Raw genomic sequence first — 60948 nt, forward strand, 5'->3', positions numbered from 1 at the left:
ATGTTTGAAACTGTTGTATGGCCTTGTGTATGAGAATTGCTTGATATCTTATGCTGCTTGATTAGGGATCTAAGGTTTTCCATCATCTTTGAAGCAAGACAACTACAGTCCTGGCACCTTTTAGTTTGATAACACCGGTCTCCTGCTCACTGTAACCTACTTTGCTTGTCGCTGTTGATCTTTTGTATCAAGGTTTTTCTCCATTGTACCGGTAACATTTACTTCTATTTGCTCAAAATTGGTTTTGACATTAAAGCATTAGCAGCAGAATACTGAGTTTGTGGTGATTCAGTAGTAGTTGGTCGCTTCATCATAGAAGTTACTGCTGGAGCAAACTTTGTGCCACTATCATTTACAACATTTGACACTGTATAATCACTTCTTTCTCGTGCAAAGGAATTCTGCTTGTTTTGGTCTAGTGCTGCTGTTTGCCACCTCAAGGAGATAGGGATCTGCTATTTTAAGCAAATAGGCTTCGGATTGTGATGGACAAGTGTATTTTCCAATCATGTTTTCTTACTTCATAATATAGTATATCAGGGATGAAACTTTAGGGAGGCTAATGGTATAACCTAGGGTAAAAGGAGATAGAGAATGAGAAAAAATTCATGATATCTGGAAATTCTAATCTAAGTGGACTTTCCCATCTCAATAATTTCAGCTTCTTTTTTTAATAAAAAATTTCTCGAACTACGTAAAATTATTACATATTTGTAAAACATCATTTAAAATCGCAAATCACCATTATTTCTATGTAGGGTGGACACCATCTATCTTTGACATTCCCTGGCATTCATATTTAGAGGTGTTTATTTATTTATTTATTTTGCATGAAAACCATGGAGGTTTTTTGCAGGCTTGGATTATATCATCTTAAAGCTTTAGTGGCTAACTGCTTCGTGGGATGGCAAGATAATCACCATGGTACCAGTACCCTCTCATCGTAACCATAACCACCAAGCCTTATTTGAGTTAGATAATTTTAGCAGTTCATGGCTGAATGGTTTTTGCAGTAGTTTTCCAGAAAATGAAATGATCAAGAGCTGTTCAAATAATCAAGGGCTGTTTGTTCAGTTACCTCCTTATCTAGATATCCTTTATTCTCATCTGCTGTTAGGTTTCCTTCCATGGCGTTGTGGATGTGATGTCTGCCTTCTGGCTGGCCACGACTTTAACATCCAACTAGAGTAGGTAAAACTACTGCTAATCAGCAAGTTGCCTGAATAGATTCAATGTCCTTTTCATTCTCCAATTTAAGTACCTTGCAGATGGTAAAATTAGATCAATTGGGGGCCTTTTTAATTGGTAAGTAGGATGGGGAAAGTTTGCCTGCCTGGATTGAACTCTTGATTTATGTTTTTTTCTGTTATTAAATATTGATTTTCAAGATTCGTGAGCTTTGACTTTAAATGCAAGTATTTGATCATTAGAACATCCATCACCACAAATCTGTATTCCAGCAAATATTCATAACTAAGCCTTTTTTAAAAGGAAAAATTATCTGTTTCTTAGTTAAGAATGAGGACTAGCAAGGAAGGAGAAATAAATGTCAAACAAGCTCCAATATGAGCATAATATGGGTAAAAATTCTGCAATAGATAGTCCCATTCATATTCATACAGTGGTGCAGCAAACTATCTTAAAGGTCATAGATCTGAAGCTTGGCAGACATGTCACGTAAAATCTGGCACATGGTTTGTACATTTTATGTGGCTGCAGATGTGTTAAATTTATGCAGAATTCAAGTGTGAGATATGTAGGAGTCAGAGAAGTTCCAATTTATTTTGGTTGGCTTGAACATGAATTTATTTTGCTTCCTTTTGTGTTATTCTAGTAGTCTTGATCCTGGAGAACCTTGTCCGATCGATCTGAGGGCAATCCTTTAGTTGCCTGGATGGTCTTATTTCAGATGAAGGTGGTGAGAAGAAAAGGGGAAGGGTAATGCTTAGAAGAGTGGAGAAGACGAGGGAAGAGGAAGGGAAAGAGGTAATAGTTGAAGGATAGAAATAGAAACAGAGGAGGGGAGGCAGAGGTAATGCATGGAGAGCTAGGAAAGAGGAAGCTAGGAGGGTAGAGGAGATTATATTCATGGTTCGAGAGGTTAGAAGAATTACAGATTTTAGGTCTATGAAGGATTATGTTATAGGTCGGTTTGGAAAATCCAATACTTGCATTCAACCTATTTTATCTTTTGATCATATCTTCATGATGTTTGACAATTAACTTGACCCGAAATGTGCCCTCTCTGCGGCCTGAGGTTCTGAGTTCTATTCAGGATGGTGGCACTCTCACCGCATTTCTCACTGTAAAAGGATCCAAAATGTGAATAGGTTTCAATCTTTAAGACCTGGTCCGGACCCCTGTTGTGGATGCGGATTGGTCTGATCATTTTGCAGCCATAATCTCCGCATCTAATTATTTTCTTTTGATGATGCATTCCTTAACGAGTGCATGTGTCAAGTTTATTTTTTTCTTCTCGAAAAGAAGAAAAACAGATACATGGGTAAAGAAGTAAAGGATGTTTTGGTTTCAATGTGTTTGCATGGATTTTGTCACCATTTAGAGTGTAAGTTGCCAAGACAGAGAGGCTGTATCGTTTATTTTGTTTGGGGGAGGGGGAGCAAAACTAGGCAGGCTCCTCAACTGCAAAAATCCGAGATTACGTGAGCAAGAAACATCATGGATGACGTGGATTACCCATACCGTAAGGCAGTCTAGAATTTATATCAGTTTACTTCACATCAAAGCATTTTTCTTGACTTCAAAAAACAAATCTCAGAAATTGCACAAGAAAATTTACTTAGCTAACCATAAACGTGGAACATGGTACAGAGTTCAAAATTTTTGCTGTTATGTAATATTAACGTTCAAATTTCATGAATTGTGACTTTGAAATCTAGGTCTTTAAACGTCAGAAACTGTCTCCATAAATCTCAATTCTAGCAATTGTTCATAAGCTTTTTTTTTTCGTTTTTCTTTTTCTTTGGTGCAATAAAGTTGCTCTGTTGCTTAATTAAGAATAAGGGGCTTACAAGGAGGGAGGAATGAATGCCAAACATACTCAGTTACTCATAACATTGGCAATATGTGTGCAAAAATTTTACAGTTGATGCTTCCTTTCATATCGACAGAGTCATACAGCACAGGTCACTTAAATCCCAGCGGCATGTCGCATGTGGTTTACTCATTTCATGTGGCTGCAAATGTAGACATAATTTCAAGTGTAACATGTATGACAATTGGGGAAGTTCCAATTTAGTTTGATCCTTTTGATCTATCAGCTTATTCCAATTGTTAGGTCTCGGGTTCCCAGTCTCATTTCGGATGGTAAACATGAGAAAAATAGAAGGGAAAGGGAACCAACAAACGGGGATAGAGGAGACGGAGAGATCCATGAAATAGGGAGCTACAAGAGAGGAGGAGATTTTGTTCATGGTGTAATAGACTGAAATAGTTATGACCTTAAGGATTATATTGTTGGTTTGGTTTGCAAAACCTATTACCTCTATTCCATCTATGTTATCTTTCGTTTGTGGTCGGGTTCAGATCATATATTTATATTTTCGACTAATAACTTAGCCCCAAATGTGTCATGTCTCCTTATCTAATTCTTGCGAGGATGCATTTCTTATCTTCTTCTTTTTTGTTTGTAATTAAGATGCATTCCATATCTTAACAGATAGTGTGAGGATCCATGCATGTGTGTATTTAGTCTCACATCGGTTATTCGCTGGATAGATCTTAGATACCTATATAGGATTAAGGAACCCAAATAATATCTTCTGGCTAGCCATTTTGGGTGAGGTCCTGGGTTATAACAAATGATATTAGAGTGGACCCAGCCTGTAACCTATGTGGACTAGGAGACACTGCAGCATAGTTTTATTGGGGCTGACCACAGGCCGATCGTGGTGTTTGTGATTAGATTTGAATGGATTTGAATCCTTAGTCTGACGAAGACGTCAGGGCTTAAAATGGGGGGAGTATGTGAGGACCCATGCGGACGTGTGTTTAGTCCCACATCGGTTATTTGCTGGGTAGATCTTGGGTACTTATACAGGATAAAGAAACCCAAATAATACCTTCGGGCTAGCCATTTTAGGTAAGGTTCTGGGTTGTTACAGATGGATGAGTCAACACGCACGAACAATTTGATATCAATAGATTCTGTTGTCATCTTACGTTGAAGCTGCAAATATGTGGGCTACTTTTGTGTCTATTGTTTATTTTGGTGGGCGAAGGGGGAGGACAAAACTAGGCTCCTAAAGCCCACTGACATGAGATTACATTGGCTATAAGCAATGTATGACGTCGAATCGCGCACATCATCGCCCGCACCCTAAGATAGGATTGAAACACTTTGCTTGACATCAAAGCATCTTTCTTGATGACTTCAATTCTTTGTCAGAAATTGCAATGTGATTTAATCCATGTGCGCCTCCTAGAAATAATTAACTAATCTCAAATGTGGATTATGGTTGACTAGCAACGTCCTAGTGCTCGTTTATCGGTTTATGTCAGCTGGATATCCTACAAGTTTTAAGACGCTACTTTGTCATGGGAATCCGATACCAGCAACTGCCTGTTGTTACGTTGGTTTCAGTCACCCAGGGACTTACAAGGAAAGACTTCATTTAAAAAAAGAAGACCGAGTTCCATAAATATAAGGAAGACTGAGTTCCATAAAAATAAGGAAGACCCACAGTATACATTGTAAGTCAATTGTGGACTCGGTCAAAGTCTGAGCTTTTCCAACCTCTACCAGAGGTCACTGAACCCATATGTTAAAGACTTAAAACCTTTATTATGAGATCACCTTAAGCTGACTGGGTTGTCTTTTTTATTGCTCTTCGACAGCTTTTTCGGAGACAGCTGCATGACCACACCTCTTCTTCTAAACTATTTTTTTCTTTTTGCTTTAATTGGATGTATTTATACTAAAACTGTACGATCTATCCCGAAAAAAAAAAAAAAATGTTGGATGCCATGATCAAATGGAAGGCGGTGCATAGAACTGGGTATGGGCTCAGGTCCATTGGGCCATGTGAATAGTTGCTTTGGTCAAAGGTTGGTCGCTTTCCAGACCCGTTCACGGAAGTTGCAGGAATTATTACGTGGAAGAAAGGAATGGAACAATATAATTGCATGGAAGTAAATTGCAAAACGGATTTGCTCTTCCCACCACCTTCCATGCACTTGCCTGGAAGCTAGACTCCTTTACGGGCAGAAAAACCTTATAAATGGCCCTTCATACATGACAGAAGGATCAGGTCGTCATCGCTTAAATCTCATTCACACCAAGATAAGTCGCGATGGAAGGCTCCGTCTTCTTCAACTTAATCGCATACTTTACGTCCTTTAGAGTTTGCAACATAGCCATCTTCACCAGAGGAATCCTTTGCGGTTGTTTACTGATCATCCGCCTTCTTTTCACCCCCATCAAGTGTATCGTTCAAGATGAGCCCTTTGTTGAGGAGGAGGAGGAGGAAGGCGAAGACGAGGCCTTGCCGCCCAAGGAATGTGAGTCATGCAACAATAGAGGAGAACTAACCTATGATGATATTAAATTGGTCATGAGAAGTCTTGGAATGGTGGGTTGGAGGAGTGATGAAGTGGGGGAGAGTGGAGGTGATGGCAAGTGCAAGGAGTGTAGACTAGTGGAAGGAGTTCATGTGTTGTTGGAGGAGAAAGAAGCTAGTTTGGAGGAGTTGGAGGAAGCATTTTATGTGTTTGACAGGAACGAGGACGGATTCATTAGCCCCAGGGAACTATGGGCTGTGTTGAGGAGGTTGGGATGGGAGGGGATGAAGCTGGAGGATTGTGAGAGGATGATACGAGTATTTGATGAGGATGGTGATGGGAGGATTGATTTCAGAGAGTTCAAGAGCTTGATGGAGAACGCTAGCTAAGTAGCTTATTTTCTGCTCCTCTTTTCTTTTTCTTTTTTTGTCCACCCCTTTCAGTACTGCCTGCAAGGAGTTTGTGGTTAGATGCTCCGTTCTGCACTCAGTTTAATTTTATGTTAGTATGAATGATCAGAATGGTACTTAGCTTTTGATATGGCAAATGGCTTGCATATATGCCTATGAATGAGCTTGTCACTTGCTACAGTGCCTACCCAACACCTTAAATGGTTAATCATTTTAATGGTTGCGTATGAACTTGAACTATGAGAGCGTTGAGAGTAAATGTGAATCCTATATCCGGTAACATTGCCTTATCGATTATTTATTTATTAATTTTAGTGTGTCAGCTAGAGTCGAAGTTTGTTAGTATTGACTTAAGTGTCACTTCAACGAACCTGAGTCAAGGCTTGATCAAGGGTCAAGTTGTATAATCCTAGTCAGCTTAGGATTTAAATGCTAGCGGGAAACATAAGTACTTGATCTGCTCCTCTTTCAGAAAAGGTTTTGATACATCTCCGAATCTATATGTAAGTTGGATAAGTCTCACCCTTCCCCCTGTTGTGTTATTGGCCGCATCTAAACTGGTGATGGGGTCTGAGCAAGAGTGGGTAGAAATGGGCCCTGTCCATACAAGTTGCATTCACCTCCATTCTTTGACGGTAGAGCTCCCATGTTGCTCCAATTCCTTGGTATTTCAACACATAGAACTTGCTTACAAATTTAGGGCTGAAAATGCTTGTAATCGGCCTAAATATTGCTTGGTATGAGGGGTTATGCATTCCGGGTTAAATGTTCATTGATTAGATGCGTTTAGCTAATAACCATTCTCTAATTTTTGGGCTTTTGATGCTCTAATCTTTTTCCATTCATCAATCCTAGGTTCGATGCTTAGCAACTAGCCGGCTGTGAAGGGCTAGGGTTAGGTAACAATCACTGAACCATGTTTCAAGCCTTAGACCACCCGTTTTCTTCTATTACTTAATTTGTTTTATAAAGTTCAATGTTCTAGGGTCTGAGTTGTCTAACAATTATTTGTGAATTTTCTGTAATTTTGGGACTGTTACTTTTTTTCCTTAAATTGCTTTTTATCATCTAAATGGAAGACTAGCTAGAAGCCAGCTCTCCTTTTCACAAAGTCCAACGATGATACTAATTCCCCCGAGGCTCATCAGGCCGAGCCGTCTTCTAGTTGGGCTACAAGCTAGGTTCGAAAGAGATTGGGTTTGGACTTGAATATAGAATTCTTGTATTTTTCAAGCCAAGCTCGAGTATATCATTGGCTCCGTCTAAGCCCGAGCCTGAATAAAGCCTGAAATAGAGCCCAAACTTAAGCAGCCGAGTATATTTCAAAATTAGGCTCGAGTCATAAGTGGTTCAATCCAACCTTTTTATATTATATGGCCTGATCAATTTGCAGGCTCAATCCGTAGACTCGATTCACCGATCGCTAATCTCCCCACCCTCTCCCGCCTCCTCTTCTCCTTCCCTCTCTTCCCCAAAACCCTAGCCATTTTCTAGGGTTTATCCTCCCTCCACCTCTCTCTCCATCTAGGATTTCTACCTTAGAATGATGAATTACATGTTCCAGAGGTCAGCTTCGATTGCCTTCTTGATGTTGAGGTGATACCTAGCCACCCTAGTCTCAACGGAATCACTTTGGTTGTCGTCATTGATCTCTGCGAAGCCCTTGTCCTCTACCACTGCCAGTATATTCTAGCCATTCCATGGTATTGTAGTCATGGAAAAGCTTGGGTTCGGTGGTGTTTCACCGAGGGAGTTCCATTTCTCGGCGGAACCACTGGGGTTCAAGGCTACTGATGTGGCTTTCACGGAGTACACTATGGGGGACTTTAACGATGGGGAGAAAGGGAATGTAAAGAGAGGGGATGAGGGGCTGGAGATTGTCAAGCTGGGGATCTCATAGGAAATTATCGCTAATCTTGCAAGGAGGGGAATCATAAGGCCTTTTCCTATAAGGGTATTGGCGCTTCTATTATTGGGCGGAGAGGGGGGGGAATCAACCTTTCCTCCGATATCGAAAATAACTCTATCTATGTCTCACCCACCCTATCAACAGTTGTTTTTTCTCACCGGTTCACGTTGCATGGCTAGCCTCAAAATGGATCGGCATGCCTCGTGACTTCACGTTTACATTGGTAGTCTTTCTTTTCTAGCTCCAAAGCTTAAAACTAGCAAAATGGGCATTGGCTTCTCACTTGCTTTCTGGCTCTAGGGCATCGACTTCACATCTCACTTGGATTTTTTTATATTTATTTGGAGAGAATGATCGAAAAGTAAAGGAGAATAATGTATCATTTACTTATGTTATGGGAGAGAGCAAATTTTGGAAAATAGTCTATTATTTAGTGCTGATTGATAAGTTAGTAATTATACAGTGAGATACTTGTTTAGAAAATAACAAAACTATTTGCAATTCTATATTATTAATTTACTCTTCTGGTAAATATGTTTCTGATCATCCAATGATTGCTAATATAAAGCTACAATATGCAAGATTAAACTTCAACTGAGTTCAAGCTAGCCTAGTTTTTGGTCTAAATAGGTAATTTGGGCTTGCCCAATCGGGTATGGGTCAGGCTTGTGTTTGGGCTTAAGCTAGCATTTGCCCAAAAATTTCGGACTTAAGCCAAGCCCGAAGTCAAAAAAAATTCGGGCCATGCTCGGGTAGGAGCGTGGCCTAGCTTAGACCAGTCCATTCCCTGCCTACTTAGCTCACCTCCTAAACTCTGGTGGTTGCATTTCCAAGAATCCCAACTCTTGTGCCTTCGACCGTTGGGGGCAAACCTAGTTAGCATGGTTTGAAATTTATGGCCAAAACATCCAAAGATAGACCATGTCTAATCTCCACATGCCTAGCAACAGCCTCCTCCCACGAATTCCAAATTACAAGCAATAACATCCTGAGAATTATATCCTAATGTAGGAACATGATTAACAATCAAATCTTATTTTCCTCACATTATTAAAATAACCATGGATCCAACTTGAAATATCATTTATATAGTGCAATGTCTCATTAACACCAATCCACCTGTCAAAGTATATATGTTTGCGAATCTGATAACCAGTGACACCACATTCAGATGTTGTTCAATGGCTGCATCAGAAGCCATGGATGGTTCATTGGTTCTGGCATCTAAGAATAAAAGGCATTAACCTAACTCTGATTTGATTAATGGACTCTAGCTAGGAGAGGTCTCTCCTTGTCAAAGTAAATAAACTACTTGACGAGTCTTTCTAGATTGTCTCTGTCACAGATGGAATGCAACTGTGGAAAATTTCATAAGATATATTGTCATTTTGGGACGAAGGACGTTTCAATGGAAAACTGTGGTCATTTACGTGCATGCCAAGTCTAGTGATACATGCACTTGAACGTAGCTAACAAAAGGAAGTATCCTTATTTTCACCATGTTGAGTAGGTGAAACTTGACAGCCCAAAATTCCGTGAATAGGCCAGATTTAGGTGAAGACATGCAGCTTTTTCTCTGGTTGGGGCCTGAACCTGGCCTTGCTCGTACCGATCGGCTCACATTATGGTCTTGCACTATATTTGGGTCCAATATTTTAGGCTTTGTTACGGTACCCAAGCAAAGATGTTTAACGTTGGTTGCTGAAAAAGAACAAAAAAAAAAAAAAATCTATGACATGGAGATAGTGACAATTACACAAGGCTGGACAAGATATGAATGTATTTGAAATAGGATCATCCTTAAATAGTTTTCCCTCAAAATACTCTCCTCGCAAATCAAAATAGGTCTCAAGATCAAACTGTACTCGTCCAAATCATCTCAAACAATCTATGCTAATGCCTTACTAGCTTCACTCTTGATCTGCCTTGAGAATGTTTAATCATCTTTTAATTTGCCAATCCTACTTCAACTATCAGTTTACCTTGACATCGGCATCTTCTTTGTCTCAACCTCAAATTAGATTTTCTACTTATGTGGAGCCAAGAAACGGTGGTCCTATGCCATACTTTTATCCTTCCATAGAATTTTTGCTCCAACATTCAATGGTGATGGGTAGCGTAGCGCATTGATGAATTGACTCTTTTTTAGTTCATGAAAGCCAACTGTCCTAGTGGAGTGAGAGATTAATGTTGATAAAAAGATTGAATAAGTGGATTCTAAGTCCGGCTTTTTATTTTCCACGAGGAGACATAAAAGGGAGTAAATTGCAGGCCTCATTATGTTTGTGCATATGATTGTGCATGCGCGCCGGTGTGTGAGAGATTTTGATGATAAATATTGTGTAGATTTCAATCAATTCAACCAACTTTTTCGTTATGATTTACCAGCGCAATTAAAACCGAACAGTGTACATGTCAAGCAAACACCATTTAATTATAAAGCAAAAGCTAAAAGATATTTCATTTGATGAGAAAGGATAAAATGAATCATGATGGAATGATGAGTCCTCATCAGTAACTTGCTTCTCTTATCTTGGTGAAGTCCTTACATCACTTGATTGATAGCTACTGCTAAAGAACATGAACATTGCAATGAAAAGTCCCATGTCACGGATGACAAAATCAAACACACAACAAGCTTCCAAAGCTCCCATCCCCCCGTGATATACTGGAGAATCTCCAATGACTTCTTCCCTTGGGGCCTTCTAATCAATGACTTTTAAGTCAAAAAAGAGCCGGCATGATGGTGACAATGGCATCTTCCCCACATCATTAGAGGAAATATCGAGTTGGCAAGCATGTTTAATTGGAAAATCAAATAGAGGTTGAGAAATGGGACTATTAATTAAAATTGGATTTGGAGACAGATTTATAGCACAATTTTTTTTAACAACAACTTGATTCTTGCATAGGAGTTATTTGGGTGATGCTTTAGGCCTCTTCCTTCACCTCTTGATAGAAGTGTAGTTTTAAGTGATGTGGAAATTGGACCCAGTTTTTAATATGTTTACATATATATATATAGTAGTACTACATAGTTCAAAGTTTGCCTTTTGGCATTCTCAGTAATGGTGAAGGGTATGGAAGTTGGGATTCTTGGAATTGTAATTGTCGAGTTCATGAACAAATAGTTGTTAAATAACCATAACCCCGACACTAGCCCTAAGGAGGATACTTGCCTTCTAGAGTTGACAAACTAACAGTGTTGAGGGTAAAAAAATCATATAAAACAAAGGGAGTGACAAAGAGAGGAGAAATCAAGGAAGTTCCACTGAACCAAGAAAGGTGAATAGAAGCAATAGAGAAGAAAATGGGGTACCTCAAGACTGGCAAAATGAAGAAGTACTGATCCAATTTCTAAAATGTTAAATCAAAGAAGCAGAAATGGTGGAGAAAATGCACTTGTCGTTTGAAAATCAAAAGAAATGGACAAATAGCTGCTTGCTAACTCTGACCGTAAACTATTGAATCTAGTAAAGCGAAAATGAGTGATCGGTAGCAAAACTATTAATCTACAATGACAACAATATAGATGTCAAGACATTGACCGCCCAAGCAAAATAGAGATAGAGTAACGATGAGTTTAAAAAGGTTAGCTAATTGCCTAAAATTTTAAATGATAAATTCTTATTGGCTGAGTTCTAACAAAGAGAAGATAAAACAACGTGATGGAAAAAATATTAAACTTGTACCCCGAGAAGGAGTTATAGAGACAACAAACAAGCAATTGATACATGATTTTGGTGGAAAGTATTAGCATAATTTTATGGATCACATATCAGCTCATAATATTTTTTTTTGTTAGCGTGATTCTGTATCATTCAGTAATATTTTCCTTTGTTAGCATAACTATGTTAGAGTAATTTTAGGGGCTCTAGTATTTTTTTTTGTTAGTATGATCCTATAGCTTATGCTATTGTTTTTATATGGAATCTGTACATGAGTATATATAACTTCTGAGATATACTAAATGTAATGGAACAGAAAAGTATCGTTTTGGATTATAAATCTGCTTTATGCATGATGAAGAACAACACACCGATGCAAGATCTTTTTGCATATGGAAGCGTACAACCTTAACATTCTTGGCTGCTTACATACCTCATGAAGGGAATCAGGCTGCAGGGCAATGCAATTCATGGCGATGTCCTGCTTAAATACCGTGACAGTTTGGATCCTCGCTGTTGATATGTATGGAGTGGTTTTCTTTGAGGGTCTAATGTTTAGGTACGTTGTTTGTTATCCTTTCTTTTAGTTGAACCTGTTGGGGGGGGGGGGGGGGGGGGGGGAACGGATTACTCCAAAACGCATGAATGCATCACCGATGCCCGACTTGGAGGCGCTCGACCTGGAAGCGTCCGACTTCAAGACGTCCAACCGGACGCCCGACCTCCCTATCCACCTGCTGCAGTCACATCCTTCTGCAGCTCGACCGGAGACCATGCCCTGCAACAATTAAGGCGCATGACCTCCGCAGATCTCCGGCTCACTCAACGATCAATGCGCAGACCTCCGCAGATCTCCGGTTCATTCAACAATCAATGCGCACGCTATCTACGGATCTCAAGCCTTCCACGGCAAATAGTTGACCCACTCAGCTACGTCCGATCAGCCACGACGACTCACTGGCTACGGCCTGATCCCCCACGGCAGTGCATTAATTCACGCGATCGTGCATTAATTTATACGATCATGCTCAATCATGACAGTAACCCGTTCGCCCCGTCGCATCAAGGTACACCCGCACCCCTCTATAAAAGGAAAACCCTCCCTCTTAGAAGGGGCTGGACTCTGAAACTATGGGAGATAGATTTTCCTCTCCCTTTCCACATTTGCCACTTCTAACTTAAGCATCGGAGGGCCGACGCCGGAAACCCCGGCCACTGGCTTTTTTGCATGTCCCCCGGAGGACGCCGTCCGCCGATGGACCGCCACCCGCCATCTCATGCCGGAGCTCCTCCTTCTCGGCCGCTGGTCACCCATGGGTCCAAATTCCAGCAACAGTACCTATCACTCCACTTAAAAATAAAATTAAAAAAAAAATCAAAGCAAGCGATAGTCTTAGAGGGGAACTACTGGTGGTGACGAGGACCAGAAAGCCATTACGTTGCTTTCCAATGCCCAATTATTGGAAAAACTGGCATCGCGTGCAAACACAGTGCTCGCAGAAATCCGCGTCTAAATCCTGCGAGGAGTCAAAAGGAATGTCGGGGCTGTAGTCGTCGGCGGCTAGTCGTATGGTCCGAAACACGTGTAAGAATGACAGGCTTGATATGACCTTAGAGACGCGTGTGCAAGAATGACAGGCTTGATATGACGTTTAGAGCCTGTTAATTATTATTGCCTAACACTTAGCACCATATGCGTTACTACAAATACTTTGTATAACCTAACATTTCTCTACTCTTCCTTACAACATTTTATGCAAGTTCCTAGAATCCCTTTGGTTCGTAAAAAAAAAAAAAAAAAAAAACCTCACTAAAATATATATAATATTTAAAATAATAAATTTTATATATTTAGTTGATCATAAAAAATAGTAAATTTCAGAATGACTTATATCTAGCCGAGCATGTATTTTTTGAAAAAATGTTATGTAAAACATCTATTACATTTTTAATAAAAAAAACTTATCTCATTCTATTTAAAAATTTAAGAGTATTTAAAAAAAATATTTTAATTCCCATCAGATAAGAATTGGGGGTTTTCCTTAATTTTTATGAAAGAGCTATTTTTTTATATTTTTTCTTTGAAAACTCCGGCCAAGTATTTTTTTATTAATTCTATTTAATTTTTTCATGAACCAAACAAATTCTAAAGAAATTGTATGATATGCCGCATGGTCGACCTAGGATGGCTCATTAGCATCAAACAAACTATTTAAATGACAAAAATATCTCCTTCAATACCCTTATAGCTGGTAAAGAGAGAGTGACCTTTTTGGACCGCATCACATGTGACTCATGTATTGATCTAATATAGAACTGCATTACAAACACGTGAATGATTTTTTTTTTTGGTTAAAAACGGCATTTCATATAGCTCTAACGTGAGTACAGCCTGTCAGATCAAACGAAAGTGAAAGATACAGAGAAGGAGGTAAAATTGCCAAAGACGTCCAGATAAACTTTCCGGAGTGGCGAGCTACAAATGAGGTGATCTAGTCTGCTGCTTTGTTCGCCTCTCGAAACACATGAGCTGCCTGAAAAAGGTAAACTCTCGGGTCAGTCAACGTATCTCACCAATCAATGGAGGGTCATCATAAAGATAGACTGTCACGAGCATCATAAAGTTATTATGCGAAGTGGTCATCAGACATACTAGAGATCCAAGCCCAAGCTTTCATGTTTGCATTGGCATGGGGAACTGGCTCAACGACGTGATAGAAATAATGTTTGAATCAGCCAATACGAGGCTATTTGACCAATTTGATAATCCTAAATCAAGTTGATATCAACTTGAGATTAAATCAAGATTGATGGAATCTTAACTGAAAGCTTAGTTCTTGATTTCAAGTTTTGATTCAATTTTTTATTCAAGTCTAAATAAATATCTATTTGATCCAAAAATTAAAAGGATACAACAATTAAAATGTAATCCAATAATATATTTTATGCGAAATATATAATTTGTATAATTTAAATATATCCAAGTCTCATTGAATCAAGCTTGATGAAGCGGCATCAAGTTTTGCTACTTCAAGCTTGGTTTAGTTAGCTTCAAATTGAGCTTGATTCGGCCCTTTCTTGAGCAAAGCTAAGCTGAGCTTGAGCTACTCATATCGTTTAACACTCGAGGACTTTTTCTTCTTATTCGAGTAGACCTAATCATGGGTTAGGTTGGATCGAGCTCAAGCTAGGCTTTGCCCAAAGGTCTACATACTTGGGCACATCTTTGGCCTACTCTGTCCTTCAAACCCACCTTCCAATCTCGATCCCGACTCTTACTCAGCTTTCGGGCTTCAGGTCGTATCTAGGACTCCATAACCATTATATTATATTATATATATATATTTAAAAAAATTAAAACTATTAAATATAAATAGTTTAAAATTCGAGTCAAGTCAGGTTTGGGTCGGGCTTTGATCTTAATCTTGATCCTGATCTGCTTAATAAGTGGATATATTTTCCAAATTTAGTCCAACCTTACCGACCAAGGACCTACGATCTGAGCCTACCAACAATGCTTTGAGCCTGCATGTCCAGCCTGTCAACTGAATTGTATTTGAGGAGGAAAAAAATAGTATGGTCCTCTTTCCAGGTGCCTCTAAAAGCTTGGCCATATAAAGTTGAACTCTAGCCTGGTTTTTTCCTTTTGGATTAAGTGATGGCCTTATTGGAAAGGAAGAGGGGGAAGGAAGAGAGAGAGTCAGAGCTCTCCTTCATGTCAACAATGGCTGCTTCCTATGTTTTTCGGCACTAGGGGAGTTGAAAAAGAGACGAGCGCAGCTAAACCTATGGCAGATCTTTTTCTGGATGGCTTACTCCTTACCTGCCTCACAAAAACCACATTTTGTGACCGGGGTAGACGGTAGGAGATGTGCCGATGCCATTCCCACCTACGTCGGGGGGGGGGGGGGGGGGGGGGGGGGGGGGGGGGGCCATCGTTCTAACTTTAGTGCTTGTTTGTATGTTCTTATAGGATCGGGCTGAAAATTCTTTAGAAATTATAAATTGGGCCATTTATTTAAGCACGATGTTGTATCAACCAGATACCATGTGGTCTAAATCTTACGTGAAGGAAAAATCTTCCTATAGCCTAAAGGTTAGAATCTAAATCGGAACAGAAAATAGAAGATAGATGGGTCAACAGACTCGATTCCTGTAGGAATAACAAAACAGACTCTTAGTAGGGTTTAGCATGAGTCTGCATTTAGTCCACGAAAACAAACATTGTAGAGCAAGCAGGATTTTGATTAAGATACATGCTTCGATGCGCTGAGGCGGCTTTATTTATAAGATTGCAATTGGATTAAACTCAATGTGAACCCCTTCAATCCAGCTTCTTTTCTTTTTTTGTGGAGCAAGGTTTCACGAAGATTTTAAAATAATGAGTTGAATGATATTTAATGTTCTCAAGTTCACTGCAAGTAAGGTTGACCTAATAATAGCCAGCTTGTCCAATCCAATGACGGTGGTGCGAGTGACATGTAAGTTTTAAGGTGTTACTCGACACCATTACTCGAGGTGGCAAAAAAAAACTCTTGCCCAACTTGAACCAGTTCAAATCCTTCAGGAAGCTCATACAACTAAAATAGGTGGTCACTTTTTATTTGGCCTATAATATATGGCCAATCAAATTCAGTAGGAAAAAACATTTTAGTTAGATTCCTCTTGGTCCTTCCTTGTCCACCATATGCATGTTTGTAAGAAATTTCTAATACTATGAGATGGACAAACACACTCCGCTCTTGTATTTCGGTTTTATAGTAGACTCAATATTGTCAAACATATAAATTTTCTTTTTATTGTTCATTATATTTTTAATAATTTTTTATATAATATGTTTGTTATATCTAGGTAATCTAATAAAAGATCCAGACCAGCCAATTTTTTTCTTGGTTGGATTTGGTTCTATTTGGTTCCAATATCAATAGGTTCGGTTCCTGTTCGAAGGACTGCGATAAGATTGAAACTGGTACCCCTCCTCATCGATGGTACCCCTCCTCCTCATTCTGGTCGCCCATTTCCACATTCTAAATGCGGGTGAAAGTGGATCGGATAATATCCATCCGGATGCGTTTTCTATCCGAATCTATTCTGCTTTAAGTTAAAAGAGGAATTAGATAGAAAGCAAAGTAAAATTTTTTACTTTTTCTCAATATATGTGTACAAATATCTAGTACAATGCCTTTATTTATACCAGTAAAGCCGGTTCTTCATCAGATTTCTCTCTTAACTAGGAACCGATTTTTTCTAAAATAGAAAATACTATAAAGATTTTTAAATTTAGCTGGCAACTAAATCTCAACTCCTATATCAACTTTATCTTACATCATATTATCAAATTTCTCCTAAATTAAAAATTACAGCCTCTTGAAATTTTGGCTCACAATTAGTTCCTGGATATGGATATGGTAGATCTCGCTCTCAAAACTTGTCTAATCCTATCCAAAGTAGCTGAATTGATCCAAAACTAGCCTACTACTCTTGAATAAGGATTTTCCTTGTAGTGCCCTTTCACTTTTAGCAGGTACTTTCTTCTTTTTCTTTTTTTTTGCTCAAGTAATAGCTGAATAGATTGATATTTTTCTTTTGTCAGATAAAGAGATATACGAAGAAGACTCCCAGATGGATAGCAACTTCTTAGCACAGACAACAATTTGTTGAATAGAGGGGTATGTGTTGAGAGCTCTTCGACAGATGGCAGTATTGCAGTATGAACAATAGTCCATAACCACAAATGACAGCTCAGCAATTTACATTACAACAAAAAGATAACAACAAATTTTGTGTGAAGCCTTATAACCATGAGGCTCTAATTGTCCGTAGAGAAAAAGGTTATTTTAGAAACAAATTTTTAAAATTTAATTTAAATTTAAAAATTAATAAATATCTTAAAGATATAACTCTAAACTCTTTTCGGTGCATTCCACTTTGGCATTTTTTTTTGGCAGCTTTGTCCAATAAAAATGCCTACTTTTTATAAGACCGTAGTTTCATAATTAGTTTTAATAAAAAAATATCGAAAATTAAAATATTACAAAATAGAAGGATCTTGGCCGTCCATCAAATGATCTTCGATGAAGAATCAGCCACGCTTATCGCACGTGCCAAGCCCTAGTTTGCTTGGGAGGGCAAGGGGCAGGTGGCTGCGGCGTGCGTGGCGACAGGGGGAGTTGGTGGTTTTTTTGCTTGTCGAGGCCCCAGAGGGACAGCGGGCAGCGCGAGACTGCGAGAGGCAGCCGCAAGGGCAGGATATAATAATAAACCGAGTGGGGAGAGAGAGGAAGCGTGGAGAGAGGGTGAGAAAGAGAGAGATAGAAAGGTGTCTGCCCGCCCACACGAGCGGCTCCTTTGTTTCAGCTCTCGGGCATGCAATTCCGCGATGCCCACAGCAATCAGTCTCAAAGTGAGGGTGAGAGGCGTTGTTCTCTCTCATCCGTGGCTGTTTCTTTTGGTCCCCTGCTTGCCTTTCCGGTGAGCCGTTTTGTTTTGATCTACTGCCTTCTTCCTCTTCCGAATGGTCTGTTTTGTTTAAAGTTGTTCTCCGATTGCAAAACCCTCAAAGAAAAATCCTTGCTTTGATCGTCTGAACAGTCTGGTTTGAGGTTTCTCGGATCAAAGGTCCCTCCTTTGTGATCCAAATCTCATCTTTCTGCGTCATTGATGAGGCTTTGAGCCTCACCAAGTTTTCTTCTCTGAATCTTCGTCTCTTTTTGTGATTTAGAATCAAAAATCCTGTTTTTCTCGTTCATTTGTTCTATTTCGAGGAAAAATGGGCTTCCTGAAGCCGAAATCCACGGCGGAGGTGGGCTTTCTCCCTCCGCCGCCGCCATCTCCTCCATTTCTTGGCGCTTCGAGTTCCTATTCGGCTGAGAGGGAATGCCGGCCCGGTGATATTGGCTTTCCATTGGAAGAGAAGCAAGGTGAGGGCTTTCAGGGTTTTGAGGGGAGACAGGGGTCTCCTGGAGATGAGGAGAGTGATGGAGACGGAGGAGAAGAAGGTGAGAACTCCGGTGGAAGGAGAGGCAACGAGGGTGGGCATACAAAGATCTCTGTCAGATGCCATTGGAGGCCATCGGAGGATGCCCGGCTTAGGGAGCTCGTCGCCCGACATGGGCCCCATAACTGGAACCTCATCGCCGAGAAGCTCGAGGGAAGATCAGGTATTCTAACAAAAAGATTGCATTTTTTCTTTATCCTTCTTATCGGACTTTGCTGCCAATCCTATTCCATGATTTTTTACTGAAAAAAATTGTGTTTTTGGTGATGATTCATCGACTTCTGTCCTTTGTTTTCATGGACTGTGATGGTTTTGGTGTGCAATAGGGAAGAGTTGCAGGCTGAGATGGTTCAACCAACTGGATCCAAGGATCAACAAGACAGCCTTCAATGAGGAGGAAGAAGAGAGGCTTTGGGCTGCCTATAAGTTCTATGGGAGCAAATGGGCTCTCATTGCCAGGTTTTTCCCTGGGAGGACTGATAATGCTGTGAAGAACCATTGGCATGTGATGGTGGCAAGGAGACGCAGGGACATGTGCAATGGATACAGGAGGATGGAGCCCTCTGCCACCTTCCCCAACCCAAGTGTTCCAACTCTCCCCATGATGATGGAGATGGGCAGTGGCAACAACAATGCACACAGCGGGGAGTCCACCATCACCACCAACAGAGATCAGTCCCCCTCCAGTCCTCCTTGTTTGTCCCTGAACTCCTCCAACAACATGGTTATTCCTGGTTTTGTGAACAGATTTGGTGCATCAGAGCCACCGCAGCACTTTCGGTTCCTCTTGGGTATATTCCTCTTTCATCTTATACTATTCTCTTTTCTTTGTTTCTCTTTCTGTGGGAGTTAGTTAATACTATACTGTGCTCTTCTTGTTATTATTTTTGTTCTTGAATTTATTTTATAGCTTTTATTGTTACTTTTACCCTTGTTGCTTAGTTCTTCACCTAATGTTTTCTTTTTGATCTGGCTTGGCTGGTTTACATCCACACGCACACGCACACAAACACACAGACACACACACACACACACACACACACAGAGAGAGAGAGAGAGAGGGAGGGGGGGGGGGAGGGATGCGGTGTTTTGGGGTGGAAGACTAGACTCCATGAGAAACACTTAACAAAAAAAATAACAGATTACTTAATTGATCTCTTTCTTTTTCAGAATAATTATTCAATCGATTTCATATTGTGTTTCTTTTGCTTCCTTTCTCTGGCATCTAAATATTTTCCCTTTTCATAAGCCTGTGTTAAGAGAGAGAGAGAGAGAGAGGGAGGGGGGGGGGGGGGGGAGGGATGCGGTGTTTTGGGGTGGAAGACTAGACTCCATGAGAAACACTTAACAAAAAAAATAACAGATTACTTAATTGATCTCTTTCTTTTTCAGAATAATTATTCAATCGATTTCATATTGTGTTTCTTTTGCTTCCTTTCTCTGGCATCTAAATATTTTCCCTTTTCATAAGCCTGTGTTAAATCCTAGTTTGGTGGTTGAATGTTTGATTCTTGTATCTTCTGCTTGATTTTTATTCAGATTTCTTTTTCATGCTTCATGCTTTTTTTTTAAAAAAAAAAGTTGCAATATCACCAATCTCCTTGATCTTTGCTTTCTTGCTGTTGATTTCCCCCGGATAGGCTTTTTTCTAAAAAATTATGATTATTATTATTATTATTATTATTATTATTATTACCATACATTGCCTTTGCTTTTGCAGGCTCACATGAAAAGCTGGTGGCTGCAACAAGTATGTGTAATGAGAAGTTTAGTACTCCTGCTAGCTGCTTCTATAACAGTGCACCCATGTTGATGGCCATGGGTGTTCATCAGGCTGGCCATTCTGAAGCAAATTCTGGGGCTTCAACAACTGAATCAGTGGCTAACCCGAGGAACGATGCCATCATGCATGCAGAAAGAGATGATGATGGAGAGAAGATGACCCTGCCCTTCATTGATTTCCTGGGAGTAGGAGCAGCATAGAACCTTTTATCTGGGAAAGGAAAAGGGTTTAAAGTTCATCAACTGAAACTTCATGTAATGGGGTCGTAGGCCATGTATAGAAAATCCAAAAAATAAAGGTGAGGGAAAAAGAGAGAAAAAGAAGAAAGGGGGAGGAGGTAGAAAAGAAGAAAGTGCAAAGATAAGGTTTTTCTTTTTCTTTTGTTTTTACTTTTTTAAAATAGTAGCAGAGTTTTGGGACTAGAAAACATGAAGCCTCTGTTTGGCTATGCTATCTGGCTCTCTAGTATTTTGGCTTTTAGTACTTGGTACTGTAAACCTGTTTCAATTATAGTTCAGATCACGTCTGTGATCTATAGACTCAAACAATTGCATGGAGAACATTTTGTTTGACTTGAGTCAGAGATCGGAATGATGGTATCGATTGATCAGCACTTCATCTCCTCTGGAGCTACTTTTTTTAAGGTTGTTTTCCTTTGGAATTCTAGGTGTGCATTCTATATTTTTCTGCTCAGGATAAGTTCTTAACTGTATTTGCAGCTGATGGAGCAATTGCATTTTCGATTTTAAGTTCTCTTTGGTCTGAAATCAAAATGAACTTGATTTACTACTGAAATGCCAAAGGATATATTCAAAGATTTTGCAGTAGTTAGAGTTCCACTCACTTCTTTGTAGATAATATGCAGCTCTCTTTGTTAGAACAGACTTCCCAGGTTCTCCCTCTGTTTGACCTCTAGTTCAAGATAGATTATGCACTATTTTCTGAATGATGTTCCATTTGATCAGACTTCTTTTTGCACTCCAAAAAACTGGTGGGGTTGAAGATGGTTGTAGGGAAGATATTGTCAAGTGTTAGAATATTTAGGGTGTCGAGCATGGTCTTAGAGAATGCATGACTAGCTGACAAGGATGTTCAGTTAAAAAAGATTATTATAAGCACTGAATAATCTTAGCAGAGTTGATTGACTATTGATTGATTTCTTCAAGCTCATCACTCTGCATCTCATTTTTTTTCTTGTGTTAAACCAACCTGACTTAATGCTTTTGAATTGCTATATAAAGGAGACTATATTGATCAAGTGTTTTTTAAGGTGGATGTGCAGTAAAATTACGAGTGGAACTAGAAATAAGAATTTTAAAAGGCAGAAGGGGAGACCATTTGACATGGTTTATATCAATGTAATGTAGGTTTATATTGATCAAGTGTGTGTTTGTTTTGTGTCTAAAGGAAGAGCCAAAAAGAAAGGATCTTAGTGTCTTAAAATAATGGTGTCCTTGGCTCTAGCTTAGCTCACTGCACTCTAGGCAGGTCATGCTTAAAATAATAAGAGAGGCACTGGAACATTCCTTGAACAATTACATCACATGTATGATATAATATAAGTCAATATGCTTATCAGCAATTCGATCATCAAATTCTTTTGAACTAAATTTGTTGCATTCATACTTACAGATCTATGGCTCCTTGCGGCAACTTTCAAAGATTCTCAGCTACTCATATTTATCAAGAGGGTAATAAGGTTGTCCGTCCATTGGTTGGCTAATAGAGCCATCGATTACAGAGAATTTTTTTGTAAATTGGGATTGATCATTCTGTGTTGAAAGATGTAATGCATGCTGACTCTTTGGATGTTGCTTTCCTAAAGAAATATTTTTATATATATATAGGAAGAACTTGTTCCCTTCAATTGTAGTTATGGCATTAATATCTTTATCTCATGCAGAACCAGCTGCTAGAACAAGGCTTGCAAAATATCTCTTTTAAACATTATAAACAGTGTTCTGAGTCCTTGTATTTAGTGGAGGGTCCAAAGAAGAGCTAAAAACTATTCTAAAATGCTAAAGATAAAGAAGGGCTTGGCAAGTAAAGGGCCAATTCTGTTTGGTTCTGTTTCAGATGTTTTGGTGCTCGCAGGGGAGCGCCCACCTTCAATCATGGTGGTGAATAGTTACTGTCACTGGGTTAAAACCAGAAAAATAAGGTGAGGAAGACTGTTAGGCAAGGTGGTGAAATGGTGCCAAGACCAATCCCACAAGGAAACAGATCAAATTAAGCACTTCAGGTACGGGTGTCAAAACTTTATAGCTAGCAGAAGGTACATGGAAAACTAAAACTCATGAGGTTAAAAAAAAAAATCCATTCTGCACGCAGGGTGGTGAAGACAAATGGGTCATGATTTTCCTTTTGACCGGGATTTTGGTTTATACTCTGTCTCTCTGTCATGGTTGATGACACAAGAACTAATTTGTACAACCCAATATGTGAATATTTTGGCTACAATTTGTCTAACCAGTTGCTTATCTGATCAAGAGGTGATCAATTGATCGGTGAGAAAAACAATGGCGATGAAGGTTCAAATATTATAACGATTTTAAAATTTTCAACATCATTAAGTTAATTCTATGTTTCAATTCATCTTGGAATTGGCCATGCACCAAAAGGACTAGCTGATACTTGCAAAAATAAAAATCTTAAGAGATAGTTTGATGAAGGATTTCTTTTTTTTCAAAAAAAAAGCTAACAAGGTAACATTTATTACCTTTTTGGATATCTTTCCATGAGAGAATCCATATAAAATAAGACATGAAGCCAATATTCTGCAACTTTAATGGATCAGTCTTGCCACCTTGTTCTTGCAACACATCTGTTAATCTATTTTACCCTTCTACGCATCAATTGAATTAGGGTCCTCTTCAATTTATGCTTTTCTTGGTATTTTAGTTAATCATCTTCTTCCATCCATCCAAGTGTGTTTCACCGATCAATAGTAGGCAGAAAGATTTATAAAAATTGTTGTTATAATGTTATGTTTCAAGAAGATGCTGTTATAATATTGCAAAGGCCATTATAATAGTTTCGAGAAAAAGGTAACAATATAACAAGTTATTTAGTATTATAATGACTCAGAACATAATTAATGGTTATTTTCTATATTTTTATTTTAAATAAAGTAACATTTTTTTAAAAAAAATAAATCTTGCAAACATTCCTTTAAAAAGTTCGCACTACATTGAAAAAATAGTAATATCCATTAAATGAAGAGCGATTTAGAAACTAACAACATTATGCTCCTACAATTGTCCGTTGCTAACCCTTTAATGCAGTTATAACTTTTTTTTTAAGTTTTTCATACTAAGAAATTAGAAATTGCATGGCTATATTGTGATAATGGTGAATAATAAATCCATTATAAAGAGATAATACCCGTTGTCAAAACCTTCCTGCCACTGAAAAGCTAAAACAATTACTTTAACTTATGTTTTTTCCTGCTGGTAGGACCAGCATGAAGAAGAGAAAAAAAAAATCAAACAAATCCATATATTATTAGTAGCATGCAATTTTTACTATTTTTTTTTCTGATATTGGATTCAAGCATATGCCCACGGATTAGATTTCATCCAAAAAAAAATTTAACCCAAAAATATTATTTTAATTTTTTAGTTTTATATAAATACTTAAGACCTATCTAATATATAATCATGAATTATCGTATGGTTTCTCTGTATAGCTTTAGTATTTTGGTTAAACTAAATATTTCAATATATTTAAATTTAATCATAAATACTACAATCAGTTTGCAATTAACTTATGTCTCTTAGGCTATATAAATTATGAGCGGATCTGCTCCACTGTTCATGACAGTTCAAAATATGTTAAAAATTATTATTTAGATTTTTTTAGTTTTATATAATTATCTAAGTGGAAGCACGCTGCCGCGATTTCCGTTCCCTTTTAGGTGTTTCCGTGTGGGAAGGACGTCTCCACGCGCTTTCCACGCCCTGCAGCCTTGCCCTTCCGATCGCTTTGACCGGTGACCGAGACGAGCTCTTAACAATGACGAAGCCCTCGATGCCAAGACAAACCATGGGGGGGACTCCAATTTTTAAAATAAAATTTTTATCAAGATGGTAACTTAGTAACCTTTATGTGGAGCAATTTCATGACCACCTTGAAAAGAAAAAAAAAAAAAAAAAAAAAAGGTAGTGGAGATGGAACTTGTTAGATATATGGTACAAGAGCTTGCAACATGGACATGATAACATGTTTTTATTTTGGGCTTTTGGTATGAATATTCTATTAAAATTTATATTTATTTCTATGCCTTAATAAAATATTGTTTTTGCATAAATATTTCTCATTAATGTTTTTTCTAACACTGGTAATAAAAATCATATTTATTTTAATTAAAAATAAAATAAAATTTTGAAATTATTTTTTTGTTCTCCATCACGATTGTTTTAGAAATGTTTCTTTTTGCACATCTATCCATTGAGGATATTTGAGTTATTTTAATTTGAAACCGTTATTTTTTTAAAGACGTTAGATGACATAGGTACATATGCAAAAATGAGGAGAAAAAAAAAGAATAGAATAGCAAAACAAGTATATTATGAGGATATACATGCAAATACCAATTTTGTAATGATATTCATGCAAAATTCAATATTTATGAGAATATTCATGCAGAAAAAACCTTCTAATTTTTTTGGGAATAATATATATACATGGCTTTATATATGAAAGATGAATTTGTATCAACAGGAATTCGGGCTTCTCTAGAGAAGGCCTTTTATTTCTCTCATAACAATTTTCTGAAGAGAATTTTCTAGGAAAATGATAATAAAAATGAATATAATAATTTGGTGACTTCTTAAAACCTGCTTGTTTCAAGTTTTTGTAGTTATCAATCTTCAAAAATTTAATTACCAAACTACCCTACAAGGTTTTAGGCCTTGTGAGCTAAAGCATGGATGGTCGTCGGATCTTATAATCTCACAGCCATAATATGAGCCAATGCCATAATTTTTAATTGTGTCCATCCAAGTGTCAAAACAAAGTTTGTCTTGTACTCTCTCTCTCTCTCTCTCTCTCTCTCTCTCTCTCTCTCTCTCGATACACCGACTTCTCACACCAAACAAATATGAGTACAACTATCAAAATTAGAAAAAAAAACTATCTAAGTAGATCGAGAGTATCCGCCTGGTTCACCCAGAGAAAGCTAGCAGAGTGATGTGCCGCATAGGTGGCCACCCAGTCAGCGGCTGTGTTCGCCTTCCGGTGAGCATGTGCGGCCTTGAAAGTGCCACAGTCCTCGGTCATTCTCTGTATGTCCTGGACCAGTGCCAGCCCCTCCGCCATAGTGTGCCGCCCGCCGATCTTCTCAATCACAAATCGAGGTTGAGTCACCCTCCAGATAAATATACTCGGCACTCGGAGTGCGCCTAACATATACGGCACCCACTCATGCCGCCCGTAACTCCGCTCCAATGGCCGAGGTGTCGAAGATCTGGCACTCACCCACCGCCATAAATCTAGAGTGGTGGTCTCTAATTACAAATCCAACACCTCCCCTCGTGCCCTACTCTACAGCATTGCCATCAAAGTTCATCTTAAGAAAACTAGGGAGTGGGGGCTCCCAGAAAATAAAGATAAACCTGGTCGCTAACTCAGCTGGATGAGAGATCCAGATATCCCTAGTCGTCTCGGGGGAACAAGATGGTGCACTGATGATGAACTCTAAAGTATGAAGCAGAGCTCTAGTCGCTACCACCTTCAGATGCAGCCGCCTACTCTTAAAGATCCGGACGTTTCTATCTAGCAAAATATAGTAGGCTACTTCTTTTTGTTTATAATGGTTGGAACCTTTTCTAGCACCCACCAGATAGGCTAAAGGACATGCAGATTAAGCGTATGTCTCCATTAGTCATTTACAATAATAGGGCTGCCTTTGGTATCTCCTTCCATGTTATCTACATCAACTATTAGCAAAGCAAAGTTGATTGGTTTAGGGTATCCTTACACTGTGTTAGTCAATGATGATAAGTCCAAGTAGTGAATATGCTGGTACTCTGTGTGTGTGTGTTTTAAGGCACTTGAAGTTGCTGGAACATCATTCCATTGGGCAAATTGATCTCATTCTGCAAACTTTCATCTCTGAAAAAAAGTTGTTTATGCTCGACAAAAACTAGTTATAGTGGTCGGTGGTCACGAACCGCTTTTTGTCGGACAGACGTCACTATCATAACGGTTGTTAACTTGTTTAAAATGATGTCCCATTCTCAAGAAGATATTTCTAATGATAACGAAAAGGACAATGAGATGAGATATTCTTGTTAGCTCAAGAATAATTGATTTTCCATCATGGGTTTATGGAATCACGCTATAACTAACAGTTATGAGCATATGCATGTCACCATGATAACTATGGTCTTTTAATGGAGAAAGGTTGGCAATGGAAAAATGAAGATGATGATGACATGCAATATATGGTAGCCCCTACTCCTGAATTTCTGCAAGATCAACTTTGATGGTCAATCCTGGATGGTGGCACGAGGAGAAGTGCAGGTTTTATTATTCGGGACGCGTCTGCTAGGATTGTGGCGGTTGGGGGCAGTCAGTTATTTGACACTTCGATTCCGAGTGCGGAGCTGAGGGCTGCTTGGGCGGACCTTTGTCATGCCTGGTGCGTGTTACAAGCTAGGTTCATCATCCTGGAGAGTGACTTAGCCACCGTTACTCATTGGATCCGAGGGGTCCAAGGGGTAACGGCTGTGACCACCCATTACTCCGGAACATTTGGATATGATGAGGGATAGAGGGGTATTTCAGGCCAAACATGTATACCGCGAAGCCAATGGAGCTACGGATTGAGAGGCTGCTTATGTAGCCTGTTACTTTGGCAGTACCCTGTGGGCTGGAGATGGAGAGGTGCTTCTGGCACTCCGAGGTATTTTATTTTTTAACGGATGTATCATACTCGTTAGGTATGCCCCTTTCGTCTTAGGAGGGGGAAAAAAAACACAAACAAACAAGAAACATGTTGCATCCGTGCATGAATTAGTGCACATGCGCACGTATACCCTCACAAAAGGACATCCATCCTTATCACAGAATCTGAATTTTTAGAAAAATAGTATACATTCGATGTTCCCTTAAATAACCCAGAACTAGAGTACGCATCAAAGCGGGTTGACCGCGCTGGACCTGAATCAAAAGACCCATTTTCTACAATCGTATCCGTCGGACACTGGTCCTCTATTATCATCGACCGTTATGTGGACACTCCATCCAGAGGGGTCATTGATCGAACGGTCCTGATTCATTCGTGTCTCCCTCACGGTCGCCGTGGAGTAGCTTAAAAACCCTAAAAAAGGGCTGCCAGCGCTTCCGCCTTCCTCGCTCCGGTACTTCCCTCGGCCGTCTTTGTCCGCCGCTAGGGTTTCCTCACGGTGCGTCTCCAAGCCTCGTCAATTCATTCCGTTCGCTATTTCTGAACTCATCTTCGGTCTTCCTATCTAAATATCGAGTTGGTCCGATTTCCCGTTTTCTTGGAGAATAGTACGTTTGCTGAAGCTCCTTTGATCACGAAATGCTTTAAGATTCATGGGTTTCGGTAGATATATTTTATCCGATGACTTGTTAGGGTTTCATGGCATGTTGATTCCGAATGCTTGTCGGATTTGAATCCAGCCGCTCTCTCTGATCTTTTGATATTGTCGTTCATCTTGTTGGCTTAGATCGGTTCTTGATGAGACCCACTCGAGTTTAGATCCTGTTATGGTTAGGTGGATTGCTTATGGATGGCGGCTCCATTTTTATGTTACTTAAATATCTGTATAATAATATTATGGTCTTGTATTTTTTTTTTTTTTTTGATGAAGATTCAGCCCTACTTTTGGAGGTATTCCTTAAAGCTTGTGAAACTTTTGGTGATGCGTATGTTGTAAGTTATCAAGTGTTATGGAACTTGTTTCTGATGATATTTTTTTTTTCTTCTTTTAGATAGTCTCATTTAGCAAGATTTTGATGGATGCTAGGATGTTTTTTGTCTTTTTCTTTGATGGAACTCTCTTGCTCATGAACTTATATAAGTGAGACCAGAGTTCACGTCGACCTTTTATTGCCGGAGAAGTGTTTTCCATTTGGTCTTGGTTAATAGTCAAATATGAGGATGGGTGATATATGCTACGTTGAATGTTGGTGGGAGATCTCCATCTTTATTCAGTTCCTCGTTGTTTCATCAAACATGTGATTATATAATGCATCCATTTCATTCCAAATTTTGCAAATTATCGTGCTTAGACTGATATCTGACTGGTGTTATGTTACTAATCTTAAATATGTTATTATTTTCCAGACATATGGGTTTTTGCCTTACTATCTTCCTTCTAACTTGCACTTGTTGTATATTTGTGGGTTGTAGTTCTGCACATGTACTGAGGCTTCGTTTCATAATGATTGAACATTTGCCTAATCTTAATGTGCAAGAACAATATGGGGATCCGCTTTGCAGAATTAACAAGTCATGTTTTTGCTGCCTGTAAAGACCCAACATTATTCAATTTCAAAGAATATTTCTATGATGTAACTATTATACCATAATTCTGGCAGATGCTGCCCATGGTTTTTGATTCCCACCCATGGTTTCATGGAAACGTCGGGATGATGAACTTTGACCCGTGTTATCAGTTTTGTTTTTGAAAGTTCTCATTGCAAATTCGTTTTATTTTTGAAAATTCTCATTGCAAATTCGTTTTATTTTTGAATGTTCTCATTGCAATTTCTGTTGCTTGGTTCCTGCATTCTGATTGCTTGTTTTTATTGATTGTCTTTAGGAAAAAGTGGTGAAGTCACCTGAAGGCAAAAAAGAATGGTTCTGAAGTATGTGACATCATCCTGATGCATGGATTTTCCCACTTTTTTTCTTTTGTTATTTACATTATGACAAATGACTGGCCCTTTCCCATGAATATGTCCTGGGCCCTTTTCTTCCCCCTTTTGTGTTAATTTTGTCGTATTTTCATAGTTCTAGTAATTGTTCAATTTTAAAAACCTACATTTTTGTTTTGGAAGTCTCATGTTATGTCATTCTTTCTACATACCTCAAGTTATTAGGTTTTTCCCCCTAACATTGTTCAAGGGTGCTGGAATACTAACTTTCAAAGAATGTGCTTGAACTGCAGGACAGAACTTTGTCGTTTTAGTGGTGCTAAGATATACCCTGGAAAGGGCATTAGATTTGTTCGATCTGACTCCCAGGTAAGACTATTCAGATTTTGTAATATAAAAGAGCTATGATATCAAAACACAATTATTTATCATTTTGTGTTGACACCAATGGATATGTTTACTTTTAGGTCTTTCTTTTTGCCAACTCAAAATGCAAGCGCTACTTCCACAACCGTCTGAAGCCTGCGAAGCTTACCTGGACAGCTATGTATAGGAAGCAACACAAGAAGGTACTTTCATCACTTGATCTTTTTACATTTTGCCTAGCATAAATCCCCCTGAAAAAGTTGATCCTAGGCATGGGTTAGCCTGTCCATTTTACACGCTCAAAAATTTTCCAGCACCCATAGCGATCCTTCATGTTATATATATTGATTTGACACTTTTATTGACCACTTCAAGCTGAGTTCTGTAGAAGTAAATATGACTACTTAAGCAGATGATATAGAATTTCATAATTTAGGATAAACAACTCTGCTTGTGCATTAGTTAAAAGTTTTGGATAAATTGTTAGTTTAAATTAGGAAATGTTAACTTCTTGAGGAAAGAGTTGGTTTTTATTCGTCTGTTGCATTTTAAGCATCTGAGTCAAGAGTATGGGGAGCTACTTATACTCTTGCTGCCTTTTGTTGGCACATACATGTCACTTAAGAGGGGCATCCCAATGCACCAGGCTCCCACCATTCCAAAGTTTGGGGAGGGTCAAATTTGCACAGCCTTACCCCTGTGTACGAAGAGGTTGTTTTTATGTGTGACACCTAGTTCATAATGGAGCAGCTTTACTGTGGCATCAATGCCCGTCCTCTACATACATATTGCCTAAGTCTTATAAAATTCTACTATATGATTGATTATTTGCCCAAAATATGGTAGTGATAGTAGTTTGCATTAAAGTAATTAATTTTAAAGTTTCTGCTTGCCTGGTTTCTTGAATTAAGTAAATGTCAACCCACAACTTGTCAGATGCTGAAATTGTTTGCAGTCCTTTATGACATGTTGTGGTACTTTCTTTTTTTCCATGGTCATACTCAACATGCATGACAACAGATGCATCATGAAAGGACATATAAGACAGGAGTAGTGATATAAAAATGCTAAGTGGAATCAAACGTTAATCTTATTTTAGTCAAAAGAAAACTCTACTAGCAAAGGTTGTTTTTGGATTGGCAGAGATAGGGAAGGCGAGTTTGAAAACTGATTCTCTTCATGTCTACTGTAGTCTATGCTGAGATATAGTTAAAAGATACTGAGTCATAGTATATTGATTTTGCATTATTTTATGTTAAGAAGGATTTCCATGTTCCCCTAGGCGCGATTTAAAACTGACTAGAATAATGGATTTCACATTATCAAAGGGCTGAAATTGTTTTAGGATCTGACTAAATAATTATGGATAAAGCACATTTCTAATTTTCTATGTTAGCAGTCTAAGTCAAGTCCATGACCAATGGACCATGTTCCACATCTCAGCACCGAAGCAGTATTTTTTTCGTTTTAAAAAAGAAAAGAGAAGCCAGTAAAGTCTGAAATTATGTTCTGCGAGTAGTTCATTAAAACTGTAACCTTTTTCTTTATTTGAAAAAAATAACTAATGCCTTTCCTATTCTTTTGAAACATTGCACTCATACCTATTAATGGAAGCCTTCTCTGTTTTTCTCCAAAATAAAGAAAAGAGATAAAAAAAGACTTGTACTTGAGACAAACTCAATTAGGAGTGAGTCATATAGTCCAGGAAACTAAAATTTCTCTCTTTGGTCTTTCCCAAGAAATAGCCGTTCATCAACTAAAGATGGTCAGCCAAATAAAAGCTTCTACTAGTGTCTAGCCCCTTAATCCTTTCATAAGTGGGCCCCATAAATTTGTTTTCTCGTTTAACTTAAAAAACTGAGAGTAGCATAGAAAGGACCGTCGAATGATCTGATGACATTTCTTGATCAATTAACCTTTGAACATTGGCAATAGACCCCATAAAAATATATAATATTTTTTAAAAATCGAACCCTTTATTATACCGAAAATAAACCAATATATGAGTCAAAAGATAGTCTTCCTGCTGTGAGAACTTCTTTCCTCTTCTTGCCTATGTTATATGATTTCCTAACTTGGCTGCTGTAAGGTGATAACCCTGACAGCCTAAGAAGCCAGGTTGGTGCCTGGATTGTACCAGTCCCTCTCTGTCACTGTTGCTGTCGCTGGTGCTAAATTTAGACACTAAAGTATACAGCATTGAGAGCCAAATGAATAGAAAGGGTGTTCATTGCCAACTATGTCAAAATTTTCATATAATTTGTCTGCGACGTCATCTTTGGGCTGGCTAGAGTTACGTTTCATTTCAAAAGTTTCTCATCAGCTGCATTTTCAGTATAAGTTTTAAAAATTTTCTTGTTATTCAATGAAAAAAGTTGCTTGCATGCATGTTTGACCTAGAGTTGTATAAGCTGTTTCTTCAATAACTTTTAAAATAGCTATCAGTATTGTAGAAATAGGTTCATACCATATAATAGTGTAAGTACGTAGATACTAATAGGATCTTTTCGGGTGACGACATTAAATGCTAGGTGGTGTCTGAGTTGTTGTTGTCCAGGTGGCCATAGAGAATATCAGGTAGCTGCCTTTATTAACCTTGCCTGGGAGGGTGTCATGGTTCTCCCTAGCACTTGAGCAAATTGAGTAGGTGTGCTCCTCACCTGTCACAGAAACTGTATAGCATGCCTTCTGCAACTGAACCTAGAATGGACACCGTTGTTTGATAAATAATATTCCTTCCAGATAAAGGTGGGCCTGGAACACACAGTATGCATGGTTTTTTTCCTTATTTTGTTAAAACGTTACTCATGAGGATGGGAAACACTCTTTTTAACTTGAGTTCGCATCATGTATATCAACATACAATATTCAATATAGTATTGCTGCTGCTGCTGCTGCTGCTGTTTTGATAAGCCGCATGATTGACAAAATGTGTTTAGGTGTGCTAAAGACAAAAATTGTTCGCCTGGTTGTGGCTGCAGGACATTCATGCTGAAACTATCAAAAAGAAACGCCGTGCCACAAAGAAGCCATATTCAAGATCAATTGTTGGTGCTACCCTGGAAGTTATACAGAAGAGGAGAACTGAGAAATCCGAGGTTCGCGATGCTGCCAGAGAAGCAGCTCTTCGGTATAGTTCTACCCAACTGGTTGCTCTGTCCAACTGGTTGATTGTATTAGAGCACTTTTAATTGATCGAAGTTTGTTTAAGCATTGGGATCAGTATGTTGGCAATATTTCCTAGAAGATATAACTTGATGCATGTTGGCTATATATCTGTAGTTTAGCACTTGCACACGTTATTCTAGCATGAAAATGACACTAGGTTTGCCGTTTGCAGTGAGATCAAGGAGCGTATAAAGAAGACCAAGGATGAAAAGAAAGCTAAGAGGGCAGAGCTGATGACAAAAACCCAGAAGACCCAGACAAAGGGCAGTAGCGTGGCTAGAGCTCCTAAAGGCCCAAAGCTTGGTGGTGGTGGTGGTGGGAAGCGATGAACATCTTTGCTTGTTTCTCCAATTTTTGCTTTTTCAGTTGTATTTTGCAAAACCAAGTCTATTACTTGATTTTTCTTATCAATCACATGGTTGAGACACACTGCTTTGTTGTGATTTCGTTGCTTACTATTTTGGTTCCTACTGGTGATTTTTCTTCCTAGTAGCAGGAGCTAGCTGAGCTGTCAGGGTTTGATGAGGGCTTTTGGCTGTTTATATCGCTTTTATTTCTTTCAGAATTTACGGTGCTGAGTTGAGGAACATCTTGGGTGCAGTTTATGGATGACCACAGGCTGCTTATTTGGACAGGAGAGCTGATTCTAAATTGAACTCGAGTGCTGCCAAACAATGCATCAAACTTGGGCAAATCTGGGTTGGATATTTACGCTTCTGAGGGTTGCAGTTTATTACTCTTGTTCCATAAATCTGAAATCTTAATTGTTTGACAGAGGCAGAAGTTCCCTGTTCTATACATTCCAGAGTCTTGTTGATTTTACAGTCTAATATGATTTAAACGGCGCTAGCTGGTAACCTGCTTCATTTCAAGGCTAAACAAACTACAGATAGCTAAGATGGTGAATGTTACTACTTCCCGTGGGCGTCGGTAGTGGGTTAATATGATACTTGTACTTTTTCCTCAAGAATGTTCGAAGGATAAAAGCATGACTTTGACAGGATTCAAACAGTCCACGCATATTGATTTGAGAGATTTCGTAGTTGAGAAGTATGGTGCAGGATTTCCATTCAGGAAAGCGAGGACTGGATTGGTTTTGGGTTTGGTTCAGTTTTTGGGTACTTTGCAACCTAGATCCTCCATTTGTAGAATTCATCAGGTAATGGATTATAAATTTGTTATTAAGTGATTGAAGTGTATAAGCCTTTCTTGTTTAGACATTATAGCACTTGCGCTGGAGCAGAATCATAGGTGATTTTAATTAAATTAGGAAATGGCTATTGTTTTTGCTGGAATTGCCATCCAATAATTTATAAGACTTGCTCGTAACGAAAAATAGTTGATGAATAAGAGTAGAAAGTTGAGCATGAATATATAGTGGTACAATTATAGATTTTTATGTTTTATCAAATAGCTTCAACCTACGTAGAAATCTCATTTAAAATTGTAGAAACTCTAATATATACAGTAAATAAGATAACAAGAAAAAGTTTAAGAAAGCCATGGTGACAGTCTGATGAAACATCCATCAAATGATGGTAAGTGATCACCAAACAAGGCTTATCTATTGATAGAAAGTTTGTCCGGATGGATTAAGCCGAAAATTTTATGAAGGGATTCTGTTACATGGGCCCACATGCGAGATGAAAATCTTTTTGCTTTGTGTAATCGCACTTTTGTTTTGGTGGCTGTGGATGGATTACGCCATCTCAGTGCCAGCTGAACCAGATAGCGTTCCCATCGAGTGTGTCCAGACGGGAGGCATACGGTCCCCAACATTTAAATGAGTATAAGACTGGAAATGATTGGGGCCTTGACCTGTTTTTAAGTCTAGAAAATAAGATGGCGCTTTTTGATGGAAAAGAAATTAGATGGCGCTTGAGCCTTGACCTGTTAACTGGATGAACAAGCTTGTGCCTAATATTTAGCGGGGCTTCAGCTGTTCATGAATTATGGATACGTGGCTTTCATTTGCATCGCAGCCTTCTCTCCTTGGAAGCAGGCAAGGTGGAAGATACAGTGTCCGTGTGGATCTTCTCTTATGCTGTTCGAGAGCAGACTCCCTCATAGTTGTTGCCTGTAGATGACGAACCCCTGGCACGGATTTTGAAATGGCAACTAAAGAGAAGATAGGAGGGGACTCCTACACTATCTCAAGAAAAGAAAGAAAAAAGTGGGTATATCCAGCTAACTTGTATCTCTTTATTCTTCTTCTTTCTCCTTCTTCCATTGTTATATATTGATTTATCTAGATGTATGTATTGAATTGTTGGATGACTAATTTACCCTATCTTATAACTTCTATGCCTCTCTTCTTTCTCCTTCTTTTATTACTGGATATCGATTTATATGGATGTATATATTGGATCGCTAGATGACTAATTTTGTAAGTACGTATCAACCGGCCGTAGATCTTGTACTGATGAATATCATCCTTTGAAGACTGTATCGATACCACTAGATATGTGTATTGGATCAGTGAATGATAAATTTGTTAGATATATATCAACTATGCATAAAGTGTATACCGGTGAACATCATGTTCTGGAAATCATACATCGATATCACCTGAGCTTTAAGTGTTCAATGTTGTTAAGTTTGTATCAGCTGGCCGAGGACTGTATATCTATAAATATCATATTTTTTTTTTGAAATACAACAGAAGGATAAAAGAAAAGAATACTGAAGGAGGAGAACAAGAGGGATCGAGGGATGAACAGACTCGCAGTTTTTTTTTTTTTAATTGTCCAAAATAACAGAGACGGAACTCTGTTAGTAAGAGGAGCTTCCTTCTTGATTTCAATTTACCGTTCTAGAAGCAAGGTAGCAGGAAAAAGAACCACACCGGTAAACCTGTTCGTGGACGACCGCAGCGATAAGCCTCATCCCTCCAACCCGCGCTTCAGATCCAACCAGCTGTTCGAACGGTATGGGTCCATATATAACAAAAAATGCCTCCGAACTTCTTTTTAAGTACCGAAATACCATCGTTCCCTCTTTAACGGCACAGCGACGCCGTTTTCCTGCCGTCCTGGTTATCTGGGTCCTCGGTCCTCGCCGGTCCGATAATAATAGAAGGGCCTATCAGGCCGAAGAGAAACTTCGAACCCCAGGGCCCTGGAAACCCTAATTCTAGACAAAAGGATCGCCCCTTCTTCAGGTAAGATCTTGATATCATCTTCTCTCCAGTTGGCACAGAGATCCCTCGATCTTTCCTCTTTTCCTCGAGAACCCTAATTTCTGATAGAGACATACTTGATTCATTTGGGCGTGTAATTTTAGGTTTTTTCAGATTGTCTTTTCTTGCGATAATAACGCCTGCGAGCGGTTGATCAGGTTTCTTATAGATTTAGTTCCCTGTGGCGATCTTGTCACTGACATGATTTGGATCTGCACGTCCCCGGATTTTATTCGTTGCCAATAAAAATCAGCTTTTTTTCTGGAGTGGATTTGGGATTTTAGGATCTCTTTATTCCTGTAACAATTCCATTTTTTTTTGGAATTTATTCTGTTCTTGTTTTTCGATTCTGTGGGAATTATGGCTTGTCTTTGTCATCGTTTGGTTACTATTAATCTGAATGCTATGCAGGAAGAGATGGAGAGCGTGAAGGCAGTACTATCCGCAATTGTGTTTATAGCTGCTCAAATCCCTCATGTTTTGTCCTTTCCTACCACGACTCCTGCGTTTCTGTGGTCTCCACACCATTTGGGGTATTAATTTATTCTCTTTGTTGTTTGTAGATTTTGGTATTACTAGGAGAACGGTCTATGTTAAGATCTTTGTAACTTCAGTGTAATACTTACGATTCATTAGTAGATTGGCTTTGGCTTTTGTAGTAATATTATGACACGATCGAGATCTTGTCTCAAATAGTCCAATTGCTGCCTCCTTCCATGTATTATTTTCTCACTTCATGCATTATTTAATGAGGATACTAATCCATATGCCAACAATATCATTTCCAATTTTCCTATTCCAACCAAAGATGAATTAATTCTGAATTTTCATTTTTTCCCCATTCATTTGCTTTTCTTTCTTTCATTTTGTTGTGAACAAAAGGAAGCTTAGCAATTTTACCCAGTAAACGATAGTTGCCAAGTTATTTAGTGAAGAGAAGGTTCATGTGAGTACCCCAAGAGGCACTATTGAGCTAGTTAAGCAAAAAGTGGTCATAAATGGTCTCAAACAATTAACTTGTGTATGGCTTGACAATTTATATTTTTCATGGTGGAGTATAACTACAGCATGTGCTAGGAAAATTATGTAATTTTTGCAAATCTCTGAATTTTTTGTCTGTGCAGTCTATACTGGTGGTTCTTGGAAGTGACAGTGATTAGATTTTTGCTTTTTTTTCATCAGTTGAGACTGGACAATGGTGACTTGATAATGGATTATTTCTGCCTACACTAAAGGCTGATAACAAGCCATCCTGATGTCTGATTATATCTTTTGATTGCTGGGCCTATGGTCCAGGCCTTCTAGTCACTTTAGATTTTCTCATCACAGAATTGGCCTGATGATAGTTTTGCACATAGTTTTGAGGGCCTGAAGGTCGTTATTTGATATACTTTGAATATCCTCATTGTTTTGCACCATTCTTGCATTAACAGCCCTATTAAGGAAGAACCGCCATAAAAATCTTGCTCGTGTATCGTCTGTAGCAGAACTACACAGTCTTAAGTTAAAAAGGCTCATGTGCCCTTTATCTATCATACATGAAGAGAACTTTTAAGAGTTGAATTTTCGTATTGCAGGCTCATGAGAGATTTTCCTTTTTAGCTTCTCTCTGTCTCTCTCTCTATCTATCTATCTATCTATCTATCTACCTATCTTTGTTTGTAGGCTTCACTTTTTAGGAGTCCGACTTATGTCTATCACATGCATTGCATGTGACAAAATCTAGTTCTGATGTAATAATAACTGAGCACTTATTGTGGGAATCATTGCTACTCAACTTAGTGACTGGATGAACAATATTTGATACACGACTATATAGGCAGCACCGAACCATGTTACCTTCCTCCTTTCCTTTCTCATTTTTCCCTTCTCCCATTCTCATGTCTGTACCTTTCTTCTCCTTCACCACATCTTCTTTCTGTCTTTTTTTTGTTCCTTTATTTATTTTACCATTTACTTCTAAGGGCTGTCTTCAATTCGGTGATCTTCGTATCTACGTACAATAGCAGAAAACTTACCTCATTGCACATTTATTTTGTCTGCTATTGCTGATTTCTGTTCAAGATGTTGCTAGAACATATGAAATAATAACATGGACAACAGTGACCTGTGATGCCATATTTCTGAATTACTTGTTTGACATAATGAATTCGACCATTTTCCCTATAATATATGATATTTCATACTTCACCTTTTTATATGTTAATGAATGCAGGTTCTGGTATTTTAGAGTGCTAGGCTGTTTGAAGTTCATACTCTTCCATTTTGGCAGATTTAGTTCTTCCAAACATTGCTGCAATAGAAGATATTATAGAACTACACTGTATGCTTTTGCAGATCATCTCAATATGGTGTTAAAGAAGTTGTTGACTACCGCACAATTTCCCCAAAGAATTTAGCTAAATCAGTTCTGTCTGAAGGTGGTTGGTCAAACATGGTGGTGAGTTGTCCACTTGATAATTGGATACCTTACTTTTTCTTACAATTTGATGTATTATAATTATCTCTTGCTTGATCTGCTATGGGAGGTGATGCAGTGCTTGATACTAAAGTTTTTATTATCTGACTTTGGCCTTTTTTCTCAGTGCTCTGGGGAGGACCTTCATGAGAATGTGGATGTTGCATTTGTTTTTGTTGGGAGAAAGGTAAAGAATTCATTTCTTTTATATTTATCAGATATGGTATGTGAGGACATCTGTATTTGCTACAGTTTATTCTTGTAAGTGCTTCTTCAGATATCGCTTCGCCCTACATGTGGGTAGAAAGAATGGGTTTGTTGCCATAGAAACATGGACTGCCAGTTTTCTGTAGGAGCACTAGCTTTCTGGATCACTTGTATAGGTGCATGTTTTAATAATTAAGGATGAAAATGTCTCACGTATTTTGTACCTGTAAATTCCCACAGTGATGAATTGTCTGGTTTTCATCCACTGTTCATCTTGTGATTAGCAAATGTGAATGTATGGGATGAATTTATGGTTGGTGCAAATATCAAAGTAATTAGTTTTCCTGCTTTCACCGACTAACAAGACTTTATCTTCCTCTGTAGTTGCAATCATCAGATATCTCTAAAACTAAATACCTGGATCAAGTTTTGCTTGACATGTTAAAGGTAATCAGCATCGCTTTGTTTGCCTGTCTTTTGCCATATGTGTTTTTTTATCTTTTGCAAGATGTGATTTTTCAGTTATGTGGAAGGCTTACAAGTTCTAACATTTGGAGTTACTTTTTCTCCAGCTCTCATTCACAAGTTCAAATTTTTCTATGGCATTTCCATATGTGGCCGTATCAGAGGAAAATGACACACTGGAAAATTCTTTGATATCGGGATTTGCTGAAAATTGTGGGCATGGATTAAAAGTGAATCATATTGCTTACTTGGACTCTTGTTCTGTTAATGGCAAAGACCTTAAGAAGCTTCAAGGCCTGCATTCAGTACATGTAAATTGCTTCTATAAATCTGTAACTAATAACACTAAATATTTGATTTTATATTAGTAACTGATGTTGATTTTTGTAAAATAATCCAAGGACTTCGTGAGATCAAGGATGGAAACAAGAGTAAATGGGCAGACGGATCTGATTGTTTTCTGCAATGGGGGCTCTGAGGAATTGGATACCACCCAGTCAGAAGGTATGTTAGATCAAGTTTTCTTCTCAAAAGAACTTCTCGAAAAGGTATTTAGATTGAAATAAGATAACTACTGATGATCTTCTATGGTAAATGGAAGACTATGCTTAATTGTATGTGACGAAATGAAATTTGCAGGGGAGGTTTTATCTGAACTAATCAGTTCACTGGAGCAGTCTGGTGCCACATATGCAATTCTTTATGCTTCTGAGCCGTTTAGGTCACTTCAATACCCTACTCACCTGTCTTTGAGTAGGTTTCTTGCAGAAGACACCAGTGGCAATGGTTCAGCTAATTCTACCTTTTGTGATGGAGTTTGTCAAATTAAAACATCACTTCTGGAAGGGGTTTTTGTCGTAAGTTCTGATTTCTGTGGTTTATTTTGTTTCATTAAGTTAATAATTAAATATTTTGGACATTTGAATGCTGATGCTTCTATTAATGTTACCTTTCCTAATGTTTATATTGTATCCCCATGTGTACATCTAGTAGGTTAAACTATAGAGCACATAAGTTTACTTTCTAAAAGAAATTTGAAAGATAATGATATTACCGAGTGAATGACATTCTACCTCTAATCAATTTAGTTGATCATTTAATTTCATTGGTATTTTGTTGTCGGTCAATTACTCAGATCAAATACTTATCCCTTCTTGTGAGGGCTGTGCACTCAAAACCCAACACCTTCCCCATCTTCTCTTGCACATAGTTAGCCACCTCACGACTGCTGCACTGCTTCCCATCGACAGAACTAGTGGCCACCTTCTCCATGAACACCACATCATAGCCTGAGAACGGATTCATAAGAAAATAGAGCGGATCCAAGCCCTTGAATCCGCTCGCAGTGGTGCTGTAGAACATGCTGACATGCAACTTCACCGCTACCAGCATGACCTCGTGGCTCAGCTCGGTGAACAACGGGCTGAACCGGAGGAGGTACGGCTCGCAGCATGTCGCCGAGATCGTGTAATATCAAATCCCATTCTACTGCTGTGAAGTGAAAATTTTGTTGTTAATGAGTAAGATGACTTGTGAAAAAATAGTATAGCCACAGTGAACAGATGGTAGAGAGAGGTTGAATTCAGTATTTAATTCGTTCTAATGCCAGATAAACTTGGAACTCACAATTTCTACATGCTACTGAGTTTAAATTGTTTATGCTTTTGGTTTTCAGGGGATTGTTCTGCTCATAATATTAATATCAGGTCTGTGCTGTATGATGGGTATTGACACTCCTACAAGATTTGAGACTCCGCAAGAATCCTGATGTGTCTTTTGGAAAGAGTTCATTGTGCTAACCAGGTGGAATCCTTAGACATAAGACAGATACATGCGGAATGTGGTTCATATATCTGAATTGTTGTCTAGTGTTGTACCTTCTCATTTGTAAGGTGCCTTTTTTGGCCTTCTATTCAATAATCCACTGCCTGAGACAGCCAATGTTTACGACTTCAATATGAGCTCTCTTTTAAGATTTCAAGACCTGGAAATATTTTTGGATAAAGTTCAATGTACAGGGCTTCTGTTGTACTATGATTTTGTGCTGCTTTGTCTTTGATTACCAGAACCAGAAGTTTACACATTAAGCTTGATTTTTTGTTTGATTGCTCGACAGGAAGATGGTTCATAACATACATGAACCAATGAAATAGTATTAGTTATCCATTATTGGACGGTTGTGCCAATTCCATTGAATCTAGGACTATGGCATTATGTAATTTAAATCGAAACGATATAGTCTGAATATGAGAATTATAGCTAAGTTAATTTAATTCTCATTCTCGTGTTTCTGCCTTGCAAAATCTGAAGACCTTTGGAAAAGGAATTCCATGGTTCGGTGGTTGTTGGTTCTCATGGAACTTTTTCATGGATTGCAGTTTCCTTCTTATCATCTATCTCTCGTTTTTAATTCTATCTGGACAATATTCTTAAAAGCAAAAGTTAGTGCATATATGCGGGAGGATCGGGAATCGGTCGAGGGGCCACGTGTCTTTAATGAGGTGGCACCTGTCTTTTTTTAAAAGTCACGTTACTGGAATGTAAGCCAATGTGTATGGGGCGACGCTGAGGATGATGTATGGTCACCTTCATGGCCGCGTACAGCCCATGAATGTAGCAACCCATGGGAATCATGTGAATGAACGCATGCCGCCGCCAGTTGGGAAGCAGCAAGGGGGACTTTGTTGGGCCAGGTGGCCATATCCTAGGGGTGAAAATGGATCGGAATCCATTTAGGTATTCAAATTTATTCAGATATAAATAGAAATTTGAACACTCGTATATCCATATCTGTCAAAAAAAAAAAAAAAAAAAAGGAGAGATATGAATAGTTAACTATCTGATTTATATCTGAATATCTGATTTTATTTATAATTTTATGTTATTTTATATAGTACTCATCAATTTTTTAGAAAAATAAATAAGCATATTAACATGCTATTAATTTGATTTATTATCCATTTAGTAATATCTTTGATTCTATGGTTATAAAGTTTAATTATCTAATATATGTCCGTATTTATAGTATCGGATTTGCATCCATATTTATTTAAAATAAATATGAATATAAATTTTAGCAAACTAATATTCATATTCAAATCTACATTCATCAAATAAAACAAATATGGATATGCCTATGGTAGTATCTTATTCAATTTCAACTCTATCCAACCCCATCCATAGAAAGTTTGGTTATTTTTGCCCTACAAAGCAAGATAAGCCAAATTGAAATGAATGGTAGACTGGATGTGCAAACCTAAACCGAAGCTAGCAGACCTCAGCTTGCAAGAAGGATTTGACATTCATGGAATCCTGCAGTGTTACTCTAAAGCAACCATTTTGTAGTTGTATGCAAGAGAAGAAATTGGGTGTATGCATGCTGTAAAATAGAAACCGTATTTGTACGTAGGTTGTGTACCATAGACAAAAAGAACTCGAGGTCGGTAACCAAAGTATCATTTCTGAATACAGAGGCAGATGGCTCTGTAGGCTCACCCTTCAAACACAACTCTCACAGGCCAATATATATCATGTTCAGCCTTGCAAAAGATCTTAGCTCATATGCAAATTTAAGAAAGAAAGAAAAAAAGGGCAGAGTAGATAAAACAAAGGGTAAGCTGTCTATCTGACTACAGAAAAGATGGCAACCATTCCTTATTTTATCTACAGAGAGTAGATAAAAACAGATGTTCTGTAACTCTCTTCCCAGCAGCAATTTTTCCTTCCTTTGCAGGAGCAGAAGCCATGAAGGGGCAATGTGACATCACTTCGACCGCTGCCCTTGGCGCATGTTAGCGCTGCATGCTCTCTTAAATCTTACTGCAAGCAGAACTCTGGACTTGTTTTTTTGTTTTTTTTTTACTAAAATATTTTTTAAAAAAATAATCTTTAATAATATAATATTTAAAAAAATAATTTTAATATATTTAATTGATCATTGAAAAAAATTGACACATTCTAAAACGACTTATCTTTAGTTAATTATAGAAAAGTAGCTTTTATTTTTTGAAAAAATTATATGAAATACCTAATAGGGCAATGTTTTAACCATAAATTTTGATGGCAAGGGAGTATTTTTGAAAAAAAAAATTAACTAGTAAAAAATTATTTTTTTAATCTTTGATTATTTTTATTATAAAACATAAAAATTTTATTTTTATTTTTTAAAAATTTTAATTAAATAAATATTTTTTTTGGTGAAAAATAGAAGGAAGGGAAGAAGAAATCTTACCTGCATAGCAGCCCCACTGAGCCCCTCCACCAAAAAATGTTCGATGCAAGCCGCAAGTTTCCGCATATTCTTTCTGACTTGTGGGTTTTTTCTATTGAATTTCTTACTCATGTATGAGTATGTTATTCCAGCGCCATTTTGATACCAGTGGACCAGTAGCACTTCGATACAAAAGTACTGCTTCGTTTCACAGGTCGGAAAAAACCGATAAACCTCTCCCTCGAGCTGAAAAAAAAAAAAACACCGCCTCCTTCGGGAGGGTTAGCAAGAGAGCGAGGAGACGGTTAAAAAAGGGGGCGAAACGAGTGTGAACGATGGCCTCCGCTCAAACTCCATGGCACCAACCCCCTCCCCCAACCCTAGCCGTAATCGTAATTCCCATCACCATCAGCGGAATGCCTCGGCCCGAAAACCTAATTAGCCTTCCCATCCCAATTCCTTGGCGTGGTCTTTGAGATTTTCATCTCGGTTTTTTTTTTTGTTCTTTGAGGGTTTGGAGCTAGGGTGAGGGGCTCTTGGAGTAAGAGGGGATGATGGAGGGGGCTTCCGGGGGGAACGACGTGGAGCTGGTGTGCAAGACGCTCCAGTTCGAGCACAAGCTCTTCTACTTCGATCTGAAGGAGAACCCCCGTGGGAGGTACCTCAAGATCTCCGAGAAGACCTCGGCCGCCAGATCCACCATCATCGTGCCCTTGAACGGCATCGTCTGGTTCGTTGATATCTTTACTTACTACGTTAATACTGATGAGCGGAATGCCTTTAGCAAGGAGCTGAATCTTGATACCAAGGTTGAGGAAAAATCCAGACTTGGTTGGGAATTTGGTTTTTTTCTGTCTGTTTCTGAGGATTGTTCTCTTGTGGGGATCTGAGAATTTGACGGTTGTTTTTGTTGCCAGGTATTCTATTTTGACATTGGAGAGAATAAAAGAGGGCGCTTTTTGAAGGTATAATTCTATCTTTGCGGATTTTGTCTTACATCGCTTTACTTTTGGTTTTAACTTTTTGTTACATTTGGCAGCTTTATCAAACTTTTAGCTTGCGATTAACTTTTTCTATTGTTTAGAATTTTTCTTTTTCTGGGGTTTGTTATGGTTATTGTTTTATTTGAAACTGTTATACTAGCATGCACTCGGTCATTGATAACGCACGAACATTGCCCGAATATTTGGAAGTAATGCACTTGTTTGAATAAGTTTGCAAGTGCATAATTTAACTGTTGGAGGGTGGTTTATCAATGTCCTTTCATGATGAGAAAATAGAACATTGTCTCTGTAATGTCATGGGTACAGCATCTGTAACTTTCTGCATTGGAATCAGAAGTGAAGAATAAGTATATAATAATGTGCTTGTGTAATTATTTTCCACATACAACTTCTAAGAGGTTGAAACTGTTTTACATGGTTAAAGGCCTCAACTCAACGGATTGAAATTCTTGTGCTTTAGTTTCCTATGCATGTACTTAATTCATGGGGGATCTGAAAGGTTCATTTGAAAAAGAATCCAGCCTGTAATTAGAATGAAAATAAAAAGGGTTTGTAAAGCTAGCCTCTAAATGATGAGATTTAACATGTTTGTTATGAAAAATTTTCTTCTTGACAATGTGTTTGACTTGTAAGTTTTGGAGATAATGGTCATTATAAGGAAGCTAGATAGTATGATTTTTCTGGGCTCACCCCCATGTGCTCAGAAGATGCCTAGATAGAATTTTTCACTAGCCAATTGTCTGTTCATATCAAGGTCGGAGGAACCGGTACCAGGCACTGTACTGGTTTTCCGGCGGAGCGACTCGGTTCCTGAATTTAGTAAAGTCTCTGCCTCTCTGATTGTCCTTTTAGCATTTGTTTCTTGCTGTCACAACCATCGTGAAGGCCACTTGACATTAGGGTTATCCAGGCTTCTGAATTTTCCTTTAGAGATCGGAGATGATCAACACTTGAAAGCTTTTTGGGTGATTCATGTATGGAAGATATATAGCAGTAAGAATTTTACAGTCTATCATGCTTCAGGGTCAGCAATCTTTTAACAGGGCTTCTTTTGTATCCTGAAACAGTAGCCTTTAATTGGAAGGCAAAGTTTTAAGGGATTGGTGCCAGTCCATCTCTGTCTATTTTTCTGATGTAAGATCATATCTTGCTTATTAAATATATATTTATTTAAATGCTCGGCTCAACAGACTTTCTTGGCCTATGATAGAAGCTGATGAAAATGCTTGCTGAAATTAGATTTCAGAAGCTTCTGTTGGCAGAAATCGTAGTACAATAATCGTTCCTGCGGGAAGCTTGGGAGAAGAAGGATGGGCTGCATTTAGGAACATTTTGCTAGAGATAAATGATGAAGCTTCACGGCTTTTCATTGTACCCAATCAGGTAACATCTGAGCTGTTTTGTTTGTATATTCAGTCCATGACATCCTAAACTTGTCATATGCTCCGAGTGTCATGGGTGCTCCATTTAAATGCGAAAACAGCAACATATGGAAACTTCGGAGCATCTTCAAGGGCTTTCAGATAATGTGGGTGCTGGATTTATTTCAGGCCATAGTGCCCAATCAGTTGCATGGTCTGATATGAATCTTGATAGATTAGTTGAGCTGCCCCCGCAGGGTGAAATTGGAAGCTTGGGGCTATCAAAAGTAATCAGAGCTGATCAGAAACGATTTTCCTTTGACTTGGGAAGCAACAACAGGGGTCATTTCCTGAGGATATCTGAGGTATCAAGGACTTCTATTTCAAACACTACATTAATTCTTTTATTTCCCCCTTCATTGTGTTACAATTTTGCTACTTCTGCACATATTACTTAGGTTGCTGGGGCAGATCGTTCATCTATAATCCTTCCCTTGTCTGGGTTGAAGCAGTTTTACGAAACAATCGGCCATTTTGTGGAAATAACCAAAGACAGACTTGAAGAAGGAATAACAGGTCCAAACATTCGGACGGTAGAGCCTGCGTGAGACGATCGGATGAGTTTGGTCAGCTTTTGGTTCTCTATTCATTCGCTGGTATATTGATTAAGTGCATTATGTAGAACATGCTCTTGTTATTTTCTTCCTCATCCTGTCCGGTGGGTAATAATCGCATTTCTCTACTCGATGCTAGAGAATATCGAGTCTTTTGGAAAGTTTGTAACCCTGGGAATAATAGAGGACATAATATCTTGTAACTTGTGCTTCTAGCGGTAAAAAATGTGTACTTGCGTTGCGGAAGATCCATCTATCTGGGCTTGGTTAACGTCAGCAAGTTAATCATGATGCCAACATGTTTGTTTCTTTTATTAGCAGTTTATTAGCAGTCCAGGTTTGCCTTGACACAGGGATGACTTATTTGAGTAATATATGATAGTATAACCTATTGGGAATCTTATAATTGAGTTTCTTGAATTTGAGGATACCTGTTGATCTCCATGCACTGATTTAAATATAGCAGCGAACAAAATGTGCAAACTGGATTGTTTGAGTTACGCATGAAAATGTTTCACCTGATATGGGATTTTACTTATTTTGCTGTTGGTTGTGTTCAGACAGTTATGAATTCCCATGATCATAGACTCATTATTATTTCATGTATCCAGAAACATGGTTCTCCGCTTGTTGCTTATGCCATTCTGTGGCTCCACCATGACAGGATTCTCTTGTTCTCTTGCCTGATGTATGACTCCGATGTTCCGTTGCGTTGGCATGGAAGCGTGTAGGAGAGCTGCAGTGTGATTTTGAGGGCTTTCTTGAAGTTGCATGCTGTTGCTTCATTACTCTGAAATCATTTCGTCATCAAATCTCCAAAAAATTTAAAATTTGCGAAGTTGTGTTCATGTGAGGTAAAATTCTTGCGCGGGAGACGTAGGCATTTCCCTTCCACTTTGTTCGTCTAAACCATGCTCGAAGCAACAACAAACACCTCTTCTAACCAGCATTTAACTTGAAGCAAGAGCAGCCGCTCATCTTTCTTGCGATTGATGCTCAATTGCTTAGCATTGCCTGGATCTTAGGTTAATAGGACATACGTAAGCCCATCATAACATCTCCACCAGAAATTCCTGCAATTTAAAGCGTGCAAACAATTATTAAAGTAGAAGCAACAATAAGATAATCAAGTTTTTCTCTTTTATTGCCTCCTCCTACTTACAGATAGCAAAGTGCACAGGCCGCACCTAAAAAGAAATCTGTACAAAAATAAATAAATAAAGAAAAAGAAAAGAGAATCTAAAGAGCGAGAGATCAAAAATGGGATCTCTCTCGTCCACCACCACCAAATCTAATTTAAGCGGCGACAAGGTTCTTATCTTCAGAATCTCTTAACGGCTACTGGGATTGTAGAGGCTGGGAATTTGGGGCATCCCGAAGTTGCGATATCATATGCTGTGGGAAGCAGCAATGGTTTCTCCGAGTAGTTGAAGGAGAGAGCTTTGTTTGCGGCCAGAGCCAAGAGCTCTCTTTTTCCTCAAGATCCTTGGCTGGCCCACGGCTCCACCTCCCTGCGTTGCGTTTAGCAAAATGCATCTTTAAATTTCTTGATCTGCAAAAGAATTAAAAACAAGCCTCAGAACTGTAGGTAAGTCTTTAGAAAAAGAAGAAAACTGGTAGAAGAAAAACACAGGATATTAGATGTCACTCTTGGCTATTTTTAAGAGTGGGGGAGAACAAATAACCCATTCTCTCAGAACTCGATCAAATTCCTCTAGATAAGCATATGACCGAGCTAAGTCCTAAGCCCTCCCTCCCTCCAAACACATAATGAGTGTTTCACAAAGAGGTAGATTTGAAGTTGCCAGTAAAATAAAATCGAAGAACTAAGAAATTTCTCCAAAGAACGAAGGAACAACTTACTGTTGCGTTTGTGCAGCTAAAGCAACATAAGCAACCTTGTGGCTTGTGGCTCTGCTCGTAGTTGACTTGGAGGAACAGGACATCTGGTTTCTTCTCTGCAATCTGGCAAAACTGTAAAGCAAAATAATGATAGTATCTAAGCTCTCTCAACCATGGAATCAAGAATAAGAGCTTCTGGACGCTGTCAGTCTGATCATAGGCATTGCTGTCGGGCCTGGAAATGCTCAGCCTTCCCCCGGCCATCATTGGATCAGGGCCTGGTACTTCCACCATAGCCATCATCCTCTCGTGGGTCTGTGGTCTCCTTGATTGTCCTGGTTGTGGAACTCAGCTTCGTCGCCATGGAAGAGGATGAAGGAGGCGGGCTTCACAGCTCTGCCAACCGAAACCATGGGGCCAACTTTTGGAGCTTCTGTCGCCTTTGTCTATGCCAGCCTCAGCTTCTCTCTTTTGACTGCATGCACCTCTGGCATTGGTTTCTCTTGTTGTTCGGCAGTTTCCTTCGATTAATCCAATCATAGCTCATGCTCTGTTTCCTTGTTTTAAGGTCATGGATGTCGCTAAGCTGTTGCTCTCTGCTAACTCCTCCTCTGCCTTGCCTGCTGTTCCAGGTTTGCATTTGCCGCACTGGCCGCAAGTTTGATTGGTTATTCTGTCAGGTTTCCAAAGCAGCTAGTGGATACAGTAAAGTTGATTGCAGAGAGGTTTCACAAGAAACAGATGGAATGTTCTCTAAGTAGTGACTTTTCCAAATGGGAACCAGAGGTAGCAAAAAGGTCAGGACTTTTGCGCAAGCTTTTATTTCTGGAGGGGAGCCTCAGATGCTCTCCAGTGGACTGAATCAAGAGGAGGCAATGGGAGTTCTTAGTGAAAGCCCTGTTGGAGGTCTTAGCAGTAAGAGCACAAATGGAACGGTACTTCTGGATGCTAGGTCTAGTATGAGTGGTATCCTTGTGACATGTCATACTTACATTCCCATCTTGATTGCTTCTTTCTTCCGTGCAGCTTTCTCTCTCTAGATTTTGCTGGAGTATATGCAACATTCTCTTTGGAGTCCTACCATCTGCAATGGCCTGGATTCATCGATCCAGGAAGATATGCAGGTATATCAATGATGCCATTTCATTTATTTCTTATTGTAATGAGAATGAACAATGTCCAGAAAATATTATGAATTCATCATGAGAGAAACTGTGTAGAATTAATAGAGAAAAAAATATAGTTGAAACTCAATGAGAGCTTGAAGGGATCTAGATCTCTCCATTGACAGTGCCGGCAATTAAAGTATCAGCTACCTCATTTGCAGAGCAACCTATATATATATATATATTATGAATAGCACTTGGTTACTCTGTTTATGTTGATACTACCATGTTCATCTAGCCATAATACCTTAGGAACATTTATGTCTGACAGTAAGGCTTTACTAATCATTGAAAAACTGAAATTTCTGAAGTTTTTTAGTTTAAATAGTATAGATGCTTTTAGAGTTGGAATAAGAATGTTTTATCATTAACATTCCATTGTATTATTCTAACAGCTAGTGAAAGTAATAAAGATCAAATTGTTAAATTTGAGATGCAAAAAAAAAAAAAAAACTCTTGTAATTATGGTGAATCTAGGATGCACTTTAGGAATCACTAGCAGTCAAGCAAGGATATGCCAATTAACATAAAACACAAGAGTACAGCATTTCATAATAGAAATTTTACTTCTGCATGCATCATTTTATAAGCGTTTGCAAAAAATAGCTGACCTCCACCAGCATGCAAAGCTATGCCATGTAAGAGAAAGCCTTCTCAAAGCTTGAAGACTATGCTGTTAGATGAAATGAATTGAAACATGACTGCATGTCGACATAACTAAAACAGTAGAAGGGTAAATTTTTCCAAGAATACCATACAGAGAAAAACTTCGACAGGATCGATATTTTTAAATCAAACTTGTTTTGATAGGTATCTTTTAATTCTCTTTTTACTCCAAGCTTAGCAAGAAGGCCCGCAGGAATTTTTTTCCCCTATATTAAAGTATATTTTGTGTTCTTTAGCTGCATTTTTCTTCCTCTACAAGACTACAACCATAGTAACATCAGTACTTGTTTTTATGCTCATGCAAATTGCCTGACTCCAAGGAAGATTTACTGCCTGGTGGAACTATGGTTCATGATATTATTTACCATCACTGTCACACCAGGATTCTGGCATTAGATGGTAAGAAGCAGCATTACTTTCTTGTGAGATTGCATTCCTCTAAATGGCTTGTGTCAGGGGAAAAGTATTCTTTATCCACTATCTATGCATACTTATAATATCTCCTGGTTTAGTGTGCTCAAATCTCTAGTGACTATCAAGTCCGGCTGTTCTTCATTTACACTGTTTTCTTATGGAACAACACCATTGCTTACAATTACTGGTTAGACAGTACAGGATTGCTATGCCATGAACTGGATTTGTGTGTCCGAAACATATATAAAAAAGACAAAAGTTAGGAAAAAAGTAAGAGAGTTAAGAAAAGACTAGGAAAGATTAATGCAATAAACATGTAACAGCCAACTAGCTTTGTTTTCAAATACCAGCCATCATGCTTAGGTACCTTATCTAGTTTCAATATCCAAGTGTAGAGCAGCAAACATCGAACTTCCATCAACATATCACAGGCCAATGCTATCATGTGCTTATAATTGGGAGACCATGACAGAATGTCCGATCTCAGAATTTGATCAATTAAGTCGACATTTCAACAATAACTGCTTGAGAAGACAGAAGATGTAACTTATTTAAATTTTAATGTATACAAAGAAACACTTTATCATGTACTATGTTTTCCAAAGTAAATGTACCAAAATATAAACAATGGGCCTAACTTTGTTTTTCTTTGCACACGCAGATCACCATGAAATAGGAGATCAATCCTTTGCTTCGTGAAATAGGCGGGCTCTTCTAATACTAACAATGCTGTTAGGCTGGTACTCTCGCAATACATGGCGAGCAGTAACAGTTCAAATAGAAAAATTAACATTCCTCGAACAGCTCAAAGTAGAGCTTGAGGAATTGTATCATATTAAGTTAAATGGACTGGAGAAAATTTTCTCTCTAATTACTGCAAGTGGTCTTTAACAGCAGTTTCTTTTATGTTGGCCAGAATTTTTATTTTTTCACTGATTCAGGTTATCTAATTGACCTGCTCCTCACTTGTTAGAACTTGAGGCCATGATAGATATCCATAAAAGGTTTGTCTTATAGGATGGCTAGGTTGTCCTCTTCCTGGCATAATTTAGACTACAATTTATTCGAGACCAATGAATTTAGATATGGCTTTCCATACTTTACAAGTTGGAGCAAAGAGAACTAATTTTGAATCTGTTTTTGTCAGCAAAGACTATCATCATGCTTTTATATTATTAGCTATAAGAACTTCAGTGATAGAGCAGTATAAGGTACTGGTATTGTTGAGTTCTACAAACATAACTGCAGTGCCTATAAATAGTTTTTGGATGATTCTTTCACAGTCTCAAATTCCGGCAACAAAGAGAGCACCGGTATCCAAGGTTAAGAATAGATAGAGATATCACTAGATCCTACATCAGCTGATTCGACAGTATGTTTTTAAATGAAAGAATCAAATTTATTATGATAGAAGAAAATTGAATGGATGCATAATTTTTCATTGGAAGCATCTATTGCATTGAGAGGTAACAAATCACTTCCAGAAAAAGCTAAAATTCTTATAATTATAAATGGGAAAGCGAAAAAAAGAAACTCCACCCATTCCCTTGTAATGTCCAGTTTTGCAAGTTACAGTGTAAATCTTTTTGGGTCTTCCTGACTGACAATGTACCTGTTGTCACAGCCAGAACCAGAAGTTTATTTGTCTTTCCAGTTTCTGCTACGTTGTCTGCTGAAGAATAAGACCATGCCCAGGTTCTTTCAAGGATTAGGAGATTCTTCTTTTCATCAAAAACATGATGATAACGATGATCAAGAGTAAATGTCAGCATGGTCCACAAGTCATTCAGCCACCCTTGAAGTTTGCCACATGATGCTTAGCAAAGAAAAGCAGGGTCTATATCAAATTTACACTCTCCAAATCACCTAGGTTGATTTTTTCCTGAATCAATTCTGATTTACAAGGAGCTCTGTGTCCTGGTAAAGCCTGATGTAGTTCCTGTTCCATATGTTCGTCCGGATTCACTATGCACAGATGTTCAATTAGCCTGTCAAACAGATTTCCTCCTGCATTTTTTCTGACTTGCTTTGAACTAGTGTAACTAACAAATATGATTTCTGAGTTTTAAACATAGCTTTCTTTATAGTTTTCAAAAAATAAAGCCTTCTTTAATTTTATCTGCTTGCTTTATATATCTAGTTGACGGGCTACTGTTCAGGAAATAATTAGGCTTTCTGGAATGGAACCCTGTTCCTCAAACTCTGAAGTGCATGCTAATGCCATTAATTTGGTTGTCCATCAATCAGTATCATGGAACCCAAGTATATCAGGCAACAGCAACTTGATTCTTTGTCAAGATTGGAACTTTAGCAGTTTTGTACTCCCCTTCCAAGTTACTAACTTGGATTGAGCTACAACCAGGTATCTTCTCCACATCGGTATCTGCCATCATCTCCCTCACTTTCATGGCATCATACCACCTATTTGCACTTGCATAAGCATTCGATAACAGAACATAGTTTCCACTGTTACTAGGATCCGACTCAAGAAGCTTCTTGGTGGCAATCTCAGCTAAAGTTACATCGCCATATACCTTGCAAGCTCCCAACAATGTCCGCCAAATAATAGGATCTGGTCTCATTGGCATATATGTGATAAATCTGTGAGCCTTTTCCAGTTCACCTGAACGACTAAGGAGATCCACCACACATCCATAATGCTTCATCTGAGGCACCACCCCATGAATTTCTTTCATACTCTCAAAATATTCTAACCCCTTATCAACTAATCCACTATGAGCACAAGCAATCAGGACGCCAAGGAAAGTAACATCATTGGGCTGAAATCCTTCCTTCAACATATCAGAGAAAACTTCCAATGCACTTTCCACGTAGCCATTATTTGCTAACCCTAATATAATTGAATTCCATGACAGAGTATCCTTCTCGTTCATTCCACCAAACACTTTGAATGCCTCCATCACACATCCACACTTTGAATACATATCGATCAAAGAATTACCCACATAAATATCTGCCTTAATGTTGTTTCTTCGAATATAATTATGAATCCACTTCCCTAGACCAAGCGCACCCAAATGTGCACAAGCAGAGAGCACGCTAACTACCACGATCTCATCCGGCTTTACCTTTGCCTTCTGCATTTGCCGAAAAAGCACCAGTGCTTCAGAGAAATGGTTTGCTTGAGAATACCCCGTAATCATTGAACTCCAGGAGATCAAATCCCTCCCAGGCATACTATCGAAGATCCTCCTTGCAGAAACTAAATCCCCTGATTTTGCATACGTTGTAATCATGGTGTTTAAAGTTACAATGTTCCTCTCCTTCATCTCACTGAATACCCTTCGAGCTGATTCCACCAATCCACGTCGGCCATAGTAATCTATCAGAGTATTGCCCAAGTAAATATCAACCTCCACACAATTCTCCTCTATATACTTGACCATTGATTCGGCCAGCTCCCACTCTCCCATATGAGTGCAAGCTGAAACAACCTTCACCATCGTCACCTTATCACCCGTCACTCCCTCTTTCTGCATTGCTTCAAAAAGTCTCAGTACCTCCCTCAACTGGTTGTTTTGGCTATACCCACAAATCAGTGAGTTCCAAGATACCAAATCTCTCACAGGCATTTCATCAAAAAGCAATCTTGCGCAGCTCAAGTCGCCACATGAGGCATAAAGATGAATCAAGGCATTCGAAATGAAGACATCCGATACCAAACCAAGTTTCAAGCCATTTGAGTGTATCCTTTTGCCTTCTCTAGTTGCCAGAACTCTCGCGCAGGCCTTCAGTACAAAAGGGAAGGTCAGATTATCTTGCGCCTGACCTCTTTCTCGCATTCGGTTGTAGAAAAAGATGGCATCTTTGGGTGTATCACTTTGCGCTAATCCTCTGATCATCGTGTTCCAAGTATAAATATTTGGGTCTTCTATCTGCTCGAAGACTAGACGGGCATGGGTTAGGTTAGTTGAGGAGAGAGCATAGGAGGTGAGGACTTTGGGCATGGCAGATGAACATCTATATAGTCCTGTGACAATGAGATGGGCATGGAGCTTCTTGATGGCTTCCATGGCATTTGTAGCTCTGTGAAGATAAGAAGATTGGTTGGCCGTTTGGTGACGAAGAGGAAGGAAACGGGATCCCTCTCGCCCTATTAGGAGGGGTGGGACTTAATAATACCATCGGATAGAAGAAAAAACGATTGGATGTTATCGTGGAACAAGTGAACACTTCAGACTAGGATCATAACTCAAGCCTAAGTTAATTGCGACTCAACTTGGACTTGCCCCAATTCAGCAGTGTGAAAGAACACAGCATCAGCCTCAATCCTAGACGTAGAGATAGTTCTAGTTGAGCAGACACCAAATGACCCATCACCAGAAGAACATAATTTCAGTGAATACAGGCTAGCCAAATAATATTATTTGAATTTCTAAGCTCTGTATAAGTATCCAAAATCTACTCGGTGCATAGTTAATACGAGACTAAATACACACCCACAAAAGTCCTTACATACTTCTTCTGTTAAATTCTGGCGTCCTCCCCAAACTATGGATGCAAATGTATTTAAATCTAATCACTAGTATCATGATCGTCCTATGGTCCGTTTCAATGGGCATGTGCCGTGGTGTCTCCTAATAAACATAAACCTCACTCAAAAAAACTAGCCGGAAATTATTTGTTTCAATGGACCTATTCTGATACTATTTATAACAATCTAGGGCCTCATTCAAAAAAACTAGCTGAAATTATCATTAAGGTTCCTAGATCCTGTATAAGTACCCAAGATTTATCCATTACATAAACAATGTGGAACTAAATACATGCGCGCATGAATTCTTACACCTACCAACCTTGGTAAGCATGTTCGACAAAACCACAGTCCTCTCCATGATCCTTCTCCAATAATACCAATATCCTCCTCACTGCCCTCTCACCCGCCTCCACATCCCATGCATATTACAACACCCAAGAGGGTGCTCCACACAATCGCATTCAGCTCCATTGGTATCCACACTATCATCTCCTTCGTCCTCAACCAACCACCTTGCCCTCCCCACCATGTCAATCATGCAACCATAATGCTTGATATATGGCTCGACGCCATGTCCATACACCATGCTGCTCATAATTTTTTTTAAAAAAAAAATTATATTCCCCCTTCCAGCATTTTTTTTTATTTTTTTTAATACAACGGTGCCTCACATCAAACGTACATGAGTGCAGCCAATAAAATCAAAAAGAAAAAGTTGGTGAAGAGAGGAACCAGCATTCAACAGGCTAAAATAGTCGAACCACCTCTTTTGCCATCCCATGCATTGCCAACCTCGAAATTATCAAAGTCCACGACGCCCAATTCCTTGCACTGCGCCACTCCTGAAAGACTTCGAATGAGTTCTCGATTGAGCCACATTCTGCATACATATCGATGAGAGAATTCTCTACCCGGACATCCAATGCACCAAAGCCGTGCGTTTCATGCAAGGATTCACCCACATCGAGCGCTTCAAAATTGGAGATGGCTGGAATAATGGAGATCACTGTGATTTCTGTCGGATTTATATATACCTTCAGCCATCATCCAACCAAAACAAGCCTAAGCTTCCTCTGGTCAATGAGCTCGTCCAAGAGATTGCATTGCGAACAGGCATTTGCTCAACCAGTGATCCTGCAAGGCCGACCTCATTCCAATTTGTATGACCCGTGACCTTGACATTCCAAGCGACCAAGTTTCTCTCGGGCATTTCATCAAAAAGCCTCCCAGATTCCAGCAAACAGCCACATGCAGCATAACTAGATGCATCGACATTAGACTCAAAGCCTTTCTTGATGGTAAGTCCATGGAATTGGATGCAAGCGTTGGCTTGCGACAAGTTAGCACAGGCCCTTGCATAGCTCTTGCAAGTTGATGGTGAACGTGAAGGCCTCCGCGAGCAGCAAAACTCTTGCATTTTGGGGTAGAAACAGATGGCTACTTTGGGATTGCAACCCAAAGAGTAGGAGTTTCTTACGAGGTCGTTCCACATTCTCATGCCGATTTCCTCGATTTGGTGGCCGCGGGATCCTTCTGAATCCGTGGTAGGTGATTTAAAATCGGAGATCTTAAGGAATATAAAGAAGAGAACGTGTGCAACTACGAGAGGGAATGCAGCTATAAAAAGATGGTGCGAACTGGGAACGAATCAATATCTAGAACTGAAAATACAGTAAGGGTTTTGCAAATGTCACGGATCGATTGTGTCGTAGCAATAGGAGACAGAGATGCTGAGCTGGAAAATTCAAAATTTGAATTGAAAGTATGTTTTGATAAGATTCAAGGCGAACACAAGTATTTGAAAAAAAAAATATTTGCTCAGCATTCCGAGAAGATCTATCCTTTAGACACACCAGGGGTCTCTCCTCTGATGCTCTCTCGCTTTCTTTTTCTTGATTCTATTGGCTGCAGTTATGTTAGAGTAGTACGCGCAGCTGTTGTACTAAAAAAAAATAAAATAAAAAATATATATATCTAAATATAGGTTAATGCATGCAAATGGAGAAACAACTACAATAAACTATGAATAAGTCAAAAAAAAAAAAAAACAACGAACAAGTCTCTACAATATTTTATTTTTGGTAATCCAATAAGTCTCTATAATTAATAATTTCTTAAACTTGTATACTATATGTATACAATTTGGAAATCACTCATATGCCTAAAATTCCAAGCCATTGACTGGACTAGAAGAGTATGAAATTATTGGTTGGACCAAGTCCACCAACTAATCAGTGGACCAATCTAACCACAAACACACTGGTCCACTATTTAGCTAATGGATGTAGTCTAACAAATAACTCATCCGGCAGCATTCTACGATATTCTAAATATTAAATATATCTATAATTTTTTATTTCATTCTCTACGTTTTCCTCGGCTCAATTGGAAAAGTTATTAGATATTCTCCACGTTTAATGGAGGAAACTCTGGTCTACATTTAGAAGCTAAAACAACAAATCTGGTCTTTCAGAATCATAAAGCCTCAAAAGTTATAAAAGTGAACTATCTTTGGTTGTTAACCATGTAAGCTTTGTTTAGTAAATCTAATAGCAATTCTCCAATGTGATGTAGTGACAATTGTGGAAAATATTATTAAACAAGATGTAACTACTGAAATTAAATACAACCATGCGTGCTGGTTCTGCTGAAATATATCAAGTGGAACTTGCACAAAAGACCATTAGTTTCGCCCCCTTTAGCAACCTTTTAAGAGAAACAGCTGTTTAAGGTCAATTGTTACATTGGACTAAGAGATTATTAATCTATGGCCCTGATTTATCCATTAAAGCTTATCCTTGAGCTTGCTACTTGTGCCACCCTAACGAGGAACAACGAGCATGCCGTATCAAATTGGATTTGACATTTGACTATAGAATGCCCATTCAAAGTTTGCTTGTTCTAACTTCTAACTGGTCGTGACAATTTAGTTGTTTATTATGGTCATGACAAGTTATTGGCCAGCCAAGTAGAGGAGCAACTCGGAATAAAATAAGGAGATAAAAATGAGAATAAATTTATTCTACCATCTTGTTGAAATATTTTTTATCTGGATTACATGGAAGAAGTGGGTAAATAGCTCCTTGATGATACAAAGTTTTTGGCCCACTTGGTCTCTAACAACAACTTTCCTTATTCTAGAGCCGAAATGATTATTTGGCAAGATAAGATCAGACAGGGTAGGAATAAAGGAAGGCAGGTTAAAATTTTAAGAGTTTTTTACATGGATACTCTTCTAATTATCGAATTTTGCATGAATACTCTTCCAAAATTGATATTTGCATGTACACCCTCGTAAAACTTTGTTATTGTACAAATATCCCTAATATAACGGTTGTTCCAATGGTGTTAAGAAAAATTATATTTATATTTATTAAAAATAAAATAAAAATTTAAAATTATGCTTTGTTCCTATCTTTTTTTCCCTACTATCGGGATCACAATCTATTTGCATGTCTACCCATTAAGGAAATTTTAGTTATTTTAATTTAAAACCGTTAATTTTTTTAGCATCGGTGTATAGTATGGGTACACATGCAAAAACAAAAATAAAAATAGGATAAAATAGCAAAACAAATATTTTATGATGATATATATGCAAATATCAATTTTGGAAGAGTATCCATGCAAGATCCGATATTTAGAAGAATATTTATGAAAAAAAAAACTCAAATTTTAAATACAACATCTCTGACCCAAGGAGCTCCTCAAACTCCAACTCTCGTGACCCTAGGTGGCTTCACCACGTAACCTTTTTCTTCGCATTAGACCTAGCAAGCCAGCCATATTCTGACTGTACTTAACAAATAAAAAAGAACGCATCACCACAGGAACATGCAGCGTCGCATATATTCTTGTCAGCTTGGCATTTATCAATGGAATTGACGTACAATTTTGTTCTGCTGCCGGTCGGGTTACGCCGTTATGCCATGAATGAGGTAATACATGGATGGCATTAGTAAACATATATACAAAGAACTTAATGAATAAGAGAGATAATATGAGAAATTTTGTAGGAAAATTTACTGTTGTTAATTTCTATTTTTCAGAATGATTTTTATGTCCATATCTATGGAAAAGGTTCATTTTTTTTTGCACCTCAATCAATGCACATCTCCACTCGCATGCGTATGTCCCATGTGCCTGCCAAACCCCAGCATCATCCATCCAAAGTTCCAAACACCAGATATGTGACGTCCGGTTTGGGGTGTCAACTTTTCCAGGCCTTGAAGAGTCTTGTATATCCAGAAGGCATCTCTTTCTTAGCTTTATCTCTCGTGATGCCATTTTCTTCAAGTTTGTTCCCTGCTTTCCATGGACCATGAAATGGAAAAGAACCTGTCATCACCCATCATGCTTTCACATGAAGGGGTCGGTGGCACCAAGTTACTTACCGTGACTGGGAACATGAAGAAGCTTCCATAAAGTTATTGAAGATGCATTGATATGCATTCCAACAAGCCTTCATTGGACCACTCATCGACAAGACTACTTCGATGCATTGCCAAGAAGCATTGGGTGAGTGCCTTCTACTGAATATAGGTCCATTGCAAGACTCAACTCAGCAAGCCAGCGTTGGGCCACCAACAGCTTTTGTGCCCACAACTTGGAGAAAAAAGAGTATTCCTATGCGCGTTTCGTAAGGACTTAAGCGACTGCTAGTCCCATCATGACAAGGAAATCCATTGCAATGTCAAGGCTGAACAAATAGTCCATGAACCAATGAAAGGGAATCTCACATCTGTAGCTCTAGGGGTCCATGTCTAAACTAAAGCCTATGCATGACGAGGACCGAGACATCGCTAGAACAATTGGTATTTCCATTTGTCTCTACTTCAAAATATCAGTTCATGCAGCGTTTTTGGGTTAGAGCTAGCAGTTGAGTCCGGACGGCGATACATTTTCTACTAAATCTAGACTCACTTGGTGTGAATCAGATAGATAGAAAAAATGATTTTTTTCTCTTATATATTTCTTGTTCTACATGTAATTATATTTTTTGATTGTGTTTTTTTTTTTCTTTGAAAAAGCTCCTAAGTGATCACCATGCAGTCGTGATGACAGATGGTACCAAAAATGATGCTTTAAGAATAACATGTGACAAAACCTTTTATTTGCTTTTTGTTTAAAACAGAGCTTGGGCGTTACGACGACGTTGTGGGATGTCAAATCTTATCTAATGAATGCACTGGATCTACTATCACTTTGGATCGAGTCATATCTTCATGCTATGTCTCCATCAAAATATCATCCGCATGCTACCTTTTTTTCCATCAAACTGATCCTTTAAATCATAACCTTTTTCTTTCTTTACGGATCCCAAGCCATCTATTCGTCAAGAGAACCTGCACCGACCGCGTGGCAAATGGGAGATGGGACCCACAGCGTGCCCGCCACGCGTACTGCCGCGACAGTGACGTGGCGGTGAAGACGAGCGACTCGATCCCAGGCGTTAAAGATAAGGGGGATGACGCCGTCCTACGTCCGGACGTAACGGATTCATGGGTCCGTTGCGGGCCCACGCGGATAGCTACGACTCGGCTCGGCTTCGCTCGGCTCGAAGCTCAACTATCTTTTAGGAATCTAATGAAAGATTTTGCAAATAGAAACAAGGGGTAATTTGTGAGTAAAGTATTTATCAAGAAGTTGTATTGTTCCCACGCCTTGTAACATGGAAGTCAAACCGACCATCCTAAAATATTTAGATAGATTAATGTTTATTAAAGTAAAATATTTACTTGATTTTTTTATTTTTGCTTCACAACAATTTATGATATTTTTATAAAGGCCTATAATGATTTCTAAATTTGGATTTTAAATGTGGATGGTCACGTGTCATTTTATTTGATGTATCTTGTCATTGGATGTAATCAGCACCCATACATATGAAAGCTAATACAAACACCACCCTAAATGTTTCAAAATTAGTCCTCATTTCTATTTTGAGCAAATTTATATATAAGAAAAATAATTATTTTGCCTCAAGACACCCTAAATTATGTCCATTGGATTAAGCATCTTATCATCAAGAGCACCAACTTCTAACCCTAATATCTTCTAATAAGTTATCTTTTTGACACAAAAAATAATATTAATATATCAGCCATGTTGTGGTTCAAATTAATCTGGCCCGAGGGTGACCACGCCGAAGGAGTCGAGGGAGCCACCGAGGCGTCAGGGAAGAGGGCAAGATC

General features: G+C 38.6%; 6 protein-coding genes across 8 annotated transcripts; 5 read left to right on the forward strand and 1 right to left on the reverse strand.

Annotated features, from left to right (window-relative positions):
- The first annotated feature begins 5199 nt into the window (after window positions 1-5199).
- Window positions 5200-6067, forward strand: LOC103705990 (calmodulin-like protein 7). The gene has a single exon (XM_008789920.3). The coding sequence runs from the start codon at window positions 5313-5315 to the stop codon at window positions 5907-5909; it is 597 nt and encodes a 198-aa protein (XP_008788142.2). The 5' UTR covers window positions 5200-5312; the 3' UTR covers window positions 5910-6067.
- Window positions 6068-17723: 11656 nt separating this feature from the next.
- LOC103705886 (transcription factor CSA-like) lies at window positions 17724-20900 on the forward strand. Its single transcript, XM_008789771.4, has 3 exons — window positions 17724-18667; window positions 18831-19295; window positions 20225-20900. The coding sequence occupies exons 1-3, from the start codon at window positions 18277-18279 to the stop codon at window positions 20485-20487; spliced, it is 1119 nt and encodes a 372-aa protein (XP_008787993.2). The 5' UTR covers window positions 17724-18276; the 3' UTR covers window positions 20488-20900.
- Window positions 20901-27554: 6654 nt separating this feature from the next.
- Window positions 27555-33114, forward strand: LOC103705887 (60S ribosomal protein L24-like). Its single transcript, XM_008789772.4, has 6 exons — window positions 27555-27696; window positions 29083-29128; window positions 29431-29506; window positions 29605-29706; window positions 32485-32633; window positions 32844-33114. Exons 2-6 carry the CDS (start codon window positions 29118-29120, stop codon window positions 32998-33000), a joined length of 495 nt encoding a protein of 164 aa, XP_008787994.2. The 5' UTR covers window positions 27555-27696; window positions 29083-29117; the 3' UTR covers window positions 33001-33114.
- Window positions 33115-35697: 2583 nt separating this feature from the next.
- On the forward strand, window positions 35698-41148 carry LOC103705992. Its single transcript, XM_039132351.1, has 9 exons — window positions 35698-35831; window positions 36261-36382; window positions 38187-38289; window positions 38435-38494; window positions 38899-38961; window positions 39087-39290; window positions 39381-39483; window positions 39619-39836; window positions 40655-41148. The coding sequence occupies exons 2-9, from the start codon at window positions 36267-36269 to the stop codon at window positions 40745-40747; spliced, it is 960 nt and encodes a 319-aa protein (XP_038988279.1). The 5' UTR covers window positions 35698-35831; window positions 36261-36266; the 3' UTR covers window positions 40748-41148.
- A 2277-nt stretch (window positions 41149-43425) lies between these two features.
- LOC103705888 (transcription factor Pur-alpha 1-like) lies at window positions 43426-46414 on the forward strand. Its single transcript, XM_008789773.4, has 5 exons — window positions 43426-43998; window positions 44107-44154; window positions 45433-45576; window positions 45677-45919; window positions 46013-46414. Exons 1-5 carry the CDS (start codon window positions 43741-43743, stop codon window positions 46160-46162), a joined length of 843 nt encoding a protein of 280 aa, XP_008787995.2. The 5' UTR covers window positions 43426-43740; the 3' UTR covers window positions 46163-46414.
- An 872-nt stretch (window positions 46415-47286) lies between these two features.
- On the reverse strand, window positions 47287-54528 carry LOC103705889 (pentatricopeptide repeat-containing protein At2g22410, mitochondrial-like). Of its 3 annotated transcripts, none has more exons than XM_026804187.2 (4): window positions 51869-54528; window positions 49003-49104; window positions 48032-48867; window positions 47287-47720 (listed from the first exon to the last, which is right to left on the reverse strand). In XM_026804187.2, the coding sequence occupies exon 1, from the start codon at window positions 54288-54290 to the stop codon at window positions 52524-52526; it is 1767 nt and encodes a 588-aa protein (XP_026659988.2). In that variant the 5' UTR covers window positions 54291-54528; the 3' UTR covers window positions 47287-47720; window positions 48032-48867; window positions 49003-49104; window positions 51869-52523. The 3 variants fall into 3 exon arrangements, with proteins under 3 accessions (XP_026659988.2, XP_026659987.2, XP_017697991.3); XM_026804186.2 differs by having other exon boundaries at window positions 48032-48907; XM_017842502.3 differs by having other exon boundaries at window positions 48032-49104.
- Between the last annotated feature and the right edge of the window lie 6420 nt (window positions 54529-60948).

This window comes from Phoenix dactylifera, chromosome 12 (assembly GCF_009389715.1).
Source record: "Phoenix dactylifera cultivar Barhee BC4 chromosome 12, palm_55x_up_171113_PBpolish2nd_filt_p, whole genome shotgun sequence".
Taxonomy (NCBI): Eukaryota; Viridiplantae; Streptophyta; class Magnoliopsida; order Arecales; family Arecaceae; genus Phoenix; species Phoenix dactylifera.

Coding starts and splice junctions, on each gene's coding strand:
- LOC103705886 (XM_008789771.4), top strand. CDS start 18,277: ATGGGCTTCCTGAAGCCGAAATCCACGGCGGAGGTGGGCTTTCTCCCT. Junction 18,668..18,830: donor GAAGCTCGAGGGAAGATCAG/GTATTCTAACAA, acceptor GGTGTGCAATAG/GGAAGAGTTGCAGGCTGAGA. Junction 19,296..20,224: donor GCACTTTCGGTTCCTCTTGG/GTATATTCCTCT, acceptor TTGCTTTTGCAG/GCTCACATGAAAAGCTGGTG.
- LOC103705889 (XM_026804187.2), bottom strand. CDS start 54,290: ATGGAAGCCATCAAGAAGCTCCATGCCCATCTCATTGTCACAGGACTA.
- LOC103705887 (XM_008789772.4), top strand. Junction 29,507..29,604: donor TTGTTCGATCTGACTCCCAG/GTAAGACTATTC, acceptor GTTTACTTTTAG/GTCTTTCTTTTTGCCAACTC. Junction 32,634..32,843: donor GCCAGAGAAGCAGCTCTTCG/GTATAGTTCTAC, acceptor TGCCGTTTGCAG/TGAGATCAAGGAGCGTATAA.
- LOC103705888 (XM_008789773.4), top strand. CDS start 43,741: ATGATGGAGGGGGCTTCCGGGGGGAACGACGTGGAGCTGGTGTGCAAG. Junction 43,999..44,106: donor AGCTGAATCTTGATACCAAG/GTTGAGGAAAAA, acceptor TTTTGTTGCCAG/GTATTCTATTTTGACATTGG. Junction 45,577..45,676: donor TTTTCATTGTACCCAATCAG/GTAACATCTGAG, acceptor ATGCGAAAACAG/CAACATATGGAAACTTCGGA.
- LOC103705992 (XM_039132351.1), top strand. CDS start 36,267: ATGGAGAGCGTGAAGGCAGTACTATCCGCAATTGTGTTTATAGCTGCT. Junction 38,962..39,086: donor TTTTGCTTGACATGTTAAAG/GTAATCAGCATC, acceptor CTTTTTCTCCAG/CTCTCATTCACAAGTTCAAA. Junction 39,837..40,654: donor TTCTGGAAGGGGTTTTTGTC/GTAAGTTCTGAT, acceptor TTTGGTTTTCAG/GGGATTGTTCTGCTCATAAT.
- LOC103705990 (XM_008789920.3), top strand. CDS start 5,313: ATGGAAGGCTCCGTCTTCTTCAACTTAATCGCATACTTTACGTCCTTT.